The following is a 72,089-nucleotide window of genomic DNA, read 5'->3' as shown; positions in this document are numbered from 1 at the left end:
ATCGTTCTTACTAAAGAGTTCCATAGGAAACCAAAACTTCGTGCATGAATTAACTACTAAGGATCCAACATGAAACTCCCGAACTAAATCTGTTCATTGCTGTTTACTGGCAACAAAAGGGTTTAGAGCTGCATAGTAACAGGAAAGAAAAGGAACTGTACAGGCTGACTAAAAGTACTAAAACTATGAGCTAAATGAGAATTAACAATTCTGAAATTCCTCATTTGTAGTACATGCCTACTGCTACACAAAATTCTAAGAGCTAAATGAAAACTAAAATCTGCTCATGCTTCAATTAAAATAAAATCTGTACACTTGGATGAATGTAGCAAGGAAACATAACCCAAAGCTAACAATCCTGTTGAAGCTAAAAAGAAACCTAATTTAAACTTGTTCAAAACTCAACTTTTGCCAAGCAACAGAAAACACAACCGAAACTAACAGTAAGGTTGTCCGTGCCCACCTATGCAGGTCCAACAATAACTCAAGTAAATACGCTTCTGCACTAGTTCTCAAGTTTCCTCTATTTCCATTTATAATCCTTGTTCCTTGTACCTAGCAACTTGTCCAAGTGTCCTTGACGTACTAATACTCCAATCTGAGTCTTTCCAAGAATGCAATCATGTTTGAGATCCAGATGACATTGTCAATACTACTTCAAGCTATTTTCTTATGTAATACAGATCGAATAAGTTGAAGTTCCGACAACACAATCATGATCTTTGATTTCCTTGAATACTTATACAGTGGTGAATTTAAAGGTATCTCCTTGAGCATCATCACTGATTGAATTTGTTAAATTCTCTCAAAACTCACTTTCTACCATCAAAGACCGCTGAACCTTTCGATCGACAAAGTCGCATACTATGATATGACATATAAACTATAAGACATTAGGTATAAGATCCTTTACCACATGCCATGAAATCAAGAAGAAACTAAATCCGAAGTAAGCAACTCACGACAGCAATCAACACCAATCACAAACTAAGATTTGCAAGGCTACACAACCAAAACAGTAACAATGAAACTAACTATGGTCTAAAACTGATATAAACTTATGGGATGTTCTTGTTCATTGGATAGCACAACCGAAACTTACAGTAAGGCTGCTCGTGCCCCTATCATAGCACAGATCTAGACCTGCACAGCAAGGTCAATAAGGCTTGCTGGAAATTTAAAACAGAACCCATATAAAACTTGTTCACAGCTTAAACTTATATAGGGCAACCGAAATCACAACAATTCTCTCTGTTCCGTGCCACGACAAGGAAACTATAAGGAAACAAATTGCTCAACATACTTAACTCTTCCATATCATTTCTTTGAGTCTCACGGCAGCAAGCCCTATACCCAATCTTCACAGCAAAAATTCTAAAGCAAGAAGAAACTAAATCCCTAGAAATTCTGAAATTCTTTACAACAAAATCCGAAAGCCTAAAAGGGAAGAATAATCTTCTTTATAAAACTCACGGCATCAAGCTTCCTTGTCAACAAATCCTTACAACATATTCTAAAAACCCAAGAGAAACACCAAATCAAACTCGAAACTACTCTTACCACATGTGAGTAGCAACTTACCTTTGCTTTTGGGACTTACAACCGGAAGAGGAAGGCTCTAGGGTTCTGAGAAGGTTCAAATCTCGGCGGCTTCTTTGTGTTTCCGAGCTCCCCTCGTCGAGGTGGTCACGCACGAGTGAAGACCAGCCGGAAAAAGCCTTCGCCGGCTGCCGAAGGGAGGAAACCCTAGCCTGGCTTCGTCTTCGCCCGAGAGAGGGGAACGCCGACGCCGCGTGAGGGGAAGAAGAAAAGGATTTTCGGGTTCAGTAAAACGAAAACCTAAGTTCTCTTTTAAAACTAGGGTTTCATTATCAACTATAGCTTATATATATTTTGTTCCCTACTTGATTAACAAAACTCCCGTGGAACACTTGGTTAGTTGCGTTTCCGTCGAAACCCCTGTTGCGGGTTCGAATTCTCAGCCGAGCTGCTTAAATATATTTCGTTCCATATTCATTCACAAAACGTTTGCAGAACAGTTGACTAGCTGGATTCGATCATGGTTGGGTTCGGCCAGAGATCTCAGTTTGGACATTTTTTTGTCAAAACTTCTTTCGTTTAGTAAAAATACCAAACGACTTCCAAAAATTACATAAAAATACTCTAAAAATTTCTAAAAATCTCTAGAATATTTCTATATCATTTTTAAATATTTTTAAATTATTTTTGGGACTCAAAATGAGAAAATTTAGGTTGTTACATAAGCTAAGAGGAGCAGCAGAAAGGGCAAGAATGTGTATGGAAGTGGCATGATGGAATAGATCCCTTTGTGTTTCGGAACTTATATTTATGCCTTGACCTTTATTGTGAACCATGTTTAACTATATGCTTGATAACTACTTGAACTAGCATGGAAAGATTATGCTCTTATGTTTTATTGTTTCATGTGGTATGCTTATGACATCATGAATCATGTTTTAAGTAGTGATGATAAATCAAGTTACATGTTATGTTTGAAGGATTAGTATGTTAAGCATGTTTACTATGTTATATGATGATATGGTTCACATGTCATGTTTAGTCCATATGCATATGATTAAATAAAATTTTAGACAACCGACTTCCGCTGCCATTAGTTCATATGTATATACATGTATGTATGTTTATGTTACAAGTAACCCCGTCCCTTCTTTAGTAGCAGAGGAGCGGCGGGCGTTACAGACCTAGTGAGTAACGGCATGGCCGAGGGTCATCGGTCGACGACATAAGGGGTCGCCAGTTGGGTCGTCCAAGGGACCGCCTAATGGACCGTCAGTTGGGCCGCCCATGGGGTTGAGGGGCCGGGTCCTTACATTTTTTAAATAATTTTTAAAAGAATTTTTGAAAGAATTTTTAAAATGATTTTTAAAAGAGTTTTTAAATAATTTTTAAAATAATTTTTAAAATAATTTTTAAAAGAGTTTTTAAAATAATTTTTAAAATGATTTTTTTAGATAATTTTTAAAAGAGTTTTTTAAAATAATTTTTAAAATAATTTTTGAAAGAATTTTGAAAATGATTTTTAAAAGAATTTTTAAAAGAATTTTTAAAAGAATTTTTGAAAGAATTTTTAAAATGAAAAAGAGTTTTTAAATAATTTTTAAGAGAATTTTTAAAACAATTTTTAAAAGAGTTTTTAGAATAAATTTTTAAAAGAATTTTTAAAACAATTTTTAAAAGAGTTTTTAAATAATTTTTAAGAGAATTTTTAAAACAATTTTTTTGTTTAAAATAATTTAAGTTTAAAATAATTTTTTTTTCTTAAAATAATTTTTGAAATAATTTATTAAGTTAAAATAATTTTTAAAATAATTTATTAAGTTAAAATAATTTTTAAAATAATTTAAGTTTAAAATAAATTTTTTTGTTAAAATAATTTTTAAAATAATTTATTAAGTTAAAATAATTTTTGAAATAATTTATTAAGTTAAAATAATTATTAAAATAATTTATTAAGTTAAAATAATTATTAAAATAATTTTTAGGTTAAAATAATTTAAGTTTAAAATAATTTTTAAAATAATTTTTTAAAAATAATTTATTAAGTTATAATGATTTTTAAAATAATTTATTAAGTTAAAATAATTTTTTAGGTTAAAATAATTTAAGTTTAATTTTTAAAATAAATTTTTAAGTAAAAGAAAATTAAGTTTAATCTTTAAAATAAATTTTTAAATTAAAAAAAATAACATGTTATTTTAATTTAATTGATTTAATTTTAATTAATTTAATTTAATTTAATTTTAATTTATTTTATTTTATTTAATTTTAATTAATTTGTTTTAGGTCATTAGTCATCTCACCTGATCTATGTTTTCAATCAGGGAATCATATAATTTTGTGAGATGAATTAGGTTCAATTTTGGGATTTGTTTTAACTTTGTATTAGATTCAGGTTTAGCTTTGGGCTCAACAAATAGGCATTCTTTGGATAAACTTCTGGGCTATGGTGAGTCACCTGGACATCATTAGAGTAACCATGCCTTCGAGGTTTTCCAAATAGTCCTATCCACTGAACTTAATACAAAACCTTGGTCTAACTAGTTAGGATTTGTAAGGGGTAGCTTCGGCTAGTTCCACTTAGGCAAATGCACCAGGTTGAAGCCATATATTTCTAGACATGCATAGACTAAGCTTCCCTAATGTACTATCATCCAAAACTTCACCAGTACAGTAAGTCAAGTTAAACTTTTGTCCCTTTTTATTCTAGTCCTAATTAGCCTGCCGGGTAGGTTGGTTTTGGGTACCCTACCGGGTAAGTTGGTTTCACTTACCCTGTCGGGTAAATTATTTTTGGAGGTGCCAGCTATTCTGGAGCCTCCCCCTAAATTGTTGATTTTTCTTTTTAAGATTTCTTGTATAATTAGAGTTGGTTTTAGTTAAGTTTTAATGTTTAATTTGTAATTTCGATTTAAGTTTTTAATTTTGAATTAATTAAATTGGTCAAATTATCTTTCTTTAAAAGAGTATATTTAATATTTAAATTTTCTTTCAATTTCAATTTCAATTTTATTGGGTTAATTGAATTATCTTTCTTTAATAGCTTATTTTTAAAGTTTAAGTTTTTATTTATTTTTGAATTTGAGTTAATTAAATTGTTTGAATTATATTTCTTTAAAGGTTTATCTTTTAGCTTTTTATTAATTGTTAATTTTGAATTTTCTAGATTATTTTTGTTTAATATGTTATCTTTAACATTTAATTTTAAGTTTGTTAACTTCCATTTTGATTTTATCAAAGTGTTTGATTTTATCCTTATATTTTCTTTACCTTTTAAGTTGATATAATTAGTGGAATTTATTAAATAAGTCTTATCTTTAAAATTTAATTTTTTTTGTTAATTAAATTATCTTAGGTTTGGATAGGATTTTTTAGATTGATATTGTCTGGATTATTAAACAATTTATTAATTGTGTCTAGATTAATATTGACCTTATCATCATTATTATTTGAACTTTCGGATTTGTTTAGGTTTAAATTTGAATTTTTAGGGTTATTAATTATTTTCAGATTTTCTGAATTTTCTAAATTAATTAGATTTATTTTATCAGAAAATATCCTAGGGGTATTTTTGCAAGTATTGCCAGCTACACTATTTTCACATATATTTTCAGAAATATCCAAATTAACATGTATATTCTTTAAACTACTATTAACAGGGGTATTTTGGTAAATATTACTCACCTTAACCGCATCCCCTAATTCAGTAGGCTTTTCAATTGGATCTGACCTGAGTTCGGATTCGATTTTTACTTGATTCTCGAGCTCCATCGGCTCCTCGTGAAGTTTGATCAACTGGGTCCAAAGCTCATGTGCATCTTTGTACTTTTCTAGTCTGCATAAAACATTGTTAGGTAAAACATTACAAATAATTTTACTTACATTTGTGTTTAGTTCTGAGTTCTGAGAATGTTTTCTCAATATCAGCCAATAGTCAAAGTTTAGACTTCCTAAGAAACATTCCATTCTTCGCCTCCAGTAGTTGAAATCTTAATCGTATAGTGGTGGTTCGTTGGGGTTCCATCCTTCTTGAAGAGGCATTGGTCTTGCACACATGTAAACAGACAAAAAAATCCTAAGACTTGGTCTTGGATTAGCAGTGCTGGAAAAAATAATATTTCACTATTTTCAAAAATAATAATAAAATATTATTAAAATATTAATAAAATATTATTAAAATATTAATAAAATATTTGAAAAAATATTATTTCAACATTTTGAAAAGTAATATTTTGTCAATACTAAACAGTGGTGAAGAGATGGCGATGTATTTTTCAAAAACAGTTTTGGAGGGAAAAAACGAAAGGTGGTTGCACAAAATCAGAGCGGTACCTGCTCTGATACCACTTGTTGGATCGTGATGTTTTGATAGAGGAGGGGTGAATATTGATTACGAAAAAATTCTTTCGAAAAGAGTAAGCGCAACGGAAAAAGTAAGCAATGCTAACACAGACCAATTTTACTTGGTTCGGAGCCTGTGTCGACTCCTACTCCAAGGCCCGCACTCGTTGAGTGCTTTCGGTGGGCAATCACTAGCAGTTCAAAAATTATTACAAACTAAGTACAGAAAATGCTAATGAAAGTAAAAGCAATACCGACATAGGAATAAGTCGAAAAGGAAAAAGTGCGTTGTCGGAGCTTCGTTAGCGTCGCAGGAGCGCAGAGCAGTAGAGCAAGCAGTAGAAGATCTTCTTGTCAGTTGTTGTTCTTAAGCTCCACCTCTAATCCTCCTTTTATATGAGGCTCGAGGTGCTCCGGATCCCTTTCGGGCGCCCTAGTGAGACGTGGCAGGTCCAACTAGCGAGCTCCACGTGGCGACGACGCGATCAGGATAGAAATTGCCTCTCGGGAGCCCGGACCACCTTTCTCCAGAGATTCCTTCTCCTGCAAGACAAGATTAATCCAAGGCAAATATATAATATGTTTCCTGCAAAACAAAGTGTTAGCACAGTTTATAAATTCAATATCAAGAGTATGACTTAAATTCTGTCTTTCCGAGATCGGAATCTAGTCACGATCTCGACTTAGATATCCGAAATGGATCTAAGCCGGATCGACGCCTAATGTTCCCTTCCTGAGAATGCGTCCTCACAGTCACTCACTTCCAGTGACTTACCTTTACTCACCTGCCAGACGTCCGGTCAGCCCATCGACCCGTCTGGACTTCTCGCCAGCTATCCGATCAGCCCGTCGACCTAGCTGGACTTCGTGCTAAATGTCCGGTCAGCCCTTCAACCCATTTGGACTTCGTGTCAGACATCCGGTCAGCCCGTCGACCTGTCTGGACTTAGCCTGTACACTCGATCAGAGTGTTAGATAACGATAAACCTAACTTAACCTAATTTGTCATTCATCAAAACCTGAGTTAGATCGTTAGTGTTAACCGCACCAACAGAAGTAATATCCCTTCGTTTCCTTGGGATATCCAATGAAATAGCACTTATCATATTTGGGTCCTAGTTTGTCTGAGACTTGACGTTGAACGTAAGCCTCATAACCCCAAATCCTCATAAAAGACACCTGGGTATCTCTCCAGTCCATATCCTATATGGTGTCTTTATCACAGCCTTGGATGGAACACGGTTGAGTATGAAGGTTGTTGTGTCCAGAGCATAGCCCCAAAGTGAGATAGGAAGATCAGTATGACTCATCATAGACCGTACCATATATAATAGGATATGATTCCTCCTTTCGGATACACCATTCCACTGTGGTGTTCTAGGAGGAGTGAGTTGGGATAGAATCTCGCACTCATCTAGATGGTCACGAAACTCATGGCTAAGGTATTCACCACCTCGATCTAATCGAAGTATCTTAATACTCTTGCCAAGCTGGTTTTGTACTTCATTCTTGAATTCTTTGAACTTTTCAAAGGATTCTGACTTATGTGTCATCAAATATACATAACCATATATACTGAAGTTATCAGTAAATGTAATGAAGTACCTATAACCACCTCTGGCAGCGACATTGAAAGGGCCACATACATCACTATGTATAAGTCCTAACAAGTCAGTCGCTCTTTCGCTATGTCCACTAAAGGGAGTCTTGGTCATCTTGCCCAGTAGACATAACTCGCATATCTCATATGATTCGAAATCAAATGAGTCCAGCAAACCATCTTTATGGAGCTGGGATAAGCGTTTATCATTTATATGACCTAAGCGACAGTGCCAGAGATAGGTTTGGTTCATTTCATTTGATTTGAACCTTTTGGTATTTATGTTATAGATGGGGTTCTCTAAGTCTAGAATATAGAGTCTGTTAATCAGAGGTGCACTACAATAGAATATTTCATTTAAATAAATTGAACAACATTTGTTCTTTATTATAAACGAAAAACCTTTCTTGTCCAAACAAGAAACTGAAATTATATTCTTAGTAAGAGCAGGCACATAACAACATTCATCTAATTCTAGTACAAGCCCAGAGGGCAGAGATAGAAAGTAAGTTCCTACAGCAACAGCAGCAACCCGTGCTTCATTGCCTACTCATACGTCTATCTCGCCCTTCATCAATGCCCTGCTATTTCTCAGCGCCTATACATTGGTACAAATATGAGAAGCACATCCGGTATCTAATACCCACGATGAAGAAATAGAGAGATTAACTTCTATAACATGTATACCTGAAGTAGAAATCTTATTTCTCTTCTTCTTAAGATCTTCCAGGTATCCTTTGCAATTCCTCTTCCAGTGCCCTGCTTGTCCTTGATATAGTTGACAAAGATATTCAACCATATCATAAGCAGTTATCAACTCGTGTTGCTTCTGAAGCTCAGAGTTCATGGTTGCGAGCATGAGGCATGACACATCTAATGCGTCATCTTGATGCTTCTTGTAAGCATCTCGGTCAGCTCGCGTGGCAGTGGCAGGAGGTACCTCGGGAATGGGCTGCTCCAAGACGTACAGTTTTCATTCTTGTGTGAGAACTATTCTCATATTCCTGTACCAGTCCAGGAAGTTAACTCCATTGAGCTTGTCCTTATCAAGGACAGAACGCAGGGAGAAGGTGTTCGTGTTTGACGACATGGCAATCTACAACAAAAAATATAGAAAATAAATAATCATATTCCACTAATCATTTAATTAGGCCTTTAACTAAATGATGCTCCCACTGAATTATAGAACTTTTGTAGAATCAAGTCATGGATGTGGTCAAACCACACCTACTAGATTCTAACCAACTAGCTATAATTCTTGCGGGACAAGATCCACATCATACTACGCCTTGAGTTAACTTTGGCTAAATCGCCCAAGACTTAATATGATCGGTAGGTAACTAATTACCAATTACATCTATATGCAACTCTTGTTTATAGAATCAAGATCCGCATGTATATTAAAACTTAAGTTAGCTTTGGCTAAATCGCCTAAGAATTAATATAAATGTGATTTTGACCTATCTACCAACCATTGAAAAAATACCTATAGTTAAACCTGATCCAATTGAGTTTAACTAGTTTTACTCAATCTAATTGAGTTTGTACTCACCCATACGTTGATAGGCGGGACCAAGATTGTCCCTCCGCACCCTACCAAGATAATATGCGTTGCTCTGCTTTGGCAGATTCAACAACAACATGTGATCGAGGTAGTGATGGGTATCACGGCATGGTAGGCATTTCGAGTTGACGTGATTTAGATCTAATCTAATCGTTGATGTGTATCATATACTCGATTTAGATCTAATCTAATCGTGGTGCATCATATACTCGATTTAAATCTAATCTAATCGTTAAAGCACTAATTAATTACTCTACACTAGCATGCATCATATACACACACAAACAATTAATTAAATTTTGTTAGGTCATGGCCCTACAACGATCTTCTCAAGCCAATGAGAAGATTGGACGGTCAACCTAGGGTCAACAGCTTCTCCAAGCTCCTCCCTTTGACCGTCATGTGTTGCTCGCACCCTCCTCGTAACTCCTCCTCGAGTGGACCTTCCACCGCTTCAATTTTTATACATTCCAAATTTGAAACTCGAGTTACATTCGAGTCTAAACTATTTACAATAGGAATATAAAATAAAGGAAGGCACGACGCGCAGGTCGCGTATCAAATATACAACACGCACAATCACACAAAAATGGCACGCAGGCTATGAATTACAACACATGTATCCAATCCAATTGGGGTTTTTGGGCTATGACTATCACAAATACATACATAATTCTAAATTATGTATTTTATATAAATTTCTATGATTTTATTATTGTGTTTTACGATTTTATGAGTCGCAACTTCCCGACGGTCCCGTTTAGTGATTTTCGGGCGCGATCGCAGGACAATGCTCCTTGCGAGGTTAGGGGCAACACCCCTTCTCGCGAAATGAGTCTCACGAGTGTCCCACGATGATCTTACAGCGCCTTTAGCCGCTATCCCAAAATATTTTGGGCGAGACCTTACCGTTACGGAAAGTGTTTCTCAGTAGTCGAAGCCTACAAGTGTTCAAACACTTGTTGCGTCGCTTCTACGAGAAAAATACTCTTAAAAACCATAAAATTAACAAAATCACAGAAACTTACAGAACTTTAATTTTTCATAAAAATTAAAATAAAAACAAGTACATGTTCACACGTTGCTCTGATACCACTGTAGGGTCTTTCGGGCCGCAAAAACCGCTTTTTGCGTTGCGGAAACCCCGAAATCTCATGCCACCGGATCCGTGTGAATATTAAATTTTTCATGTACGTGTTTTCTAATCCTAGATCTACTTTAGATCTACATGTTTAGGAGTTTATACCTTTGATGCGAAGCCCTTCGCTTATCCCGCTCGTCCAAGAAGATGCCGGATCTCAAGGGTGTCAAGTGAACACCCCTCTATGTGTATCCACACGAACAATTAGGTGGAGAAGAAACCTTAGAGTGTGCTAGCACTCTTTGAGGGTTTCGGCCAAGGAGGAGGAGAGGGAGAGAAGAAGAAGCAAGGAGGAATAATAATGATCGATTATGAAAATAAGAGTAAAAAATGGCTTAAGTATTTTCATCTAATTAAAATACTTAATTCTCATTAACACTATTAATGAGCCTCATTAATGAGTCTTAATGAATATTCATTCTTCATTAAATGACCATTTTGAAACTCATTCGAAATTTGAATCTAGAATTCAAATTGAATTCCATTTATCATTGAATTCAAAATTCAATGAATATCATCATTAAGCCTCACTTGAGTCTAACTCAAGTCTAGCCTCAATCGAGTCTTACTCAATTAATCTAATTTGGATTACTCTTAATCCAATTTGGTTCATCACATGAATTTAATCCTCTTGGTTCATCATATGAACCGAATCTCCATCTAATTGCCCTTTGTGTGTGACCCTATAGGTTCTTGTAACGTTGGCAATTCTTCTAAACTTATTTAGAAGCATAAATAATGAGCGGTATCTAGAAACACATCATTACTACCCAAGTTACAAGAATGTTGAGATCCAACATCACCTTGTGACTACTAATTGTGACTCTTCACAATATATGATAATGTCCTTCTATCCTTGACATCTAGATTGATCAATGTGAGGCATAGACCGTGTCATCCTCTAATCAATCTAAATCTTGAACTCCAAGTAGACTCACTCTAATCAAATGAGCTCAATATCTCATATTGACTCATTTGGGCATGGTCATGCACTTAGTGGTCTCACTCTATCAAGAATAATGATGTCACTCCCGTCATATAAGAGGGATAGATCTCATCTACAGCTGAGTGTGGGATTCTATCCCAACTCACTCCTCCTGGAACACCACAGTGGAATGGTGTATCCGAAAGGAGGAATTGTACTCTATTAGATATGGTACGATCTATGATGAGTCACACAGATCTTCCTCTATCTTTTTGGGGATATGCTCTAGACACAGCAGCCTTCACACTTAACCGTGTTCCATCCAAAGCTATGATAAAGACACCATATAGGATATGGACTGGGAGAGATGCCCAGATATCTTTTATGAGGATTTGGGGTTGTGAGGCTTACGTTCGACGTCAAATCCCGGACAAACTGGGACCCAAATATGATAAGTGCTTTTTTATAGGATATCCCAAGGAAACGAAGAGATATTATTTCTACATTCCCAGTCACCACAAAGTGTTTATGGCTAAGACTGGGATATTTCTAGAAAAGAACTTTGTTTCTAAAAAAACTAGTGGGAGTACGTTTGATCTTGAAGAAGTTCAAGATATGGACCATAGCACTTAAGCCTTGATGGAAGTTGAATTGGAACCGTAAAGTGTTGTGGATGATGAGACTGTTGCACAAGGAGTTGAGGAACAACAACCAGTTCAAGTAGACCTACCTCTTCGCATGTCTAACAGGATACGTCGTCAACCTGAGAGATACTCATTTCTCTTGTATGACCATGACGACGTTATGCTCGTTGAGAATGAGCCTACCTCCTATCAGGAAGCTGTGATGAGACCAGATTCTGAGAAATGGCTAGAGGCCATGAGATCCGAGATGAAATCCATGTACACCAACCAAGTATGGACTTTGGTTTATCCACCTGAAGGCGTCAACCCCATTGGGTGTAAGTGGGTCTTTAAGAGAAAGACTGACATGGATGAACTTATTACCTATAAGGGTCGTTTGGTAGCTAAAGGTTTCAAGCAACTTTATGGTATTGACTATAATGAAACTTTTTCTCCAATAGTGATGTTTAAGTCCATTCGGATCATGCTTGCTATTGCAGCATACCACGATTATGAGATCTGGCAGATGGATGTCAAAACCGCGTTTCTGAATGGAAACTTGCTCGAGGATGTGTACATGACAAAACCTGAGGGTTTTGTAGATCCACTGCATACTGGCAGAGTATGCAAGCTGCATAAGTCCATTTATGGACTAAAGCAAGCTTCTCGGAGCTGGAATCTTTGATTCGATGATGCGATTAAAAAGTTTGGTTTCATCAAGAATGAAGATGAACCCTGTGTCTACAAGAAGGTTGTTGGAAACATAGTTGTCTTCCTTGTATTGTATGTGGATGACATACTACTCATTGGAAATGACATCCCTTCGCAGCAGTCTGTAAAGACTTGGCTAGGGAATTGTTTCTCAATAAAGAACTTAGGTGAAGTAGCCTGTATTCTAGGCATAAAGATCTATAGAGATAGATCTAAGAGATTGCTTGGCCTAAGTCAAAGTACATATATTGACACGGTATTACTACAGTTTGTCATGTAGAATTCCAAAAAAGGATTTTTGCCGATATCACATGGTGTGAGTCTTTCGAAGACTCAAAGTCCCTCTTCTAGAGAGGAGAGAGACCACATGGATAAGATCCCTTATGCTTCAGCCATAGGATCTATCATGTACGTCATGCTATGTACTCGTCCTGATGTTTCGTATGCTTTGAGCATGACGAGCAGATACCAGTCAGATTCAGGTGAGCGTCACTGGATAGCGGTCAAGAATATTCTTAAGTACTTGAGAAAGACTAAAGAATATTTCTTGATATTTGGAGGCGATGGCGAGCTAGCTGTAAAGGGTTACAGTGATGCCAGCTTCCAAACTGACCAGGATGATTATATATCGCAGTCTGGGTTCGTGTTTTGCTTGAATGGTGGTGCTGTAAGCTGGAAGAGTTCGAAGCAGGACACAGTTGCTGATTCTACAATAGAAGGCGAGTATATATTGCTGCATCAGAAGCAGCAAAGGAGGCAGTTTGGATCCGCAAGTTCATTATTGAGCTTGGGGTGGTTCCTAGCATAGCCGATCCTATAGAGCTCTATTGTGATAACAATGGAGCAATTGCGTAGGCTAAGGAACCTCGCTCACACCAGCCGACCAAACACATACTACGGCGCTTCCATCTCATTCGAGAGATCATCGATAAAGGAGATGTGAAAATTTGTAGAGTACCCACAGAAGCTAACATCGCTGATCCCTTGACCAAGGCTTTGGCACAGAGAAAGCATGATGGTCACACTAGGTCATTGGATGTTAGAGCCTACACTAATTGGCACAGATTGTTAGTGAGAGCCCTAGAGCCAATCATATGATGATTGTTGTATGGACTCGATGTATCATATTCCTATATATATATATATAAAGGCATTTCTTTATGGTTATTATACTTACTTGTATTGGTGCCAAATAACTGAGTATAATAGCGTCCTTGAGTAGAAGGTTCTTATCTATATCAATCGATTGGTTGAATTGATGATGAGATGATATAGAGAACACTACTCTTAATCATTCCTAGTCAAGTATTAACATTCAGGGACAATGTTAATGCGCTGAGACTAGCATGTAGGTCCTCGATGACTTGATCTCATAAGTCATGGATATTAGATATCAAGTTGGCACATGGGTATGCATTGGAGAATGTATACTGAATGACCCGCTATGAGAAAGTATCATGGATCGTTATATGAGTGTCATATACTTTCTCATGTGACTATTAGTATGACTATCAGTCCTTTGACCTGAAGTCACCATGGTTCCCTACATAAGGAGTTGCATACTTTGGCTTCGTCAAACGTCACCCGTAAATGGGTGGACTATAAAGGCGACTACTAGGTATGTAACAAATTATGCGGAGGGATGTGAGTGATGTAGATGGGATCTATCCCTCCTATATGACGGGAGTGACATCATGATTATTGATAGAGTAAGACCACTAAGTGCATGGTCATGCCCAAATAAGTCAGTATGAGATATTGAGCTTATTTGATTAGAGTGAGTCTACTTGGAGTTCAAGACATAAATTGATTAGAGGATAACACGGTCTATGCCTCAATTGATCAATTTAGATGTCAAGGATAGAAGGACATTGTCACATATTGTGAAAGTCACAATTAGTAGTCACAATGGTGATGTTGGATCTCAATATTCTTGTAACTTGGGTAGTAATGATGTGTTGCTAGATACCGCTCATTACTTATGTTTCTAAATGGGTTTAGGAGCATTGTCAACGTTACAAGAACCTATAGGGTCACACACAAAGGACAGTTAGATAGAGATTAGGTTCATATGATGGACCATGAGGATTAGGTTCATGTGATGATCCAAATTGGATTTAGAGTAATCCAAATTAGACTAATTGAGTTGGACTCAATTTGATTCATGTGTCGAATGAGTCTAATTTAGACTATGATTCATTAAATCAATTTAAACCAATGAATAGAGATTCATTAAATTAAATTGATTTGAATCAAAGGTTAGATTTGATCAACCATAAGAGATAAGAGGTCAAGTTTGACTTGACTTGAGAGGGAAGATGAAGGGTCAAGTTTGACTTGACCAAATGCCACCTCATTGTGACTTGGCATGGGCCCGCCAATGATGATGTTCCACATCATCAAGGCTACATCATTATGTGCCACCTCATGAGGAAGACCAAGAGCCATGACTCTTGGTATTACATGGAGGTATAAGATGCTCCATTAAGTGGCCGGCCACATTAGATGTGCATTCAAGACTTCTTCTTCTTCTTCCTCTCTTGATCTTTCTCTCCTTCTCCTCCATTGCCGAGACCTCTAAAGGGTGCTAGCACACTCTAAGTGGTTCTCTCCACCTTTTGTCCGTGTGGATACGTGTAGAGGAGTATACACTTGACACTCTACGAGATCCGGCAACCATTTGGACGAGCAGGATAAGCGAAGGGCATCGCTACAAGGGTAAAACTTTTTTCATGTAGATCTAAGGTAGATCTAGTGTAGACAAACATATACATGAATTTTATTTATTTATCTTCGCACGGATCCGTGGCTAGCTTCGAGGTTTCCGCAACGCAAAAAGCAATTTTTGCGGCTCGAAATTGCTAACATTGGCAGATTCGGAGATTGTTCCAATGTTGTTCTTGAGTCCTCAAGTTAGCTATGGTATTGCGGATAGATTTGGTAGGTTGTAATGAGATTTCAAGGTGGTTTTCTGTTTCATGTGATGCTTCAGACTTTCCGAACAGATTGTATGGTGGTGTTTTGGTTTGGTTGTGTTCTTGCTTCTTGTGATGGTTTCTAGTTTTGTTTCTGGATAGATTGGAAGGTGGTGATTTGTTTCCTTGTTGCGTTCTTACTTCTTGTGATGATGCCGGGTTCCTGGACAGAATTGGAGTTGGTGAATCGATTTTTGATGTCGTGTTTCCTTGTTTTCTCTTGCAGACAAACAAAAAATACTTAGAAATTGAATGATAAAGAATACCGAAATAACGACTATGTGTTCAAAGAAAAAAAATATGGTGTGTATATTTTTTTGAAAGCCCAAGTACTAGACGCTTACTTATTGGAGACGAGGAACGATCAAAGTAAGGCATGGGCTGAGCTTTTGGTACAAGTTTTTTTTTTTCGAAGATGTCTTATTTCTTCTTTTTCTTGAAGCTACATAGAATATGTTTATCAGCGAATAAATTTAATTGGTAAGAAATAATGTTAAAAAACTTGGTCAGCTTCAGGGCTGTGGAGGACAACATCAAGTGGCTCTGTTGGTTCCTTTGTAGGAGGCTTTGCTGGAATCTAACATACATGATAACTTGGTCAGCTTTAAATTTGACTGCATCAATCAAGGATTGAGAAGTAAGAAATTGAAGTTGATTTCAGAAACAAAAATGGGATGAAGCAGATTGATCAAAATGGCGAATAACAACTAAAATGGCACATTCCTTGGGTTGCCTAGTAAGTTCTGCCTCATATTGAAGTCAAAGATAATTTTGTTATTGGGGAAGGAAAAGAGAAGAATTATTTGTAAGCACACCTCAGGTTCTTCCTAGTCCAGGGGAGCCCTTGTGCAATAGGTATGCGTTGTTTCTCCACTTCCATAAGCATTTCCTTCACTTTCTTGATAAATTGTTCTTCCTTGTACCTTCCTCTTTGCTGCAAGGTCGAAAGGAACAAAAGCAAAACAAACTAACAAGTGAGGAAAAAATTGAGGAACTGCTTTTGCTAAGAATATAGAATTGGCGTGACCAATCATGGTTCAGAATTCAAAAACAAGAACCTCCAAATGGAAAATCAATTTCATCTTTCTCGGAAGAAGGAAAACCAGATCTCCATTATTTCATACAGAAAAATCAACAACAGGTCATGCATCATAACTATTGGTGTCAGCTAATTCAGAATTCCACAACATGTTAGTCAACTAAGATTATAGACAACACTGCACTTCAATGTTCCCTAATATGCAAGTCATCTAAAACAAGTCATATCGTGCTACCATGTCCATAATGTTTGTAACAAGGTATGCAGAATATCTATCCATTTGCCTAAATGATGTTGGATTTGTGCATTTCCAAAAGATTTATAGGAAAACCATCTCTAGACAATGTTATGCCATCTTTAACTACTGTAATGTCACACATGCAGAGTACTAATTATCAACTGTCTTGACATCATTCAGGCCATTTGATAATTTTACAAAAGATTTTTACTTGATCTGAATCGTGTGAAGTCTAAGACAAAAACACAGTACCAAATAAAGTATGATGCTTGAAGACATACATCGTGACAAAAATACAGATATTTAGTTATTGAAACGTGAAAACATAATGTCTTTAAAAGAGAGCTACTCAACATTTTATCTCCTCAACAAATAAAATGCTGGCCAAAATTGTATCATTTATTCTATCCTTTACTATAACTCGTACCTAATTGCCAATGAACTCAGTTATGCTTCATCCAGTTGGGAAGTCACAAAAGCATTTTTTTTTTTTAATGATGCCGAGCCTTATCAATGAAGGAAAAGAACCAAAGCATTAGTTTTATGATATCTCCGTCCTCAATTTGAACGGCAGCTGGCTTTTCACTTTTAGTCTTTTATTCCTGCTTCTTCTTGACGAACCATTGCTCTAGAATATAAAGATGGATATTAGGAGAAAATAATTTTTAGCTCATTGCAGCATTCATTGAGAAATTAAACAATTGCATGATGTGAATATTGATAATTCGGGAGAAATGTATTAAGATTCATATGGAAGAAAGCAAAGGAAAGAAACGGTGTAGAATTTGTAGAATAACTAGTGACTAGTCTTGTATGTATTTGTATTCTCATACATCTCGCACGTTCCTTTTCCCTTCGCCAGATTGATTGCTTCTACTGCTCAATCTAAAAGCACAAAATTGTTAGACAATATCCAAATACAACTTTTTGCTACTTCAGACACGTTTAAAGTTTCGGTGTCATTTGAAACCCATCAAATCTTTAATATACTTACAGTGAATTAACAAAGTCATGTTTGAGAAGTTCTTTTTCGCATCAGAAGTATAATTTTGCTCTTTTTTGAACATCATGAACAATCAAAGTTCGCACAACCCTAACAACTATAAACTGTTAGTATAACAACATTGTCCTCACTGACCTGCTATCCTCGTCAGAACCTCCTTCTGGGTAATCTCCAGTTAGGCATTCTTCCAAACACGGAACTGGCGAGAGGAAGAATCCACTGGCCTTGACCTTGGGGCGAAAATCCATGCCGGGTAATGCCCAATTCTTCACCTTTATCGTGTCTTCCCTTCCTCCTCTCCTCCCTTTGGCCTCCCTGTGAATCGACAGAAGCCTCTCAAAAGTCTTCACCAGGTACATAACCCGCCCTGCCCCGTGCGCCGGTAAACTGCTCATGGCCTCCTCCAGTATCAATCGCCTCATCGCGTTCACCTTCGAACTCCCTTCCGAACCCTTCTCCTCCACATCGCGATCGGTGCTCCTCTCCGCATTTCTTCTTCTTCCCCCTTCCTCGGGGCACTTCTTGGGCTCCAAAGGCTTGTGCGGAGTCAAAAAGCTCTTCTTTTTCGGAGTGACAAAGGCAGAACTTTTGGGACTCAACTCAATACGCTTATCCGGATTCGCTGCGGGAGGCTTAGACGGCGGCCTCCGCCGCGGAGTCGAGATAAGGAAATTGGGGTCTACGTTCTCCGAGAGCTTCCGTAACCCCGCGGCTTGGCATCTAGGGGCTGGGGATCTCCTTGCGGGAGTCGCCATGACTGTGATTTCGTAAGAACTCGATCGATCGCGCACAGATGAGGATCAAAAAGAGGGAGAAGGCGGAGGAACTATAAAGTGGGGATTTTGAACTCGAACGTTGAGGGATCAGGAAGAAAGGGGGAGGGGCAACGGCTAGCCTTTCCCAGAGCGGGCGTTGGCGCGGGTTGCCATAAGCAGCAAAGAATAATTAAAACCATAATGATTAGGATTAGCCGTTGAATTAATGAGTTCGTTAACCATTAAATGATAAAAGAATGGTTAATCACATTTTTGGTTTACTCTAATCAAAATTCTAGTGGGCGAAATGAGAAAATTCACAAACTTTTAAGAGGCAGAGCGAAACTTTCCTAATTTGCAATTCGATACGGTTTTAATCGTTGGCGAGCAACATCATCCCTCCGAAATGAGGAAAGAATGCTGATTGGTGTCTATGCAAAGTGCAGGATGATTGGTGATCCACACTTAGTTTTCGATGCAATGGCTGAAAAATCATCTGTCACATGGAGTTCTATGTGGTCAAAGGCTATGTGCAGAATAACCTCTACTCCAATCAAAGCCAGTTCTTGGAGAACTATTGGAAGAGAATGTTGAAAGGATTCAAATAAAAAAGAATGGTGCAAAGTAAGCATAGTCCATTAAAACAGATGGTGCCATTGATCGACACTGGCATTGTGGCATATCGGAGGCATATATATGACTTGTTGTGGAACTCTGTACCTCAATGTTCATACACCAAGAAGAAATTTAATCTTCAACTCAAAAAGGTGTTGCAACTTGGAGCCAATGCCGAAAAGATCACATTTCAATTCAGGAATGGATCAAATTGATTGATTCATAGCTTTTTCATCTATTTCAATTCAGAAGATCAGAGTACTGAATCAAAACAGAAGATCAGAGTACTAAATCAAAACCAGGATTCAATTCAGTAATAGATCAAATTGATTGATTCATAGCTTTTTCATTTATTTCAATTCAGAAGATCAGAGTACTGAATCAAAACCAGGATAGATTATGGTGTGAATCCTACTTAATCTCATGTGATACTCTTTGAAAGAGTTTATTAGATGCTGGTCAATGTATGAGGAATTCATTTCTCATCAATCTCTATTTTGTATCTTTTTTTATTCGACAATATGATACAGAGTTTTGAATCTTAAATTGGAGTAATAAAATCAGAATTTTTTCTCCTCTCTTCTTTTCCCATGAGAAGTTCTTTTGGAGCTCGTAGAAGTCTAGTCTTGTATGAAAATAGATTTAGACATTTAAAAAGGTAGATTTAGTAGAGGGCACTAGTGAAAGCAAATGAAGGTTTTAGGCGGCTTACGCCGTGTTATCAGCGGCTTCCACTCAGGGGCTTCCACGTTGTTTGCCACCGACGACTCAAAACCAATCACCAGCATCGTGGTATTGCCAGCCAATCCCTCTTCATTGCCACCTCCCCGGATCATCAGATACATGATTCGGCCAATTCATCAAATCACAATTTAAATTTCAAATTAAACCGATTAAGTATATATAGTCTAATAAAAATGATTGGTCATAAGACTAACACTAACAATATAAACCACAATTTAGTACTGTAATACAGTCTAATTTAACTGGAAGCCCAATTAGTAAAGACATGCTACAATACAATTTGAATAAGTAGATGAATGAAATGACTTTCTTTTATTAAGTTGAAGTGTTGAACTTAATTACTTTTATTACCCATAATTTGGCATTTACAAAATTTAATTAATCTATACAATATAAAATTATCACCCTTATAATGTGGTTCCACTTTTCTACACTGATGTAATTGGATGACAACACAAAGTGAGAAAAAAAGATAAATAGATGTGTTTACAGAGTAATATGTGCAACACAGACAGTACACAACAGAAGAATGGGAAACATACAATCTGAGACTGATTGATACACATTCACAGAACACTTCAAGCAAATCTTGCCACTGCAACTCAAATCCAACTTTATCAAGTTTTTCTCTTTCAATACACAATGGCCTTCCCCAAAACCCTCCAACAAAAGTCATTCAACTAATTCAAATGGAAATAAAAGGGTAGAAATTGACTCGTGAGTATCTACATAGCATCAGAAAGTAATCATGCTACTGGGGTTTCTCGAAGAGAAATGACAGTTTCAAAAGCGCCCACTAAAGCCTTAACCTTGCTCTTCCTAGATTCAACAAGCTTGCCTGCAGTTTCCTCAATCACATGGTTAATAGACTTTGAGGGAGGACTCGGCCCTCCAGCATTTGATTTCATCCTGTTTCTGAAGCTCTTTGCTATCGATACTTTGGCATTCTGGTTATCACCAACCATTTTAGCTTGCCGAAATCTGAGCCATGGCGGAGAGCTGCTGTTAGGCTGAAGGTTTGTAGTGTTACCTCTACTGAAATTTAACCTGAGAGATGGCCCAACTTTGTCTTCAGAGTCAAAACTAGTTCTTTGTGATCTACTCCTTTCAACTTTGGGAACATCTTTGTAGGTTCTCTGAGTCTGGGATACCACTTTAACCCAAAAAGGTTCATTGCCTCCACTTGTTAGAGATCCAGATGCCACGTGGTCTTCTTTCCTGTCTGGAAATGATTTGAGTTTCCTAAGCTTTTGCCTCAACGCATTAAGATCTATCTTCTCTGGATTAGGATCATTGGCACGGATGGTTTTCCCCTTGACAAAAGTTTTCCTAGCTTTTGCTTGATTGTTCATGATGAAAGAAGGTGCAACTGTCCTGTTCTTCCTCAGCTTAATGCTTGGTACCCTAGTAAACTGAGGTTTGGTAGATGAAGGGGTTGGCAATAGTTCAATCACTTCCTTTGCAACGCTGTCCAAATTATCAGCAACCTCGGTTGTCTTTTCCTTCTCTTGATTCCTTTCACCAGATAACCCTCTTGAATAAATGGATGGAGGTGAAGAAGATACAAGATCTTTCTTTTTCTTCATATGCGGAACAGCTGTAGCAACTTCTTTATTTGGCTCGGAAGGAGGTGAAATTGAATTATTGATCACTCTAGTTGCAATAAAGTCAATGACACTGCATGTAATTGATGGATGCCCATGGTCAGTTTCTGACTTAACTACATTGATTGCTTGCTTCAATGCAAAATTCTTCTTGACAAGATTTGGCCCATCAGATACATCCCTTACAACTTTATATCTTCCAGTACCTCCAATTTCCTTCAGTCGGTTCCTTGGCTTGTTCAACTCCTTGTTTGTCTTATCTTGTAATTTTGAACTCTTCAGCTGGGTATGGGTTGTGGCGAATGAAGCTTGATAAGGTGCACTGACATTAGATGGGCGTGTCTTTTGAATTCGTGGTGTCTTCAACTTCATGCCCAGAGCTTCTTTAGATGCTAATTCCTCAAGAGTTCTTTTCTTAGCAGATTCTTTGCTCTTATGGTTCTTCAATTTTGAACCTGATGATGACTCAGATGATCGATGAACAATTTGCATCTTGTTATCTATCGGTTTATTACCGGATTCCTCTTCTCTGTTTGATGTTTGACACTGACCAGGCTCAATGTCATCTGAAATTGGAATTGGTCCTATCAATTCCGTGCTTATATGCTCTGCTGAAAATACTTCTGATGGATTTGCTCTTTCATATTCAGGATCAGTTTTTCCCTTGGCAGTTGATGAAACCATAGACTTCAAGCTCATGAGTCTGTTAGGTGATTCGCCTACTCCAGTGATGAGTGCATCATTGTGAAAAGAAAATTCATTCTGTATGTCTGTTCTTTCAGGTTCCCTGGCTATAAGTTTATTTCTTGCTGTGTTAATTAACTCATGCTGACCAGTTCCATTTTCCATAGATTCCTCAACTTTCGCTGCAGCTGATTTATCAAAAGACACAATAATTTCGTGGTCATTAAGCTCCAAACTTGATGGTGCCTGAACTGATCCTTCTGTTAGATTGTAAGGTGAATTAGAGGCCAGGACGCTCTTCTCGGGTGAAAGATCCATCTCCTCGTAGAGTTGGAGCATATCAAAACTTTCTTCTTTTTTCGTAACTTTCTTCAGCTGAATATCTGGTTTCTGCCTTACACTCATGATGCCTGATTTGTGTCTTCTATGTTTTACAGTCATCAAATCTGACTTATTGTACTCATCGTTTAGAAGCTGATCATAGCTGTAAAACCTTGAAAAGAAGTGATGCCTTCTCTTAGCTTCCTCACGTTCATGCTTATGGCCATGTTTGCACAAATCATGACAAGAACCTTGAGAAGGTGTTAAATAACGAGAAAGAACATTCTCATTATTATTTGAAAAAGTCAGCCGGCAGATGGTATCTGCTTTTATATGTGCTTTACATAAATCATGACAGGTCCCTTGCGAAGGCATCAAATAACGGGGAAGACGCTTCCCATTGCAACTCGGAGTCAGTGTACTTATGCAGTTTGTTTTTGCTGTTGCGTTTGTCTTTCCTTCTTTTTGAGGATCTAGTAATTCAGGAGTTGCTGAAGTAATAGCATTACTTTCATCCATTTGACGAAGAAATACAATGTGATTTGTTTCTACTTCTACAAGAAAAAAAAACCCCGCAAAATATGGTTATAAGCAGAAGAACTATAGTGGCTAGATAAGTTGCAGCATAGATTTGCTTAGTAAGATTTATAGGTATTGAGTCCTTTGGAATCTTGACAAAAGCTTATGGTCGTTGGAACTAACAAAGGGAATAAGATGCATTTGCTAGATTTAGGACGTTAGCTAGCTTTTATGATAATACCTACTTGTCCCAAAAAATCATGCAAAGAATGAGGGAATAGATATAATCAAATAGAACAAAGTAACATTCCCTAAATGACAAGCCATTTGCTAAATAAAAGTATATATAAAACCATTTACACTGAACATCACATTTTGGAAGAGAGAACATCAACAAGTCACAAACAAGCATGAAGACAAAGGTTTCAAGAAACAATTATGGCATAATAGTTTCTGATTATAAATGAAGGATTTTTACTAGCATCATTATATCAAAAACATAAAAAGTTGAAACCAACTTTAGTTAGTTTCGAAATCAATAACCAATTTTAAATCTTATAAAACTCAAATAAAAAGTGAAATGAGACAAACTGGAAAGAAATTCGTCCAGAAGATATATTGCTGGAATCAGACACAAACTGTATAGCTTCTATTGAGCTCATCAATATAGGTAGCTAAATGGATATTTCAAAAAATCATGGGAAAAATTTTACAACATATTTCTCAGGATTCTTTCTAGGAAAATTACAGATCCATATGTTGGCATTGAAAACAAAGGAAAAAATGCAGGTCTTTCAGAATCTGCCTCAAGATCATAAATCATAGTGGAAAGTTATTCCATTCAAAAGCTGCTTAAGAGCAACAGAAAACAAGTAATCTACTCTTTTCAGATGGAAAATCTAAAGACAAACTATATCAAATCACTAAAAATTGCCTGAAGAAGTTTTGAATTAGAAGTCGCCACAATTTCCTTACTGAAATGCAGGCCCTTAACATCCTAAAGGATTATAATAAAACATCCAAAAACCAGAACTGTTAGATGAACATTTTTATTCATCAATGTCATCCTTTTCATCGCTTGGATGAATAGATTATCATGACCATAATCTGATACTTGGTGAAAAGCAAAAAAACACCTATACTCAAAGATCATATACCCTATTAACAATTTTTGACATGGTGCATAAGATAGAATTACATTAACAAATAAAACAATAATGCGTGTACATTGCTTTTCACAGAACCTCTTTTTTATGCGAAGATTATTTGATTCATTAGACCAAAAATAAAAGCGACTTAAAATTATATAAAACCTAAATGTGAAAGAACAAATAGGCCTTCGGTACAAAGAAGCACAAAGATCCAAAATTTTAACGAGCCCCTTCACCATAAAAAACAAGGGTAAAATGCAAGCTTACAGAGAAATCGAAGATCCAAAAATCAAAATCAACGCTCCTGCAACAACTACATTACCTACGGACATTTGCATTGATCAAACTCAAAATCTTTCGAGAAGCATTTGTTCGATCTCTCTAGTAAATCCAAAAGCCAATAACAAATCAAGCACAACACTGCGAGAAGAAAAACATCCGCTACGTGATTGATCGAACCATGAATACTACCAGTTATTACGTTAAGATCAACAGAAGAAGCGGAGAAATGCAGGGGATAGAACACACCTTATGGGAGATCCCCGTGCGCGAGAGGACACGGGGAGGAGGAGGAGGAAGAACACGAGGAAGCAGAAAGCGAGGGGCCAAGGCCAACCCCTCAGGTAGGGGGGGCATGTGGGTCCCAGTAGAAGAAAGCCTTGAAAAGGGCGTTCAACCTGTTCCTCGTACTAATTAAGGAAACCATAAGCCAGCCAAATAAAATGGTAATAGATTTTTTTTTTTAAGGAATAGAAATAAAACTTTTTTCTATTCTTTTATAAACATATTTCAACTAAGTATTAAGGGCTGGCTAATAAATCAAGACGATTAGGTATGAGAATTGATACTTAGGGATGTTTGGTTGATGGATTTGGGAATAAGGGAATGAAATGATAGTAAAAAATAATGTTTGAATTGTGATTTTAGAAATCACATTTTGAGAATGATTATCAGATTTATGGGAATCAACTAAACTCATATAACTTATGGGTTTCATTTCCATTCCTATTTCCATTCTACTCTACTATCAAATTCATACTCATAATCATTCCCATCATTTAATCAAGCACCCCCTTAGTAATCGAGTATTCATAGATACCTAATTATTTTTTAAGATGAGCTTGAGAATTCAATAATAATCAATTTCCTTACAATTATGGGCGCAAAGTATATTTAATTCAAAAAATTATACCATATATCTAATTCTTCAAATCAATTAATCTTAGAGCTCATGGAAATTTTTCATAGGTTAAAATATATCAGGAGGTACTCATGATAATCTATCTAAATAACTTATTTTTTTAAGCTCGTTATCCATTGAAGAGAAATCTCTTATGAGAACCAAATTATGTCACCAATTAAATGACTGAGCTTTTAGGTGAAGAAAAAAATATTTCTAAAGATTATAAAGTCATTTAAAAAAGATAATAACTACTTAATATAAGTAAATGGTGTTACATATGCACTTTAAATATGATATCAATAGTGGCTCTTAGAATTAAACAGTGAAAATGAAAAATAAGCATGATTCATTTCTTTATATATCATGCACATTAAATAACATCAAACTAATTTACATAAGCATAAACAAATCAACTCGCATAATAAAAAAAAAACGAGTCAATAAAATGAATAACATTTCCATTATTTTTTCCAACACTAAATATACTTTTAAATCATTCCTTATTCCTTAATCATAAGGGTCAAATCACATAATAATTTTATTACATGAAAAATAATAAAAATATATATATAATTTAGATGAATGAATTTATTTTATGGATCGGCATACTGCCATCCAAAATAATAAGCTTTTTAATTAATTAATTATATCTATCAGATTTGACACAACGTTAATGTGATATGTCAAGGCGTGAATGGACACAATCGGGTATACCTACTTGTATGTTGGCGGATCTGTCACATTTCTCTATTCTTTGTCTTGATACTAATAGCATACAAGGATTTCACCTAATGAGCTCAATTATATAGGCCAAATATATTTAATGAGATTTAATTAAGAATATAGATGTAAATTCTATTATAGATATATTTTATATTTCAAAATCTAGTAGGCACAATTTCATTGATCAAATAATGACTCTTATATAATTTATTATATTAAATTTAAACCTTCTCAAGTTTAAGCCCAGTCCACTTTTAATTTTTGGATCCGTCCCTAGTGATTCAACCTAATATTAAAAATAAAAAAATGTCTAATTATTAAAGGATAAATACTCTAGTCCCTCTATATAAAAATGAAGACATACAAAATTATTCGAATTTGATATAAAAAAAAAACCTAAGAAAACTACGATAATATAAAATTACTTTGGATTCATGCATGGAATGTCTACGATAAAAGCTTTATATATTCTCAGATAATAATTAAAAAGTATCAAGAAAAGGAGCTAAAATTACATATGGTTTTCATCGATCTAAAAAAATGTACAATATAGTATAGGAAAATTATTTGAAGAATTCTAAAAAAAACATTATTAGCATAACATATATTAAAATAATTAAGGATACAATAACAAGAATGAAGACTCGAATTATCGATCTAAAAAAATGTACAATATAGTATAGGAAAATTATTTGAAGAATTCTAAAAAAAATATTATTAGCATAACATATATTAAAATAATTAAGGATACAATAACAAGAATGAAGACTCGAATTAACTGAATCATTTTCTACAAAGATAAGGTTACATAAAAAATAAGCTCTAATTTCCTATTTCTTTACACTCACTAGACTCATCCAAAATGCGTTATCATGATATATGTTATTTATATATAATATTATTTGGGTAGATGAACCACATAAAGGAGTAAATGTTAAATTCGAATCTTTACAAGGAAATGTAGAATTGAGAAAACAGCGCTAGAGGAGGGGTGAATAATGTTCGTGGCTTTCTCACTTTTTTGTAAAAAAACAGAGTAAATGCAATAGAAATTAAAGATAAAAAAGAAAACAATGCTAACAGTTTTTTCTTTTTACTTGGTTCAGAGCTTGTAACGACTCCTACTCTAAAGTCTACGATCGTCGATCACTTTCGTTGGGCAATTCACTATCAGTTTAAATATTACAAAATATAAAGATACAAATTGCATGCGTAAAATAAAGTATACCGACAATTACAATTTTTGGTGTAGAGCATAGTTGTCGGAGAGCATAGCAGCGTCGTAGTCGGAAGTCGAAGTAGCGTGACAATTGTTTGAACTTTTGAACTAGATTAGAATTGTTTTGAACGGTTGTAGTGAAGCACTGATCGACCCTCCTTATAAAGGAGAATCCAATCACCTCTATAGTATTGAGGTGCTTCAATTGGATCTAAAATGATCTTAAGTTGTCACAACTTATCCATGTCCAGGCACATCAATTTCTTTAAGGTGCCTCAATCTCTGACATAGTGAGCAATGAGTGGAGCTCCCCTCGGTCTCCTGTATCCCGTCCCAAGTGTCTCAATCCCTTTGAGGCGTCTAGATCTGACCTGGGACGATCAACAAGAAACCACCACCTCACCCTGCTCCATGCATCGAGGTGATAGAGGCACTTGAATCCCTTTCAGGTACCTGTATCGGCTTGAGGCACCTGGATATGTCCAGGCGCATGGATCACCTTTGCCAGGCTTAGTTAATTCTACAACACGGAGTTAACACAAACATATATATATATATATATATATATATAGCATAAATTGATAGTCTTGGACTGTCTGATCTTGATTTTCAAATTTCACTGAAACTTTAGGTCGGACCGACGTCTACTGTTCCCTTAACGGGGAAAGAGTCCTCTCCTCTCAAGAGAATTTACCTTTGCCAAACACCTGCTTAGACTTTTGCTCAGCCTCTAATCTTAACCTTCAGGACTTCCGTTAGACGTCCGATCCTCGACCCACCAAGACTTTCGTCTAGTGTATGTCCTTGATCAGCCAAGTCTTCTACCCAATCCACTCAACCAGGACTTTGTGCTCAATCCTTTGATTAGGACTTTATGCTTAATCCCTTGACCAGGACTTCGTGCTCAATTCCTTGACTAGGATTTCTTTGCATAGCCTCAACTAGGACTTGCCTGCACACTCAGATAAGCTTGTTAGATTACAATAACCATTAACTTTGAACCTTTGTCAATATCAAAATACAGGTTTGATTAGTTGGTACTTTCAGCACCAACAACTTTCCATTTTTGATTTATAGCAACCTAGTTCAAAGTTAAGTAAAATATTGCATTTGAACATAAGTACAGAAAAAAATTTAAAGTACAATGTAAGGAATTTTTTGAAAGAAAATTTAAAAAAAAATGCTCCCCCTTAATAATAACTCTCCCCCTAAAATTAAGGTCTTTTAAAAACTTAACTTTTAACTCATCTCTCCTCCTTTGACATATATTAAAAAAACATAATGGGTTAAAAAAAATTACAACAAAGTTGGATTTGAACATACTTAAGGGTTTGAAGAACTATTTCAAGTTCTTGAAAAAAAAACACTTAAAATTTTATTTTAAAACATATATATATAGTGGTTTTCAAGTAATATTGTTCAAATACTCAAACAATGAGTTCCAACAATATTTTGAATTTGACCATTAGGTTTTCAAGAAATTTTTTAAACATATTTTGAAATTTGAGTAATAATTTTTTAAATAAATTTTCAAAAATATTTTGAAATTAAAAAAAATGTTTTGACAATATTGTTAAACTGACATTTTTAAAATCTAAGTAAGAAGACTGTCTTAAAATTCAAATAAGAATTTAAAATAATTTTGTATGTAAGACTAGTTTTTCAAAAAGATATTTCAATTTAGAAGCAAGCTTCTTTAAAAAAAATATCTATTTTAATAGATTTGTCAACATATGTATAAGCATGATTAAATTTTTATTAAGAAAAAATTAACATAATTAAGGATATGAAATAACTAAGCAAGTTTAATTTGGCCCTTAGAGCCCAAGCATGCATATCATTTTTGTTTTATAAGCACATTTACACTATACCTTCTTTTCATAATTTGTTCAAGTCTAAATTAGTCATTTTCTCTTTTTCCTTAATTTTCACAACTTACTAGATTATTCAAATATTTTATAAAAAACTTGACAAATCATTAATTATAATTGAGCATTATTAGATCTGCTTAGTTTTAATTCAGTCTCCTAAGTGTAATGTTAAGTATAGAGTTGGCTTGATTATTAATTAATTTTAAATTAATTGAGTCAATTAAAATTAGAGTTATTCAATTTTAGTTTATCTTGATTAACTAATTTTCAAATTAACTAAATGAATTGAGTTAGTTAATTAGGTTGAATTAATTAAATTTTGGATTAATTAAATTTTGGATTAATTAAATGAGTTTGAAAAATTAAATGAAGTTGATTAATTAAGTTTTAATTGAGTTATGTATGATTAATTGGATTAATTAGGTCTAGTTTAATTGAGTTAGTGATTTAGATTAATTTAAATTGATTAAAATATAATTCAATTTCTGGTTTAATCTCAGTTCATAATTAATTATTTAGTTTAGTATTAATTATTAAATTTGATTGATTAAAAGAATTTCTGATTAATTAATTAAGCAGAATCATTAAGTTTAGTTTAACTGATTAAGTTTAAGTTTTAATTAATTAATTAGATTTTAGATTAATTTAATTAAATTAATTAGTTAGGTTGAATTAAATTGATTAAGTAGATTAAGTAATTGTTTAAAAAATAATTAAGTTAAAGTTTGTTAAATTAATTTAGTTTGATTAAAGGTTTTAATTAGATTAATTATTTTGTTAAGAATTAAAAGTTTCAATTAAGTCTGATTAATTAAGCATATAAAATAAATAGTTTAGATTAATTAAATGAATTTGGTTAATTAAGTTTAATTGAATTAATTAATTAAGTTAGATTAATTAATTGTGTTTGAATTAATTAAGTATTAATTAAGTGAATTAATTAATTAGGTTGAGTTTAATTAAGTTTGATTAATAGTTTTAATTAAATTAATTAAGTTTGATTAATAGTTTTAATTAAATTAATTTAGTTTGATTAATAATTTTAATTAAATTAATTTAGTTTGATAACAAGTTGGGTTTGATTAATTAAAGTTTGAATTTGATCTAAATTTATCTTAGTCTTTTCTAGATTTTCAAATAAGGAACATAATAGGTTTTATGAGATGATTATTATTTTTATCTTTCTTGATTTAATTTGACATCTAAGAATTGATTTATATTTGAGATAGATTCAGGTTTAACCGTCAGTCAGTTAAATATACATTTCAAAAATTATCTTCGAGGTTGTAGCAAGGGATAGAGGTCTTCTTGGGTATCGGAACAATGACCATTTCTAGACAAAGTATTTTTAAAAAATTATATATTTAACTTTTCTATTAAAAAAAACCTTAATCTAACTAGTCTAAGATGTGGCGAGGTAGCTTCGGTTAGTTCCACTTAGTTAAGCATATCAAATAGGGTACACTTTACCCTACTTGACTCCTAGACCAAACTTTCCTAACATACTATCATCTCGTTCCACCCTAGTGCTAGGTTGGGCAAGACTCAATCAAGTCTAAGTTCTTATCTAATCATTATAAGTTGAGCAGAAAATAAACTAAGCATGCATAAATAAAATAGTAAAACAATCAAACATGCATATCAAGAAAAGATAGTTTTTATATTGACTCTCCCTGGGTCATAACTGTTGGTTGCTATGCGGAATATCATATCGGTTCCCCTGTATAAAAATTTTGTACAAGTCCTGAATCTTTACTAATAACCTATTGTATTCTTTAAAAATTAAATTATGAATCGCAAATGGAACTTAACATTATTGATTCTAAATTTAACTTATCTGTTCTTAGTGGTTTAAACTTAGATCGCAAACGATGTTTGACATTATTGATCCAAATCCACCCATGTTATAAATTCAATTAAATATTAATTTCTAAAATTGACTTCCAGGACTATATGAGATCATCTACCATCGCCTAGACAAAGCCTTTTAAAGAAAATTTAATATTTAATTTCCTTATATAACCATAGGTTTAACCAAAAGGAATAATCGAATCACAAATTCGAAAAAAAAAACACAAACTCGAATCACAAATTTGAAACCTAGAATCATATGCCTCTTGTGTTTGGTATTTCAAAAACTATACAAAGAAAACTAGTATGATGCGGAATAAAATTACTAGTTATATCTTTCTTTGTAAACAATAACCTCTTGATCTTCTACCGTATTGCTCTTCTTATCTCGAAGGTTGTGTGGGCAACGATCTACCGAGATGAGAACCACCAAGACAACTTCCTTCTTGCAAGTTTCGGCCACCAACCTTTAAGCTCCAAGGGATGCAAGAGCAAAGCCTCCTTTCTCTCCTTCTTCTCCTAGTAAGAACCGACCACCAACAAGAGCTCCAAGAGAGGGATGAACCGGCCACTAAAGAAGAAGAAAAAGAGAAGAGAATAGGGACGACCACACACCAAGGAAGAGAGGAGAAATAATAGAAGATATGTTGTATGGTGAGGCACCTCTACCCTCTCTTTTATATTCCTTGGTCTTGGCAAATAAGGAAATTTAATTATAATTAAAATTCCCTTATTTTCTTTGCCATTGGTTAATAAGGAAAATTTAATTAAAAATTCCTTTTAACCCTTTACATGGTCGGCCCCTTCACATGCTCCAAATAAGGCAAGTTTTAAACACAAAATTAAAACTTCCTTATTTGTTTCCAAAAATTTTAAAAATAAAATTTCTCTATTAATTTGTCCCTTTATGGTTGGTTATAAAAGGAAATTTTATAAATTAAAATCTCTCTATTAAAACATATGGATAATTTCCAAAAAGGAAAGTTATCTTTAAAATTAAAATCTTCCTCTCAATCTACAAATAAGGAAAGATATCAAATCTTTTCTTAATCTTTTGTAGAAACTATAATAGGAAGGATTTAATTTTAAAACTCTCTTTTAAATCATTAAGATGGCTATAAAAAAGGAAAGTTTTATCAAAAATTAAAATCTTCCTTTTAACTACAAATAAGGAAAGATATCAAACCTTTCACTTAATCTTTTGTAGAAAGTTATAAAAGGAAAGATTTAAATTTTTAACTCTATTTTAAAACCATGGTATCCACATAAGAAAAATTTTAAATAAAATCCTTTTATTTTATATGGCCGGCCACACCAAGCTTGGGCTCCAAGCTAGGGTCGGCCACCTTTACTTGGCTCAACCTATGGCTTGGCCGGCCCAAGCTTGGGTTCCAAGCTTGCTTGGTCGGCCACCTAAAGGTGGGTATGAAGTGGGTATTTGGTGGATATAATTCTTTATATATAAGAGGCTACGATATGGACCGAGAGGAGGAATTGATTTTGGTCTCCCGATGAAATTAAGCTTCCCGTGTTCGCCCCGAACACCCAACTTAATTTCAGCAATAATAATTCATATCACTAAAGAATTATTATTGAACTACCGCACCAATCCCAAATTACATTTTGGGCTCCTTCTTATCATGAGTGTGTTAGTCTCCCTGTGTTTAAGATATCGAATGTCCACTAATTAAATGAGTTACTGATAACTCACTTAATTAATATCAAGGTCCAAGAGTAGTACCACTCAACCTTATCGTCACGTCGAACTAAGTCCACCTGCAGGATTTACATGACAATCCTTATGAGCTCCTCTTGGGAACATCATCAACCTAAATTACTAGGACACAGTTTCCTTCTATAATTAACAACACACACTATAAATAATATTATTTCTCAACTTATCGGACCTATTGATTTATCGAACTAAATCACACCCTTTGATAAGCCAAAGAAATAAATACTAGATATATGTGCTTGTTATTATATCAGGATTAAGAGCACACACTTCCATAATAACAAATGTCTTATTCTTTTATGCAGTCAGTATAAAAAGAACTTACCTTAAATGGTCTTGCTGAATACACTTTGAGTGTACTAGTGTAATTTTATAGTTAAGATAAACTAATACCAAATTACACTATGACTATTCCAATGGTTTGCTCCTTTCCATCTTAGTCATGAGCAACTATTTATAATTTATAAGAAATCGATAACATGATCTTCTGTGTATGACACCACACACCATGTTATCTACAATATAAATTAATTGAACAACTACACTTAACATATAAATGTAGACATTTGACCAATGTGATTCTTTATTTTAAAAACAATTGTTTACAAAAAGCTAGGCTTTTAGTATACACTCTAATAATAACCTCATAAGGTCTATCTAGGTAATAGATTTGACCCTTGGATATCCAATACTAGGTTGGTCCAACTTGATTAATCAGGCTTATTTTAGAAACCCATGTTTGGACTTGATTTTTATTTCTATTTATGATTGAAAAGTAAGATTTGAACCTGGTGCTAGCCTTATATTATAGTCCAGATCGATTGTATACCGCTCTTTATTTTCCAAGAATCATATTAACATTTTTAGAAATCAAAGTGAACTGTTCTAGTGAATAGTTAAGTTCTTTGGCCTGAATTTTCAAGATAGAATTTTCTTCCTTAAGTTGGTGGAGTTATTTGAAGTTCCACTTTGAACATGTTCAATCAAAGGATTTGGGTTAGTCTCCTCCATAAAGGATGTTACCTCCTTTTGGAGTGACTTGACTCAAATGTTGGACTTGGCTAATTTACAAGTTAAGTATGATATCATGTTTTATAATTTTTCAACTAATGCAGGACTTACATTGGTGTTTGTCCCCTCAGAAGCGGATATGGATCGCGGCTTCTCTCGGACTCAGCCTCCAATTTGGTCTCAAACTCGACTTCAAATTTGATCTCGGACTCGACTTCAAATTTGGTCTCAGCAATGTGAGCTTGTACCAATAGTGCCAATAAGCTCGGTTGAGTTTGTTCTTCTTCGTCCAACTCTTCCAATGACTCAGACCACTTTGCTTATAGGACCTTTAATTGGATCATCCTCTTTTTTTTTAGCATTTTATAAACTAGGTTGACTAGTCTGAAGGTGATATCTTTGTCATCGTCTGAATCTGATTCATCTTCGGATTCAGATTCGATTCTATGCTTGGGCTTTGACTCCTTATTCTTGAATTTTCCTCTAAGCAAGGCAATATCTTTCTTGCCCGAGCATGCATTAGTTTATTCGTGTAACTCAAATTTGAAAAATAATTCATCTAATCTAATAATTGAAAGATCCTTTGAAACTTTATAGGCATCTATCATAGATTCGTATAAGGTATTCTTAGGAAAGGCCTATAGTGTATACCTTATAATATTGTAGTTCTCCACTTTCTATCCAATCAAGTGGAGTTCATTAAGCAGATCTTGAATTTGATCGTGTAGTTGACTTACTGATTCTCTATTCTATATTTTGATGTTAGGTCAAATTTATGTTAAAAAATCATCATACTCAATTTATTTGGTCAAAATTATGGATAAGGATACTATAATGATCAATAGAATAATACGAACATATAGAAACTTATTTCATGAAATTCTGACATCTTTAGGTCCATATTTAAGGCTTCTTATTTTTTTTTTTTAATCTTCAATTCTAGGATGACCCCTGGATTTGTTCAAATTTTGGAATAAATTAGTGACGAAAATGATTTGTAGCCAAAAACCCTAAAATCTAGATCTAAAATCTAGATCTCGTTCCCTTTGCAAAATTTAGATCTCGTTCCCTTTGCCATTGCCACTTGTGTCTTCTGCTGTCGGTGGAGATAGCTATCTCTAGCGGCGACCATAGTGATCACCACCAGTGGCGGCAGCAGTGTGTCTTGGTAAGCCCCTCTCTTCTCTCCCCTCTCCCTGGTTGCCAGTCGTGGTCGCGGCTGGCCGCACCTGTCCATGCCTGCCCGTGGCTAGCCCCGGTCGAGTGGTCTGGCGTGGCTGAGGCTAGCCCCAGTGGTCGTGGCTACCCATGATGTCCACGGCTACTTGCCCCCGGTTGCTGCGGCAACCCCAGGTGGCCACGACTAGCCCCGATAATTAACTAGATGTCTTATTTGATTCTTATATTAAGTAATTTCATATTTTATTTATTATGGTAAGGTACTATCTGAATTTGTAATCTTGTTTGTGCATGTCTCAATTTGCTGTGAGCTCAATGTAGTTAGAGACACTCATATTTTTTATTTATTATTGTAAGGTATTGTCTGATTAATTATAATAGATCTAATGTTTACATAAGAGTTCTTGTAGATTTTCCCTATAGCATTCTAATACTACTAGCATTTACAAGCACGTTTACCTTTAATATGCAAATTTATCAAACTCATAGCCCAATGAGTTTTTTATATACTGTCTCATTTTTTATTTTATATATTTTATCTGTTAATACACTATATTTTTTCCTGCAGGTCATTAGAGGTGATATCTCAGATTTTTTCCCCCTTATTTTATGTGCTTTTAGTAAATATAGTAAGTTTTTAATGTTCCTTTTTATGCATCAAATTTGTAATTTACTTAATCATATATTAGAATTTTCAGCATATGTTTCGACAGGGTGGACGTAGACAGAGATCACTGTTGGTTGCTACTCGGAAAACCTAGAGGTTCCACTGTACAAAAATTTTGTACAAAGATCTGAACCTTTTCCTAGCTACCATATGTTCTTTTAAATTAAATTTTGGATCGCCTGCGGAACTTAACACGTTTGATCCAAAACTTAATCTATTTGTTCTTTTAGATTTTGACTTGGATCTCCTGCAGAACTTAACACGTTCGACCCAAATCACCTTAAGTTATTAATTCCATTAAATATTAATTTCCATAATTGGTTCCCAGTACTGACGTGGCGAGGCACACGGCCTTCTTGGATATGGGAGCAACCACCACCGACTAGACAAAACCTTTTATAGAAATCTAATATTTAATTTCCTAAAATAACTTTAGGTTAACCAAAAAGAACAATTAAATCACAAGGAAAAGAAAAAAAAAACAAAAGAACACAACATCGAAAAACATATTCGAAATTCTAGAACGTAAGCCTCTTGTATTTGGTATTATTTCCATAAATAACTAGCATGATGCGGAAAGAAAAATTACTAGTTATACCTTGTAGAAAAACCTCTTGATCTTCTATCGTATTCCTCTTCTAACCTCGGACGTTGTGTGGGCAACGATCTTCCGAGATGAGAAATCACCAACCACCTTCTTCTCCTCCTAGCTAGGTTCGGCCACAAAGAAAGAAACTTCACCAAGGAAGAAAATCAAAACACTAACCAAGCTCCAAGAGATGCTAGCTTCCTCTCCTTCTTCTTCTTCTTCTCCAAGTAGTATCCGGCCACCACAAGAGCTCCAAGCCTTTGAGAGGGGTTCGGCCACCACAAGAGGAAGAGAGGGAGATGATGATGATGGTCGGCCACATAAAGGAACGAAAGAGGGAGAGAAAATAATAGAGGTTGTATCTCATGAAGGCACCCCTACCCCTTCTTTTATATTCCTTGGCCTAGGCAAATTAGGAAATTTAATTACAATAAAATTTCCTTAATTTCCTTGACATGATTTAATTGAGAAAAATAAAATAAAATTTCCCAAATCAAACTCCAATGGCCGGCCACATCAATGAAGGAAAAAATTAGACAAGTTTTAATCAACAATTAAAACTTCCTAATTTGTTTCCGGAAATTTTAAAAATAAAATTTCTCTTTAAAAATCTCTTCATGGTTGATAAAAGGAAATTTCTATAATTTTAATTTTATCAACATGTGGATAATTTTAAAGAGAAAATAAAATATCTCACCAATCTACAAATAAGGAAAGAGATCTAATCTCTTTCTTTAATCTTTTGTAGATCTTTTACAAGAGAGATATTTTAATTTTAATTCTCCTTAATAAATTATTTCTTCCACATAATAAAAATTAAAATTAAAATCCCTTTTTAATTTAATTTGGCCGGCCCCCACTAGCTTGGGTTCAAGCTAGGGCCGGCCACCCAATTTTATACCTAGGCCGGCCCTAGCTTGGTTCCCAAGCTAGCTTGGTCGGCCCCCAATTGGTGGGTATAGGTGGGTATAGAACTCTATAAATAAGAGGCTACGATATGGACCGAGAGGAGGAATTGGTTTTGGTCTCCCGATAAAATTAAGCATCCCGTGTTCGCCCCGAACACACAACTTAATTTTATCAATAATAATTCATTTCACTAGAGAACTATTATTGAACTACCGCACCAATCCCAAATTACATTTTTGGGCTCCTTCTTGTTATGAGCGTGTTAGTCTCCCTGTGTTTAAGATATCGAATGTCCACTAATTAAGTGAGTTACTGACAACTCATTTAATTAATATCTAAGTCCAAGAGTAGTACCACTCAACCTTATCGTCATGTCGGACTAAGTCCACCTGCAGGGTTTAACATGACAATCCTTATGAGCTCCTCTTGGGGACATTATCAACCTAGTATCTCTAGGACACAGTTTCCTTCTATAATCAACAACACACACTATAAGTGATATCATTTCCCAACTTATCGGGCTTATTGATTCATCGAACTAAATCTCACCCATTGATAAATTAAAGAAATAAATATCAAATATATATGCTTGTTATTATATTAGGATTAAGAGCACACACTTCCATAATAACTGAGGTTTTTGTTCCTTTATAAAGTCAGTATAAAAGAAACGACCTCAAATGGTCCTACTCAATACACTCTAAGTGTACTAGTGTAATTATATAGTCAAGATAAAGTGATACCTAATTACACTACGACATTCTAATGATTTGTTCCTTTCCATTTTGGTCGTGAGCTACTGTTTATAATTTATAAGGTACTGATAACATTATCTTCTGCATGTGACACCACATGCTATGTTATCTACAATATAAATTAATTGAACAAATGTAGATAATTTGACCAAATGTGATTCTTTATTCAAAACAAATGTTTACAAAAGCTTAGGCTTTCAGTACACACTCCAACAATCTCCCACTTATACTAATGACTAAGTTGCCATATCTTCTACCATACATCTGATTCTCATTCCCTCCACATGCCGATCAAAAGCTTTTGCCGGAAGGGCCTTAGTGAAAGGATCTGCCAGGTTATCTGCTGATGCAATCTTGGCGATGACAACTTCTCCTCGCTTCACGATATCTCGTATCAGGTGGTACTTGCGCTCTATATGTTTACTTGCCTTATGAGCTCGTGGTTCCTTCGAGTTTGCAACTGCACCGCTATTATCACAATAAATTGTGATGATTTTGGGCAAACCAGGAATCACATCTAAGTCCATTAGAAAGTTCCTGAGCCATACTACTTCTTTAGCTGCCTCAGAGGCTGCTACATACTCAGCTTCCATGGTTGAGTCTGAAACGCATTTCTGCTTAACACTCCTCCATGAAATTGCTCCACCTCCTAAAGTAAACACATAGCCTAATGTAGACTTACTGTTATCGGAAATCTGAATCCGTGTAACCCACAGGGAGCAGATCGTCTGCTTGGTAAACTAGCATATAATCTCTAGTCCTTCTCAGGTACTTTAATATATGCTTTACCGCAGTCCAATATCCTTGTCCAGGGTTACTCTGATATCTGCTGACCATGCCCACGGCAAAACAGATATCAGGTCTCGTACATAGCATTGCATACATTAGGCTTCCTACAGCCGAAGCATAAGGAACTTCTTTCATGTCCTCTATCTCTTTCGATGTCTTTGGAGACATCTCTTTAGATAGAGCTACTCCATGTCTAAAAGGTAAGAAACCTTTATTGGAATCCTGCATGCTAAAACGAGCAAGGATTGTATCTATATATGAAGCATGGGACAGACACAACATTCTTTTCTTACGATCCCTTATAACTTTGATCCCAAGAATGTGTGCACAATATCCTAAGTCCTTCATATCAAATTGTTTGGACAACCATACCCTTACGTCTGATAATACCTTGACATTGTTGCCAATTAACAAAATATCATCTACGTATAGTACAAGAAATACCACCACGTTTCCGTTACACTTCTTATATACACAAGACTCATCCGGACTTTGAATAAATCCATATGACTGGATTACTTCATTAAACCGGATGTTCCAAGATCTTGAAGCTTGCTTTAGTCCATAAATGGACCGATTGAGCTTGCACACTAGATGCTCTTTGCTTTTTTCAATGAACCCTTCTGGTTGCTTCATATGGATGTTCTCTTCAAGACTTCCATTAAGGAAAGCTGTCTTGACATCCATTTGCCAAATCTCATAATCCATATGAGCAAAGAATGGATAAGAGTATCCGGATAGACTTAAGCATGGCCACCGTGAAAAGGTCTCCTTATAATTGATTCCCTCTTTCGAGTGTACCTTTCGCAACAAGCCTAGCTTTGAAGGTTTCTACCTTCCGTCATCCCTCTTTTCCTTTTGTAGATCCACTTGCATCCAACGGCTTTTACACCATCGGTGGTTCTACAAGCTCCGGACCTTATTAGAGTACATAGACTCTATTTAATTCATTGCCTTTTGCCAAGATCGTATCTATATCTTGGAGTGCTTCATCATGTTCGAGGATCAGGTTCATGTTTACCCGGATCAAGTCCAAGACTCTCCCAAAACATGAATCTTTCAGTGCCTTACAACCCTCCCACTACGACGAGGCAGTGGTTGTGTATCATGTGCGACACGTGTTGCGGTCTCTTGTGGTACTTCATCTTGTGAAGTAGACGTGTCCTCTCTAAGTTCTTCTAAAACAACTTTCTCGGGCTTGTGATCCATTATATAGTCTTCTAAAAGCGGGCATTGGTGCTAACAATGACCTTCTGGTCTTTAGGACTATAAAATAAACCACCTTTCGTTCCTTTGGGATATCCTACAAACACGCGAACTTCTGTACGAGATTCTAACTTATCAGCATCTGGTTTCAGCACATGTGCTGGACTACCCCAAATCCGAATATGTCTTAGACTGGGTTTTCGCCCATTCCACAATTCTATGGGAGTAGAAGAAACTGATTTAGAAGGTACTAAGTTCGGAACGATATATTGCTTTTCCAGAGCATATCCCCAAAATTTACGTAATCAATAACTCATCATCGATCTAACCATCTCCATAAGAGTCCTGTTCCTTCGTTCTGCTACACCATTCTGTTGGGGTGTTCCAGGTGCAGACAATTGGGATTGAATCCCGGCCTCTGATAAGTAATTCCTAAACTCTCCTAAGAGGTATTCGCCACCACGATCAGACCGTAGTATCTTGATACTTTTACCTAGTCGTTTCTCCACATCAGCCTTGTATTCTTTGAACTTATCAAAGCACTCGGACTTGCGGCGCATTAGGTAAATGTATCCGTATCTTGAATAATCGTCTATAAAAGAGACAAAATATTCAAAATCACCTCTTGCTTGGACAGACATAGGACCATATAAATCAGAATGAACCAATTCTAACACTTCTTTGGCTCTATACCCCTTTGCCTTGAACGGCCTCTTGGTCATTTTACCTTCTAAGCAAGATTCACAAGTTGGAAAATTTTCCAACTCTAATGAACTCAAAAGTCCATCGGCTATAAGCCTCTGAATCCTACTTAAGTTAATATGACCAAGCCTTAGATGCCAAAGATATGCTTGGTTCATTTCCGAAGGTTCTTTTCTCTTATTAGAATTAGAAGATGAGTTATAAATTTTCATGTTTTGCTTTGTGGAAGAAATTGGATTTAAAGTATACAAATTGCCAACTAATGCACCAGAACAGATAATCACTTTATTTCTTTTAATAACTACATCGTTACCAAAGGAAACTGAATATCCATCTAAAAACAGTTTAGAAACTGAAATTAAATTCTTTCTAAAACTAGGTACATAAAGACAATTTCTTAAAATCAAATTTCTATTTCTACTAAAAGATAAGTAGACGTCTCCCACTGCAACAGCTGCCACCTTAGTAGCATTGCCCATGTAGACGGTAATCTCTCCTTCAGATAATCGTCGGGTTTCCTGGAACCCCTGCAGAGAATTGCAGACATGATCAGTGGCTCCCGTATCTACACACCAGGTGCTGGTAGATAACACCACTAAACATGTTTCAATAACTAGAGCATGAGATATACCTTTGTTTTGGTTCTTACGAGGACAGTCCGCCTTCCAATGTCCTGAAGCATTTGCCCTTTGGCTTCTTCACTTCGGCTTTAAATCCCGTACTCTGAGATTTATTCACTTTCTTTGCTGAACCATCTTGTTTCTTCTTCTTCTTTCCTCTCGGTTTAGAAGTAGAACCATTTTCAGCATAGTGAATTTGAGCATTGTGACGAAATAATCCTTCGTTATGTCAGTAGTTCCGCTAATGAATAAATCCTCTTATTCATATTATAGTTCGGGCGGACAAAACTTAGGTAGCATTTGGAGGATCATATCGATCTGGGTTTCCCATCAATTTCTCCTCCAAGGATCAGTATCTCGTTCGGATAAGCCATCATCTTTAGGATATGATCCCTCACAGGAGTACCCTCTTGCATGGTGACTGTCATTATCTTTCTCATGGCTTCTTGCCTAGAAGCCCTATCCCGATGACCAAAGAGTTCCTTGAGATTGTTCATAATATCATAGGCTGTTGGTAAATCTTGATGCTGATGTTGCAATACATTTGACATTGAAGTCAAAATATAACACCGCGCCATCTCATCTGCTTTTACCCATTTCCTATGATATTCAATCTCCTCTTGGGTAGATTCACCAAAGGGTGCTTGAGGACAAGCTCAGTCAGTACAAATTTATAACTTTCAGCAGTAAGAACAATGTCTAGGTTTCTTTTCTAATCTATGTAATTGAAGTATGATGGACAGTGGGTTGAAAGTCATCCTAAGAATCACAAATAACTTTTGGTCAGAACTCTAAATTTAGAATAATATTGATTCCTCAAACAATACTATTTTAAATTAACCAACACCTCATAACACCGTGAATTTTGTATGCCACGTTAGTGTGGACGTATACAAATTCAACATTTGTAAAAGGAGGGTTTTTAACCCATTAATTTTATTATCTTGTCAACCTAACTTTTTGATAAATAAAATTAATAGTTGGTATCATTTGGTCACACAAATAATAGCAGCGACTCCGATGGGGAGGATACTATTAGATGTGTCTAAGTGTATACCATTACTTGACACTAAGTCCATTAATAAGATTATGCCCCTTCCGTTGGGGAAGATCACACGCTCTTAATTAACTTCCTATAGTCATCCAAAAATGGAAGTCTGTTCTAGTGATCCGCAAACAAGCTCATCCGTTATGGAGGAAGACACTCAGAGCCAACGCGCAAGCTTGTTTGCATCACTTACAAACTAGTAATGGAGACCATGGGATTTATTTAAAAATCCCTCTCCCACTTAGTTATTTATAAATGAGGAATTTTAACTATGCTAGCCTACTAAACTTGTAAACTAACATGCACACACAGCACAATATAAAAGCAATAAATAGAAAATCTAATTTCAACTATTATAGCTTTTATCTCTGGTTGTCCTCCGTGTGTTGTCATCCCAAGCTGCTGCCATATTTGGCTACCGCCACCGGATCTAGCTGTCGCATCCATCTTGCTCCTAGTTTCGCTGTGCCTCTGGTCCTTAGAAGGTTCCACGCTTTGCAAGATTCGATCTGCGACATAAATAGAATTTTACATTTTTGATCCTATATTCCATAAAAGGAATGTACATGTATCTAGATCAAAAATAAAATCCTAATAAAACTAAATACAGCTCCTGCTGTATTTTAATACAATCATGCACACACATATAAATGCCCTTGACATGTCCAAGGGTCCAATCACACACATAATAACTAAAAGCGATAATAGTTGGATCTTGCATCCACAAAGTTAGCACATCCTACTATTAACCTGCCTAAATTATGTATGACATGTGCATAATTAACCTAATACCAAATACACAAAGGCAAAACCCTAGCTCTGATACCAATTGTTGGTTGCTACTCGGAAAACCTAGAGGTTCCACTGTACAAAAATTTTGTACAAAGATCTGAACCTTTTCCTAGCTACCATATGTTCTTTTAAATTAAATTTTGGATCGCCTGCGGAACTTAACATGTTTGATCCAAAACTTAATCTATTTGTTCTTTTAGGTTTTGACTTGGATCTCCTGCGGAACTTAACACGTTCGACCCAAATCACCTTAAGTTATTAATTCCATTAAATATTAATTTCCATAATTGGTTCCTAGTACTGACGTGGCGAGGCACACGGCCTTCTTGGATATGGGAGCAACCACCACCGACTAGACAAAACCTTTTATAGAAATCTAATATTTAATTTCCTAAAATAACTTTAGGTTAACCAAAAAGAACAATCAAATCACAAGGAAAAGAAAAAAAAACAAAAGAACACAACATCGAAAAACATATTCGAAATTCTAGAACGTAAGCCTCTTGTATTTGGTATTATTTCCATAAATAACTAGCATGATGCGGAAAGAAAAATTACTAGTTATACCTTGTAGAAAAACCTCTTAATCTTCTATCGTATTCCTCTTCTAACCTCGGACGTTGTGTGGGCAACGATCTTCCGAGATGAGAAATCACCAACCACCTTCTTCTCCTCCTAGCTAGGTTCAGCCACAAAGAAAGAAGCTTCACCAAGGAAGAAAATCAAAAAACTAACCAAGCTCCAAGAGATGCTAGCTTCCTCTCCTTCTTCTTCTTCTTCTCCAAGTAGTATCCGGCCACCACAAGAGCTCCAAGCCTTTGAGAGAGGTTCGGCCACCACAAGAGGAAGAGAGGGAGATGATGGCCGGCCACACCAAGGAACAAAAGAGGGAGAGAAAATAATAGAGGTTGTATCTCATGAAGGCACCCCTACCACTTCTTTTATATTCCTTGGCCTAGGCAAATTAGGAAATTTAATTATAATAAAATTCCTTAATTTCCTTGACATGATTTAATTGAGAAAAATAAAATAAAATTTCCCAAATCAAACTCCAATGGCCGGCCACATCAATGAAGGAAAAAATTAGACAAGTTTTAATCAACAATTAAAACTTCCTAATTTGTTTCCGGAAATTTTAAAAATAAAATTTATCTTTAAAAATCTCTTCATGGTTGATAAAAGGAAATTTCTATAATTTTAATTTTATCAACATGTGGATAATTTTAAAGAGAAAATAAAATATCTCACCAATCTACAAATAAGGAAAGAGATCTAATCTCTTTCTTTAATCTTTTGTAGATCTTTTACAAGAGAGATATTTTAATTTTAATTCTCCTTAATAAATTATTTCTTCCATATAATAAAAATTAAAATTAAAATCCCTTTTTAATTTAATTTGGCCGGCCCCCACTAGCTTGGGTTCAAGCTAGGGCCGGCCACCCAATTTTATACCTAGGCCGGCCCTAGCTTGGTTCCCAAGCTAGCTTGGCCGGCCCCTTATTGGTGGGTATAGAAGGTGGGTATAGGTGGGTATAGAACTCTATAAATAAGAGGCTACGATAGGGACCGAGAGGAGGAATTGGTTTTGGTCTCCCGATAAAATTAAGCATCCCGTGTTCGCCCCGAACACACAACTTAATTTTATCAATAATAATTCATTCCACTAGAGAACTATTATTGAACTACCGCACCAGTCCCAAATTACATTTTTGGGCTCCTTCTTGTTATGAGCGTGTTAGTCTCCCTGTGTTTAAGATATCAAATGTCCACTAATTAAGTGAGTTACTGACAACTCATTTAATTAATATCTAAGTCCAAGAGTAGTACCACTCAACCTTATCGTCATATCGGACTAAGTCCACCTGCAGGGTTTAACATGACAATCCTTATGAGCTCCTATTGGGGACATTATCAACCTAGTATCTCTAGGACACAGTTTCCTTCTATAATCAACAACACACACTATAAGTGATATCATTTCCCAACTTATCGGGCTTATTGATTCATCGAACTAAATCTCACCCATTGATAAATTAAAGAAATAAATATCAAATATATATGCTTGTTATTATATTAGGATTAAGAGCACACACTTCCATAATAACTGAGGTTTTTGTTCCTTTATAAAGTCAGTATAAAAGAAACGACCTCAAATGGTCCTACTCAATACACTCTAAGTGTACTAGTGTAATTATACAGTCAAGATAAAGTGATACCTAATTACACTACGACCTTCTAATGATTTGTTCCTTTCCATTTTGGTCGTGAGCTACTGTTTATAATTTATAAGGTACTGATAACATTATCTTCTGCATGTGACACCACATGCTATGTTATCTACAATATAAATTAATTGAACAAATATAGATAATTTGACCAAATGTGATTCTTTATTCAAAACAAATGTTTACAAAAGCTTAGGCTTTCAGTATACACTCCAACAATCATAGGATCAGACATATTCATCATCTGCCAGTGTACCTATGCCACCCCTATCAAGCTAGACTATCTCATACACCTTCTCTAGCACCTTTGCATTCGCCGCCACCAGTACCATCGCCAGTGCAGTTACTAGTCCCCACAGATCTTATTGACTCGGCCAAAAACTCATTTGCTGAGTTTAGAAATGATAGAGATTTTATAGTCCCCATCAGAGATTCATAAGTACTATAAAATATTTTATTTTTTGATCTATCTTAATTATTTAATATTGTTTGTTTGTAATTTAATGAAAATTTGGAAATCATGTACGGGTTATTCACGAAATTAATAGATTTGTGAATAACCATTAGGGAGGTGAATCAATGACATATATATTCAAGCACTCCAACCGCCGCAAAAGAACTATGGTAGAGCGAGTTCAAGATATATTTTCTTGAGTTTGTATTCAAATTTAAAGTGAATATATAATCAATTATTTTTTTCATTTTAGTGGTTAAATAATTGGGACCCGATTAATGAAATGGAGATCAAAAAATATTTTTAAAAAATATGGTGATCACATCAAAGCATGTACTGAATCATGCCAAGAGTCGGGGGAACAAAGCCAAACTTCATCACTGATGAAAATTGGGAGAGGATTACCAACTTTTGGGCAATGGAGAAGAGTAAGCAAAGGAGTAACCTAAATAGAATGAATCAATCTTACAATTCTAGTGACTCATCTGCGATATATGTGGGAAGCTCCATTAACATAGATGAGCATAGATGGAGATTGGTAATTTTTTAACTCTCTTAATAGTTTTTTATCTATATCAAAGTATTTCATTATTTATAATTAATCATGTTTTTTTAGACTAGAGAGATGGCGAAGGAGCATGCTTTCATAGATACTTTCACTCGCACTTTTACAAAAAAAGATAAGACTTGGAGTGGAGCTAGAGCAAAAGTAGTAAAGGTTGGGATTATTATTTATTAAATCTTAATTTATAATTCAGATTTTATTAGTTAAGTACCTTCTGTTGGGACCGATTATGTAGCTAGAGGAGGGGGGGTGAATAGCTCGGCGCGTGCCTCTTGTGCTTCGTTGCTTGTTTCTTCAAAGATGTGCAGCGGAAAATACAAAGAAACAAAATACAACGCTAACAAATGGATTTTACTTGGTATCCACCTCACAAAAGGTGACTAATCCAAGGATCCACACACTCACGCACCCTCTACTATGAAATACACTCCTCTACGGTAACTACCGAAGGCGGAGAAGCCTTTACAAACTCTCAATACAAGAAGAAAAGGAAAGGATATGAAATACAAGCAAAAGCTTACAATAAACCCTAACCCTAACTTCTCTTCTTGCTTTTGATCCACCTCTTGACATGGAAGAACTGAAAAGAATCTTCAAGAACTGGCGATCTGAACTTGAGAGAGAGCTGTGGAGTTTGCTGTGAAGATCTTAGATGAAGTTGTGGAAGCTATCGCCGAAGGAATCGAACGCCTGCAGCTAAATACGATGCTAACGATCGGATCTCGATCGATTGGATTACTCCCAATTGATCGGGGAGGCTTTGGATCGATCCACTGATCAATCCAGAGCGCCTCTGTGCTCTCGGGAATTGCCTGGATCGATCGGCTGATCGATCCAGGGCTTATCGCGCGAAATCGAACCTCCCAATCGATCCACTGATCGATTGGGGGCTCTGGATCGATCGACCGATCTATCCAAAGACGTTCTGTTCGCGCGATCCTTCTCCCCAATCGATCCACTGATCGATTGGGAGAAGCTTGTCGCGGAGACTCACCCAATCGATCGGCCGATCGATTGGGCATGTGCCAATCGATCGGCCGATCGATTGGGCATGTGCTAATCGATCGGCTGATCGATCCAGCTTCTTGTTGTTTTTCCAAAAACAAGTTCAAAGTCCCCTAAACCAACATCTGGTCAACCATGACCTGTTGGTATATCATACCTAGCATCCGGTCACCCTTGATCTGCTAGAACTCGCTCACCAAGTGTCCGGTCAATCCCTTTGACCCACTTGGACTTTCCTCCTCGTGCCAAGTATCCTGTCAATTCCTTTGACCTACTTGGACTTTCCTCCTCGTGCCAAGTATCCGGTCAATCCCTTTGACCTACTTGGATTTTTCAACACCAGATGTCCGATCAGCCTTGATCCATCTGGATTTCCTTATGCCTGGCTTCACTCACCAGGACTTCCCATACTGCCTAACTTCGCTCACTAGGTCTTTCACCTGACTTCACTCACCAGGACTTTCACCTAACTTCACTCACTAGGATTTTCTTCTGCCTGGCTTCACTCACCAGGACTTTCAATCTGCCTGGCTTCACTCACCAGGACTTTCACCTAGCTTCACTCACTAGGATTTCCAGTCAAGTATCCAGTCAACCTTGACCTACTTGACTCTTCTTCACAATCTCACCACATAAACAATTGTACCTGCAATCTCCATGTCTTGTCTCCATGTATTGTCAAACATTGAAACCCAAACATTAAAACTCGAGCTTGAACTAATTCAAGCTCAGTCAACTAGGTCAACCTTGACATAGGGAATATTGCACCAACAATCTCCCCCTTTTTATGTTTGACAATACCACTTAATAATACCACTTGTAAGTTAGGCTAATCCCATAACCTGAACTTACTTCATGCCACTAGGTAATGAAGATGTAAGTTAAACCCTACATTCTCCCCCTAAGAGGGCAAACTCCCTCTTAGATAATGAAGGCCTAACTTAAACCCTACATTCTCCCCCTATTGGCACACATCAAAAAAACATTCCCCAGCGGAGTAGCCAAACTCTCCACCTGAAGAGTTACTCATCGTTGTTCACAATTCCACTTGTTGTGATCAACACGATTATGAAGGTCTCATACCCTTTATAATCAACAATGCTCACCCTTGAGCATTAGCACCCACACAATGAGGATATCCACTCCCCTTTATGTTAAAAATGGTCAACCTTGAGCATACACCACTTGAACAATGAAGATATCCACTCTCCATTGTAATCAAATGCTCAACCTTGAGCATTTTCCACTAAAGAAGGTTAACCACCTTCCAAGGTGTATGAAAATTAAAATTTTCATGTCCTTAAAGAGTAACTCCCCCTAAAGACATGCACGAAACTTCTGTCATTGTACCAACAATGACTTGGAATCCCTAAACCTTTAGGAAACCCAAAATTAGAAGTTTTGAGGTTCATAAATTCAATAAAGAAACCAAACCTCAACCTAAACTTCTACTTAGCCTTCCTTAACCAATCCATCCTTGTTTTCATCATGAAAACTCCCCCTAAATGTATACAAATATGTGTTGAGGGGTTAGGAATGGTTACCTAAACTAACGATGGTTCAAAATGCTGAAATCAGGCTTTCCCAGCCAAAATCAGCATCTCCAATTGATTGGAGTTGGGTCACAATCGATTGAACCTTGCTGAATCGATCCACTGATTGATTCAAACTGCGTGGATCGATCCGCTGATCGATCCAGCAAGCTTCTGCTCGTGAGAAATGCCTTCTCAATCGATCGCCCGATCGATTGAGGCACTCCAATCGATCGGTTGATCGATTGAAGCTCTGAAAAGGCTGAAATTCAATTTCAATCAATTTCAGAAACTCCCCAAAAATTCTACAAAATTTCAAAAATTATAAAATTCGTTGTAGACATTATTTAGGGCATATAGTATCATGGAAAAATAGTTTTCTAAGAAAATACATCATATTTTCAAAGATTGACACAAAATAGAAAACTTGTAAAAACTTTAGTGTTTTCTTCTAGTTTATGCTCAACTATTCAATGATGATTACTATCAAAAGATAGCCTTCACCAAGGTTTTCCAAAAGTATTTTAAAATGTTTTTCAAAACCAATATCCAACCATGTTCCTTGGGCTCAATGCACATGACTTGTACAATAGCTTTCCCAATGATTGGAAATCACATAACTATGTGTTTTGATGAACTTAAAACTCAAAAGAATGCACTAAATCAACATCTTGAGTTTTGTTCATCATCCTAACATCTCATTTGTATTAACGTGTACTAAACCACATACAAGTCTGTTGGGACCGAAAAGTAGCTAGAGGGGGGGGGGGGGGGTGAATAGCTCGTCGCGTTTGCTCGGTGCTTGGCGTTGCTTGTTTCTTCAAAGATGTGCAGCGGAAATACAAAGAAACAATCACACAACGCTAACACGGCTGGTTTACTTGGTATCCACCTCACAAGAGGTGACTAATCCAAGGATCCACACCAACACACACACACTCCACTAATAAAACTCTCCTTTATGGTAACTACCAAGGGCGGAGAAGCCCTACAAGACTCAATACAAGAAGAGAGGGAAAGGATACAAGAAATATAAGCTTACAAGCTTACAATGAGTATAAACCCTAACCCTAGCTTCTCTTCTTGGCTTTGATCCGCCTCTTGACTTGGAGAACTTCCAAGATCCTTCAAGAACTGGCGATCTGAACTTTGTGAGTGCTGTGGAGGAGCTGGCGAGAGATCTGGAGTGAATCTGCGAAGAGATACCGAAGGAATCGTGCGCCTGCGGCCTTTATCGACGCCAACGGTCGGATCCCGATCGATTCGAATGTTCCCAATCGATCGGGGAGACTTTGGATCGATCCACGGATCGATCCAGAGCGCCTATGTGCTCTGGGAAAAATGCCTGGATCGATCCATGGATCGATCCAGCGCTTATCGCGCGAAGCAGCCGCGTCCCAATCGATTCACTGATCGATTGGGACATCTGGATCGATCCACTGATCGATCCAGCTCCTGGATCGATCCACTGATCGATCCAACACTCGGTTTTTGCCCAAAACCAAGTTCCAAGCCTACCAAACCAACATCCGGTCAACCTTGACTTGTTGGTACATCATGCCTAGCATCTGGTCACTCCTTTGACCTGCTAGGACTTCCCACCAAGTGTCTGGTCAATCCCTTTGACCTACTTGGACTTTTCTATTCATGCCAAGTGTCTGGTCACTCCTTTGACCTACTTGGACTTCCCAACACCAGATGTCCGATTATCCTTGATCTATCTGGATTTTCCCTTGCCTGGCTTCACTCACCAGGACTTTCACCTAGCTTCACTCACTAGGGTTTTCCATCTGCCTAGCTTCACTCACTAGGGCTTTCACCTGGCTTCACTCACCAGGACTTTCACCTAGCTTCACTCACTAGGGTTTTCAATCTGCCTAGCTTCACTCACTAGGACTTTCCTTTCTACCTAGCATCCCAGTTAAGACTTCCCAGTCAAGTATCCGGTCAACCTTGACCTACTTGACTCTTCTTCAATCAAATTCTTATTGTCAAACATCTAAACTCAAACCAAGACTCAGCTTGGTCAACCAGGTCAACCTTGACCTGAGGGATGTTGCACCAACAATCTCCCCCTTTTTGATGTTTGACAATACCACAATAACACTTACAATACCACATGTAAGTTAGGCTAATCCTATAGCCTCAATCTTCATGCCACTAGGTAATGAACACATAAATTAAACTCTTCATTCTCCCCCTAAGAGGGCACACTCCCTCTAGGTGATGAAAGCCTAACTTACACCCTTTCACAGGTCCTTTCATTCTCCCCCTATTGGCACACATCAACCCATCTTTGGGCACACATCAACCCATGCCCCAATTTTGGGTACACATCAACAAATCCATTTGTTGACGACTCTCCCCCTGAAGAGTTGCTCATCGTTGTTCACAACATCACTCGTTGTGATCAACACGATAATGAAGATCTCATACCCTTCATTTATCCTTAACTTCTCCCTCAATGTAGACAAATACCCAACCTTGAGCATTTTCTAACCACTTGAGTTCCCACTTGAAATAATGAGGATATTCACTCCCCATTTCAGGTTCAAAAGCTCATACATGAGCATTTTCTTTAAAGAAGGTTAACCACCTTCCAAGGTTCATGAAAAATAATTTTTCATGTCTTTAAAGAGTCTCTCCCCCTAAAGACATGGTGGTAACTTCTGTCATTGCACCAACAATGACTTGGAATCCCTAAACCTTTAGGGAACCCAAATTTAGAAGTATTGAGGTTCAAATACTCAAAATTTGAAACAAACCTCAACCTAAACTTCAACTTAGCCTTCCTTAACCAATCCATCCTTGTTTTCAACACGAAAACACCCTTTTTATGTACACAAATGTGTATTGAGGGGTTTGGAATGGTTACGTAGACTAAAACAGGTTCAAAATGCTGAAATCAGGCCTTCCTAGCTAAAATCAGCACCTTGGATCGATTGGAGTTAGGTTCCAATCGATTGAACCTTTCTGAATCGATCCACTGATCGATTCAGGCTACTTGGATCGATCGGATGATCGATCCAGTGAGCTTCTGCTCGCGGGAGAATTGCCTTCTGAATCGATCCACGGATCGATTCAGGAACTCCAATCGATCCATGGATCGATCGGAGCTCTGATAGTTGCTGAAATTCCATTTCAGTCAACTTCAGAAACCCCTAGAAAATTCTACAAAAATCCAAAAATCTTGAAATTTCGTGTAGACATTATTTAGGGCATACTTAATCATGGAAAAATAGCTTTCTATGAAAATACATCATATTTTCAAAGATTGACACAAACTTGAAAACTTGCAAAAACTTTAGTGTTTTCTTCAAGTTTGTGTCTAACTATTCAATGGTGATTACTATCAAAAGATAGCCTTCACCAAGGTTTTCCAAAAACATTTTAAAAACATTTTCAAAACCAATATCCCATCATGTTCCTTGGGCATAATGCACATGACTTGTACATTAGCTTTCCCAATGATGGAAAAACACATAACTATGTGTTTTGATGAACCTAAAACTCAAAAGAATGCACTAAATCAACATCTTGAGTTTTGTTCATCTTCCTAACATCTCACTTGTATCTAATGTGCACTAAAGCACATACAAGTCATCTTATAGTCTTTGTGAGATGTAGATTTTGGTTTTTGCCCTAATCTAGGGATCATGCATATCTATCTAGGCATTTTAAAGATATTAGACATCCACCTAGGATGTCACTTGTTAATAAGTGTTGTTAAATGTCATTTGTCCTTAATTACAAGGAATTAAACTAATGCATGATAATGTTATGGCATACATCAAAATAAAATAACTTTCAAAAGAAAGATTCCTATAACTACATGATGTATGACTGTCATGACATGGTATTTTTGGATTTTGCATAATAAAACATGAATGCAAAAATAGACATGATGTCATGGCGTATGATGGGCAAACAATCATGGCAAGATTTAGCATAAATAACGTATACCTAGATTAACTATCTAAGTATCCTTAAAATCTTAACTAAACTTACAACTTAAACCTAGATTGCCCTAAAGTGCTTCAAGAAAATGCCAAAGCCTAAATTGGCATTTCTAATTCCCTTGATTAATGTATGCCAATTGAAAGTAAGCATATCCTCAAATGTTGGCATATTTCATTTTTCCACAAGAGTAGCACTTTTAAATTAAGGCCCGGATTGCCTTAAATTTCCTAAGAACATACCAAAATCCCAACTTGGTAGTTCTTATGAATTTCTCAATATGTGTCATTTAAGATTAAAATCAATTCTTCCACCATTAGGCACATTTTACTCTTTCAAGGAGTAAATAATAATTCCATTTCATTTTCAAAGGTTAACAAAACCTTGAAAATGCTCCTTGAGTGTCAATTTCCTCAAAGTTGGGTTAACTACCCTTCTAATCGGAGTTGACACTCTCTAACCCATTTATGGGGTAGAGAAAATGCTCCTAGGAACCCAACACCTATTGGTGCTCCTTGGATGCTCTAGGTACTCACTAGGGATAACTTCCCTAGATACCTTCCTAGTGACCTTGTTGGGCTTCTTAGAAGCCTTGGTCACATTTTCTAGGTCAACTCTAGGGATAGCCTCCCTTGTGACCTTGTTTGTGACTTTCTTAGACTTCTTAGAAGCCTTAGTCACATCTATTGCAAAAACACTCTTAGGGATGACCTCCTTAGTATTTTTGACTTGCCCACTAGACCTAGGGTTTGTTCCATAACTATATGGAACCCTATGATAACTAGACACATCCTTCTTAGCCTTTGGTTTGTATCCCAAACCTCTATTGCTATTGGATGGCTTTGATTTTCCTAACCCTAAGTTATGCTCATTTTGCCCTAATAGGATATTTTTCATCCTTTTTAGGGTCTTTTCCATTTTATCAAGTCTTGACCTCAAGACTTGATTTTCTATCATTAAGTCCTTAGGTCTTGATCCATGAGCATTTTTGTTTCTAGGCTTGTATCTAAAATCCTTAGAATTATTGCCTAGATTTTTACCTACATTCCTAACCTTAGGTGTAGTAGTCTTGGCATGTAGGGCCACATGCTTTTCCTTAAAGCCCTCATGCTTCCTATTCTTATGGTAAATTGCATTAAAATGATAAAACTTAGAACTATCATGCTTTTTACCATAATGTAAAGGAGTAGGCTCAATAAAAGATACCTTCTTCTTTACCTTGGAGGCTCCCCCTTGACTAGTGCCTCCTTGAGCCTTGACCACCTTCTTCCCCTTGGGGCATTGACTTCGGTAATGCCCCTTTTGATTGCAAGAGAAGCATATAATATGCTCCTTGCTCTTCTTTGTGTTGGGGGTGATCTCCTTGGGCTTCACCTTGCCTTTTTGTGCCACTTGGCCCTTCTTCTTGGCCAATTTAGGGCACTTGCTCTTGTAGTGCCCATGTTCCGTACACTCAAAGCATATAATATGATTTTTATTATTAATTGAAATATTTATACCTTTGCTTGTAGGGGTGGCATCTTTTCCTTTGGATCCGGAGGTAGAAGCTTCCTCTTGATCGGACCTTGATTCTCCTCCATTTGATTTTTCTTGACTTGTGGAGGTAGAATCTTCTTCCTCCTCTTCGTCTCTTGACCCGGATGTAGAAGCTTCTCCTTCTTCTTGATCCGGCATCACCAAGGATTGCTCCCCCTCAATCCTAGAGGTGGAGGCTTCATCATCTTGAATATGAAACAAGGAGTATGCTCCCTCCTTGTTCCCTTCGTTGCATTTCCTTGAGGATGAAGCTTCTAGGATTTCCTCTTCTTCGAAGGTTGAGCATCTCTCAACCTCGGAGTCCTCCTCTTGGTCTTGCTCCAAAGAGTCACCCTCTCTGGATTCTTCATGATCTTGTACAGTGGAGGGGATCTCTTTATGAAGCTTGGCCAATTTGCTCCATAATTCCTTTGCATCTTCAAATTCTCCAATTTTGCAAAGGATGGTGCTTGGCAATAAATTGACCAAAAGCTTGGTCACTTTGTCATTGGCCTCGCACCTTTGGACTTGCTCTTGGCTCCACTTGCTCCTCTTGAGAACTTTGCCCTTTGAATTTCTTGGAGCCTTGAAGCCTTCCATTAGAGCAAACCATTGCTCTATCTCCATCATAATAAAATTTTCGATTCTTGATTTCCAAGAATCCAAGCTTGTGGATGTGTACAATGGAGCCACCTTGTGTCAAATCCAAGTCCATCTTGGAATTGCATCTTGAAGTTGAGCTTGATAAAGTCTTGAACTTGAAGAATTTGCTCCAACTTCTTCACCCTCTAGCTTTTCTTGTTATGCTTGACCCTTCCGGCGATGATTCCGGTGAAGAGCAGCCTCGCTCTGATACCACTTGTTGGGACCGAAAAGTAGCTAGAGGGGGGGGTGAATAGCTCGTCGCGTTTGCTCGGTGCTCGGCGTTGCTTGGCGTTGCTTGTTTCTTCAAAGATGTGCAGCGGAAATACAAAGAAACAATCACACAACGCTAACACGGTTGGTTTACTTGGTATCCACCTCACAAGAGGTGACTAATCCAAGGATCCACACCAACACACACACACTCCACTAATAAAACTCTCCTTTATGGTAACTACCAAGGGCGGAGAAGCCCTACAAGACTCAATACAAGAAGAAAGGGAAAGGATACAAGAAATACAAGCTTACAAGCTTACAATGAGTATAAACCCTAACCCTAGCTTCTCTTCTGTGGTTGCTACTTGGAGAACTTCCAAGATCCACTGTACAAAAACTTTGTGAGTGCTGTGGAGGAGCTGGCGAGAGATCTGGAGTGAATCTGCGAAGAGATACCGAAGGAATCGTGCGCCTGCGGCCTTTATCGATGCCAACGGTCGGATCCCGATCGATTCGAATGTTCCCAATCGATCGGGGAGACTTTGGATCGATCCACGGATCGATCCAGAGCGCCTCTGTGCTCTGGGAAAAATGCCTGGATCGATCCATGGATCGATCCAGCGCTTATCGCGCGAAGCAGCCGCGTCCCAATCGATTCACTGATCGATTGGGACATCTGGATCGATCCACTAATCGATCCGGAGGCTTTCTGTTCGCTGGGAAAGGCCTGGATCGATCCACTGATCGATCCAACACTCGGTTTTTGCCCAAAACCAAGTTCCAAGCCTACCAAACCAACATCCGGTCAACCTTGACCTGTTGGTACATCATGCCTAGCATCTGGTCACTCCTTTGACCTGCTAGGACTTCCCACCAAGTGTCTGGTCAATCCCTTTGACCTACTTGGACTTTTCTATTCATGCCAAGTGTCTGGTCACTCCTTTGACCTACTTGGACTTCCCAACACCAGATGTCCGATCATCCTTGATCCATCTGGATTTTCCCTTGCCTGGCTTCACTCACCAGGACTTTCACCTAGCTTCACTCACCAGGACTTTCACCTAGCTTCACTCACTAGGGTTTTCAATCTGCCTAGCTTCACTCACTAGGACTTTCCTTTCTACCTAACATCCCAGTTAAGACTTCCCAGTCAAGTATCCGGTCAACCTTGACCTACTTGACTCTTCTTCAATCAAATTCTTATTGTCAAACATCTAAACTCAAACCAAGACTCAGCTTGGTCAACCAGGTCAACCTTGACCTGAGGGATGTTGCACCAACAAAGTCTCCTTATAGTTCTTCGTGAGATGTAAAATTTTGATTTTGCCCTAATCTAGGGATCATGCATATATATCTAGGCATTTTGAGGTTATGAACATCCACCAAGGATGTTACTTGTTAATAAATGTCATTTGTCCTTAATTGCAAGGAATTAAGATTAATGCATGATATGTTATGGCATACATCAAAATGAAATAATTTTCAAAAGAAAATATTCCTATAACTACATGATGTATGTATGTCATGACATGGTATTTTTATATTTTTCATAATAAAGTATGAATACAAAATACAGAATTAAATATGATGTCATGACATATAATGAGCAAGAAAGGCATGGAAAATTAGAATAAATAAAATATATACCTAGATTACCTATCTAAGTATCATTAACCTTAGCTAACTTAAATTCTAACCTAGGTTACCCCTTATGCTTCAAGAAAATGTCAAAACCTAAATTGGCATTTCTAATTTTCTTGTTTAATTTATGCCACTTAAAATTTAGCTTATACCTCAAATGTTGGCATATTTCATTCTTCCACAAGAGTAACCCTAAGAAAATACCAAAATCCCAACTTGGTATTTCTTATGTTTTCCCAATATGTGTCATTTTAAAATAAAATCAATACTTCTCAAGTTTTGGCACATTTTACTCTTTCAAAGAGTAAATCATAAATCCATCTCATTTTCAAAGGTTAATAATAACCTTGAAAATGCTCCTTGAGTGTCAACTTCATCATGATTGGGTTAACTACCCTTCCACTTAGAGTTGACACTCTCTAACCCATCTATGGGGTAGAGAAGATGCTCCTAGGAACCCAAAACCTATTGGTGCTCCTTGGATGCTCTAGGTACTCACTAGGGATAACTTCCCTAGATACCTTCCTAGTGACCTTGTTTGGCTTCTTAGAAGCCTTGGTCACCTTTTCTGGGTCAACTCTAAGGATTTCTTCCCTTGTGACCTTTTTGGTGACTTTCTAGACTTCTTAGAAGTCTTCATCACATTTGTTGCAAAAATACTCTTAGGGATGACTTCCCTAGTATTTTTGGCTTGACCACTAGACTTAGGGTTTGTTCCATAACTATATGGAACCCTATGGTAAGAAGGCACATCCCTTTTTATTTTAGGTTTGTATCTCAAACCCCTATGACCCTTAAATGACCTTTGTTGTCCTAAACCTAGATTTTGCTCATTTTACCCTTTTAGGATATTTTCCATCCTTTTTAGGGTCTTTTCTAATTTATCAAGTCTTGACCTCAAGACTTGATTTTCCATCACCATGTCCTTAGTTTTTGGTTTTTCATTAAATCCATGAGCATTTTTATTCTTGGGCTTGTATCTATTATCCTTAGTGTTCTTGCCCAATTGATTGTCTACCTTCCTAACCTTAGGTTGGGAGGTTTTAGCATGATAAGCTGCATGTTTTTCCTTAACTTTATCATGCCTCCTATTTTCATGGTAAATAGCATTGAAATGATATAAATTTGATCTAGCATGCTTTTTACCATAATGTAGAGGGTAGGCTCAATAAATGATACCTTTCTTTTTACCTTGGAGACTCCCCCTTGAGTTGTGCTTCCTCCTTGAGCCTTGACCGTCTTCTTCCCCTTAGGGCATTGACTTCGGTAATGCCCCTTTTGATTGTACAAGAAGCACACAATGTGCTCCTTGCTCTTCTTTGTTGTGGGGATGGTCTCCTTGGGCTTTTCCTTGCCCTTTAGTGCCACTTGGCCCTTCTTCTTGGCCAATTGAGGGCATTTACTTTTGTAGTTCCCTTTTTGCCTACACTCAAAATATATTATATGATTTTTATTTTTAATTGAAACATTTTTACCTTCATGTATAAGGATGACACTTGATCCTCCATTTGATTTTGCTTGACTTGTGGAGGTGGAGGCTTCTTCATCCTCTTCTTCTCTTGACCCGGATGTGGAGGCTTCTTCTTGCTCCGGTGTCAATGATCTACACTCCCCCTCAATCCTAAAGGTGGAGGCTTCTTCATCTTCATCTTGTATGTGAAACAAAAAGTATGCACCCTCTTTGTCTTTTTCATTTAATTCCTTTGAAGATGAAGCTTGTTGGACTTCTTCTTCGGAAGTTGAGCATCTCTCAACTTCGTAGTCCTCTTCCTCTTGGTCTTGATCCAATGAGTCACCCTCTTTGGATTCTTCTTGGTTTGGTGTAGTGGAGGGGATCTCATGAATCTTTGCTAATTTGCTCCAAAGCTCCTTGGCATCCTTGAATTCTCCAACTTGAGCCAAAATATTGCTTGGAAATAAATTGACCAAAAGCTTGGTCACTTTATCATTTGCCTTGCTCCTTTGAACTTGCTCTTGACTCCATTTGTTGGACCCCGTGATAGTTTTGATGTGATCAACCAAGTTAGTTAGGTCCTGCGTTTTGTCTGAACCCTGTGTCTGAGTGTGAAGGAACTTAGGAGTGCAGGAAGTCGAGCAGAAGACGCAGCTAGCGAGAAGGACGGAACGGGAAGGGAGCCGACGGGCTCGGTGCGTCCGAATGACGAGAGAGCAGCGGAAGAGTACTCCGGTGGAGCGAGAAGAACGTGCGCGACGTTCAAGGGACGAGAAGCCGGACGGAAGTCTGCTCGAGGAGAAGGCCGGGAACTGGGTTCGGGTGAGCCCTATTCCGGATGTCCGCAATCACCCAAGGAGCCGAACCAGAGCAAGTCAACTGGAGTTGACTTGTCAACAGTTTGGTCGACCAAACCTATTGATCGGTCAACCGAACCCTTTATAAACCGAAGCCAACCGCAGTAGACACGTCAAATGCCACGTCAGAAGCCGACCATTGGTGAAGTTGATCGGTCGACCGAACCTCCTGATCGGTCAACCGAACCGAAGTTAATCCAGAGACTTAGTCGAGCAAGATGATCGAGCCAACTTAGCTGGAAGACCATTGGCCGACCGGTCGACCGAACATAAGGATCGGTCGACCGAACAAAAGCTCATCCTCAGAGACTGCACCTGGAGGGAAGACTGGGCAGGTACAGTAGGTTCGGTCGACCGAACCTGGGGATCGGCCGACCGATCCCTCTTGAGTCAAACCTTATCTCGAAGGTTCAGGTTAACTGATAAGCTCTAGAACCCCTATATAAAGGGGGTCTCGGGTAGCTATTTACAACAACGATTGGATACGAAATTCAACACTGTAATTACTGTTTAAGCAACTTCTGTGCTCTCAAAGTTTACAAGGCTTCTCCGCCTTCAAAGAAGGAGTTTCTTACTGCGCTTTCCATCACCCTGTATTAACAACCCTCTTGGTTGTAACCAGGTTAAAAATTCTGTCTTCACTTCTCTTTCTTTTATTAAGTGTTGCTTTATTTTAGAGTTGAAAAGCTTTGAGGAGGGTAACTTTTATTTGAAGGCAATTCACCCCCCCTCTTGCCGGCCTCCGCTGCACCAACAAGTGGTATTAGAGCCCAACAGCCTCAAAAGGACTAACCGTCATCTAAAGCACTAAGATCAGGACAATGGCCGGAACAAGCATTGATCCCCCGAAGCTCGATGGAGACTTCGCGACATGGAAACACCGAATGGAGGTATATCTTAACACAAATTTCAATATTTTTTTCAATAATAAAATTTGGATATGAAGCTCCAAAGACAACGAGTGGAGAAGAACTCGAGATACATCTCTGGAACAATAAGCAACGTGACGAGTCTATGGCAAACGCTCGAGCTGAATTTCACCTTCTGAGCGTACTACCAGTTGAAGATCTCGATAGAATTGACGACTACCGAAGTGCAAAAGAACTTTGGGAAAAGTTCTTAAAACTTCACGAAGAACCAATTGAAGTTGAATCCGACTCCTCGATGGACACTGATCTGACGTCAGAAGAGTCCGAAACCAAGGTAAGTGTCGACACAGAACAAGAAATCGAAATCCAACTTAATGACCTAGAATGCTCATCACAAATGAGCATCGATGAAGGGGCAGAATTTTCAGAAGAAAACAACTCAACAGGGGGAGAATCAACCATAAACAAGGTAAGTCAGGTATGGTCTCCACCTCTTGGCAAATTAATTGATTCAATTGAAATATTGCCGAAAGATTTTCGTGAATTATGAATTATTTTGTCGAAAGAATATTTTGAAGTAAAAACTAAAAAACTATTAAAGAATATTGAGTTAAAAGACACATTTTGTCAATTAAGAGATTTCGACAAACTAACAATAGAAAATATACAATTTTATGCATGCTCAATATTTTCGCTACAATTATAAAAAACTGTGATTTGAGAAATTATGAGAAGCTAAAATAGAAATTTAAAAATCAAAGAGAATTTTGATTTAAATGTTAGTTAGACTTAGTGCATTTCAGAGAAGAAAACTAAACAGAAAATTTCCTTATGCGGCTTTGACTAGAAAGTGGTTGTTGCTCCAATAACCAAGAAGGCCTAGTGCTTCGCCACTAACTGGAAGTCAATTAAAGAAATGAAAGGTTTAATTAACTTTCTGGTAAAAGCATTAAAGTTAGAATAGAATAATGCTTTGAAAGTTGGCTTTAAACATTTTCTTGAAAAATTCCAAAAAAAAATATATCATTTACCTTATAATTTTTTTTGGAAAATTCATGAAATTCATTTTAGAAATTATTTGGAAAATTCATTTTACTTAGAAATTTTTTTTCTATCTTAAGAACTTGCTTCCCCGTTTTTGTTGTGATCAAAAGGGGAGAGAAAAGTACAAGTTTAGGGGGAGTTAGGAAAATTAAAAGTTTAAATTTTTATTATTTTTCTAAATAGTGTTGTAATTTTATTTATTGCAAAATTTATGCTTAATATGCTAGTTTAGTAATTTTTATTTAAAATTACTTTTTGTGTCTGTTTTACCCTAACCTGAACTTGGGTTGATACACATCAAAAAGGGGGAGATTGTTGGACCCCGTGGTAGTTTTGATGTGATCAACCAAGTTAGTTAAGTCATGCGTTTTGTCTGAACCCTGTGTATGAGTGTGCAGGAACTTAGGAGCTTAGGAAGTCGAGCGGAAGACGCAGCTAGCAAGAAGGACGGCACGGGAAGGGAGCCGACGGGCACGGTGCGTCCGAAGGACGAGAGAGCTGCCGAAGAGTACTCCGGTAGAGTGAGAAGAACGTGCGTGGCGTTCGAGGGACGAGAAGCCGGACGGAAGTCTGCTCGAGGAGAAGGCCGGGAACTAGGTTCGGGTGAGCCCTATTCCGGATGGCCGCAATCACCCAAGGAGCCGAACCGAAGCAAGTCAACTGGAGTTGACTTGTCAACGATTCGGTCGACCGAACCTATTGATCGGTCGACCGAACCCTTCATAAACCGAAGCCAACCGCAACAGATACGTCGAATGCCACGTCAGAAGCTGACCGTTGGTGAAGCTGATCGGTCGACCGAACCTCCTGATCGGTTGACTGAACCCAAGTTAATCTAGAGACTTAGTCGAGCAAGATGATCGGGCCAACTCAGCTGGAAGACCATTGGCCGATCGGTCGACCGAACATAAGGATTGGTCGATCGGTCGACCGGACATAAGGATCGGTCGACCGAACAAAAGCTCATCCTCAGAGACTGCACTTGGACGGAAGACTGGGCAGGTACAGCAGGTTCGGTCGACCGAACCTGGGGATCGGTCGACCGATCCCTCTCGAGTCAAACATGATCCCGAAGGTTCAGGTTAACTGATAAGCTCTAGAACCCCTATATAAAGGGGGTCTCGGGTAGCTATTTACAACAACGATTGGATACGAAATTCAACTCTGTAATTACTGTTTAAGCAACTTCTGTGCTCTCAAAGTGTACAAGGCTTCTCCGCCTTTAAAGAAGGAGTTTCTTACTTCGCTTTCCATCGCCCTGGATTAACAACCCTCTTGGTTGTAATCAGGTTAAAAATTCTGTCTTCACTTCTCTTTCTTTTATTAAGTGTTGCTTTATTTTAGAGTTGAAAATCTTTGAGGAAGGTAACTTTTATTTGCAGGCAATTCACCCCCCTCTTGCCGGCTTCTGCTGCACCAACACCATTTACTTTTCTTAAGAGGCTTGCCCTTGGAGTTTGTTGGAGCTTCGAAGCCTTCCATTAGAGCAAACCATTGCTCTATCTCCACCATCAAGAAATTCTCGATCCTTGATCTCCAAAGATCGAAGCTCATCATTGTGAATGGTGGAGGCACCCTTGTGTCGAATCTAAGACCATCTTGGAATTCCATTTGAAGTTGAGCTTCTTGAATTCTTTGACTTTGATGAATTTGTTTCAACTTTTTCACCCTCTAGCTTTTTGTCCCTTCCGGCGATGATTCTAGTGAAGAGCGACCTCGCTTTGATACCACTTGTTGGGACCGATTATGTAGCTAGAGGGGGGTGAATAGCTCGGTGCGTGCTTCTTGTGCTTCGTTGCTTGTTTCTTCAAAGATGTGCAGCGAAAAATACAAAGAAACAAAATACAACGCTAACAAATGGATTTTACTTGGTATCCACCTCACAAGAGGTGACTAATCCAAGGATCCACACACTCACGCACCCTCCACTATGAAACACACTCCTCTATGGTAACTACCGAAGGCGGAGAAGCCTTTACAAACTCTCAATACAAGAAGAAAAATAAAGGATATGAAATTCAAGCAAAAGCTTACAATAAACCCTAACCCTAACTTCTCTTCTTGCTTATGATCCGCCTCTTGACTTGGAAGAACCTTCAAGAATCTTCAAGAACTGGCGATCTGAACTTGAGAGAGAGCTGTGAAGTTTGCTGTGAAGATCTGAGATGAAGTCGTGGAAGCTATCGCTGAAGGAATCGAACGCCTGCAGCTAAATACGATGCTAACGGTCGGATCCCGATCGATTGGATTACTCCCAATTGATCGGGGAGGCTTTGGATCGATCCACTGATCGATCCAGAGTGTCTCTGTGCTCTCGGGAATTGCCTGGATCGATCGGCTGATCGATCCAGGACTTATCGCGCGAAATCGAACCTCCCAATCGATCCACTGATCGATTGGGGGCTCTGGATCGATCGACCGATCGATCCAGAGACTTTCTGTTCGCGCGATCCTTCTCCCCAATCGATCCACTGATCGATTGGGAGAAGCTTGTCGTGGAGACTCACCCAATCGATCGGTCGATCGATTGGGCATGTGCCAATCGATTGGGCATGTGCCAATCGATCGGCTGATCGATCCAGCTTCTTGTTTTTGCCCAAAAACAAGTCCAAAGTCCCCTAAACCAACATCTGGTCAACCATGACCTGTTGGTACATCATACCTAGCATCTGGTCACCCTTGACCTGCTAGAACTCTCTCACCAAGTGTCCGGTCAATCCCTTTGACCCACTTGGACTTTCCTCCTCATGCCAAGTATCCGGTCAATTCCTTTGACCTACTTGGACTTTCCTCCTCGTGCCAAGTATCCGGTCAATCCCTTTGACCTACTTGGATTTTTCATCACCAGATGTCCGATCAGCCTTGATCCATCTGGATTTCCTTATGTCTGGCTTCACTCACCAGGACTTCCCATACTGCCTAGCTTCACTCACTAGGTCTTTCACCTGGCTTCACTCACCAGGATTTCCTTCTGCCTGGCTTCACTCACCAGGACTTTCACCTAGCTTCACTCACTAGGATTTCCTTCTGCCTGGCTTCACTCACTAGGACTTTCAATCTGCCTGGCTTCACTCACCAGGACTTTCACCTAGCTTCATTCACTAGGATTTCCAGTCAAGTATCCAGTCAACCTTGACCTACTTAACTATTCTTCACAATATCACATGAACAATTGCACCTGCAATTTCCATGTCTTGTCTCCATGTATTGTCAAACATTGAAACCCAAACATCAAGACTCGAGCTTGAACCAATTCAAGCTCAGTCAACTAGGTCAACCTTGACCTAGGGAATATTGCACCAACACCTTCTCTCTTAATATTATATGTGTTTCTATTATATCTAATCAATATCATATGCGTTTTAAAAAATAGAAAAAATATGATGAGCTCGAGCTAGCCCAGATATACTCACAAGCTAAAGTTGATATCGAGGAGGCTGAGTCCTCTATTGGCAATAATTTGAGTTTATGGCTGGAAGCCAATGGAGGACCAAAAGGGAGAAGGATATTGGGGATGGGTTCCTTGAGCAAAATCCAAAAAATAGCTCATACATCTCCTTCCACCTCACTAGTAGTAAAGGCCCAAATAAAATATCTTGACTGAAGAGGTTAGCAATCTGAAGGGAATCTTATTGTAAAGAGATGAAGAAAGGGCGCAAAGAGATCAAGAAATGAGAGAGTTGCACCGACAACAAAACTTGACCATGCGACATCTTCCGTTGAGCTCCGCACCAAGTCAGACTCTTTCTCATAATGGTGATGATGGTGACGATGACAACGATGATTGTGGTGATGGTTCTTCATGGTTGTAATTATGTATGAATGTTATTTGTCTTATAATTAGTGTTTTAAAACATTAATCCATGGATTGTGAACTTTTCAATTTTTTATTTCAATTAATATTGTTAATTTATGTTTAAAAGAGTTGGTGAGGCGAAATATATGTCGGAGAACAAAGTAAGTATTAAGTAACACACCCTTAGTTAAACATGTTGTAGTTGTAATTTTTTTTATCATTTGCATTTGAAGAGTTAATGGAAGAGTTAAATAAGGATATCATTCTTTTTACAAACTTGTTGAAATTTTCAATTACTGCATTATTAGCTAGAATTCCGAATTATGATTAGAGTTTGACTAGCAGCAAAGTAACCATGAGCACTAAAAGACTAGTATCAACTAATTGATCTTGACTATTTCGTGCTTTCATCATTTGAGACATTTTCATATGATAAGAATTTTAAGAAGGCACCCCATGCTCTCCATGTCAGATTGAAACCTAACAAAATATTTGTAGTTATTGTTTAATGTGGTGAAATAGGTTGTATCATATTTAGGATACTTGTAGTTACAATTTGATGTGGTGAAATAGGTTGTATTATATTTAGGATACTTATAGTTAAAATTTGATGTGGTGAAATAGGTTGTATCATATTTATGATATTTGTAGCTAGTGGAGAGGAAGTTATTGAAATGCAGGACTTGCAAGCAAAGTGGTGCTTGGCAAGGATGGTTTGAAAATACTCCTGAGTTCAAAGTCTGTTAAAGGCATTACTTGAGAACAAAAAAATGATTCCTTCAATTCTTAATGCAATAGTTATCAATTAAAACAATTGACATTTCATGTTTGCATATGAAACATAAAGGCAGAAGAAATAACAGATTTGTAAGAAATGCATTCCAATTCATCGTGATACATTATTTGTTAGTAGCAAAACATACATATTGACATTTAAGCCTATCGACAATCTCTAATATCATTCTAAATTTATAATTTAAGTAATTATCTTTCTTCTTAGAAATGATCTAGTTTGTTTGTTTGTTTATTTTTATGCAAGAAAAGAAGATTTGATGGGGAAGAAAGTTTTTGTTGAAAAAGAAGATGAGTTAATGTATGTATAGTTTATTTTGAAAAAACTTGTTTAACTTCTAGGAGTGTTGGACTTGTATCTTCTTGGAGTCTTGAAGAAACTTCTTATATAACTTTTTGAGAACTTTGGATTTGTATTATTGTAGAATTGTTTTCAAATATTAATAGATGTTTATATATGTTAAATAGGTTATGATAATGTTAATTAGGATGTGTTAAATGTTTATGATGTGTTATTTAATTTTGTTGTACACCACAGGTTTATATATGTATTGGATTGGATTAAATTGTATAAATAAATTAGTTCTGGCCAATTTTTTGGGATTTAGGGACGAATTTGACAACGAAAATAATTTATCGTCAAATTATCATAAATTACTGTGTATCGATAATTTTGCTACAAATTAGTTTTCGTCCCAAAATTCGTCCCAGTTCTAGGATGAATCTGTGGATTCGTCCCAAAATTTGGGACGAATCTATGGATTTGTCCCAGAATCTAGGAAGAATATGTTGATTCGTCCCAAAATATGCATCATAAATTTTTTAAAATTATTATTTTTGTCATCAAATTCGTTGCTAATTCTGCAATAAAAATAATATTTGTCGCAAAAGTTATTTTTGTCACAAAGTTAGCTATGATAATTTTGTGACAAATATTATTTTTTTTACAGAATTGGAAACAAATTTCTAATTCGTTGCCAATTCCATCACTGATTTCGTCCCTAATTTTACGATGAATATTATTTTTGTTGCAAAATTGACAACGAATTTAGCCATAAAATTATTATTCATCACCAATTTCGTCCCTAAATTCATCATCAAGTTGACAACAAGAATTTTGGGACAAATTTTTTCATCGCATAATTCGTTCCAAAATTTTTTACGACAAAAACTTTTATAAATTCATCCGAGGACACTGTATTTTTTGTAGTGTGGAATTTGAGAGAAATATTTTACATAGTATATAAGCAAGATAGTTCAAATGAAAGAGAGCATCAGATGTTTTTTGTGATCGTAAAATACCGCTAAAACTTAAAGAAAAGTTTTACAAAATAATAGTTGGATTACGATTCGAGTGCATGAGAAGAAGATGAGAGTTGCAGGGATGATGATGTTAAGGTGAATGTGCACACATACGAGGATAAATAAAATAAGAAATGAAAACATTAGAGTGAAAGTCAGAGTTGGACCAATTGAAGGAAAACTTTTAGAGACGCATTTAAGATGATACAATATGTACTTAGACAACTAATAAATACTTCAATTAGACGATGTGAAATTATGACAAAAAAATACACATTAAACTAGAAAGAGAAGACAAAAGAAACTTAATTAGTAATAATAAAATAAAATAAAAGTTATTTAGATATAGATGATAATATAATATGAGATAAAATCCAATGGCGTAAGAGGATTCATATGACTGACCTTATCTAGTGGGATAAGACTTAATTATTGCAGTTATTATAGAATGGTCAAGCTAAAAATTATTATATTGTAAATAATTTTAATTTGAATATATTCAAATTAAAGTTCGAATAATTTAAACCAGACTTAAATTTGAGCTATAGTTGGATTTTGTAAGAAATAAGATTCAAATCAGTCGTATCGAACTTGAGCTCGGAATTTATTTTGAATAAGCTCGAACTAAAATTATTTGTATTTTAAAACTTTGAATCAAATTCAAATATCACACGCATTTTTTTAACTCAAATTTGAAAATTAGTATTTTGATACTATTAGACTTCATTCAGTTCTTTTGCACCTCTGAGAGGGGGCAGCATGCATGTTCTAAGATGGTGCAGCAGCTCAAAAGGAATGGGTGTTGGTGTGATTTCGAGCCTTAGTTCTTCACCAGGATAAGAGAATAACATGTTTTGAAATATTAGCATGCCTTTATATTTTAATATAATTAATTTTTTAACCATTAAAACTAATAGATATATACTTGTTATATAAATTTTCCAAGATGTCATGGAGATACAATATATTTTGGGGCAACACAATTAATTTATGATGTTTTGATGCGTGTAGAGAGTCAATAATGAATATATTATATTGGCATTTAAAAAAGAAAACCCTATAATAAGAGATTTGAATTAACTTAACATTATGATATAACACAGATATTGTCGACTTTGCTAGCTACTTAGTGATTGATAGCATCATGGCAAAACCCCAAAAGAGAATCCTGGTTTGGAGAAAACATTTATTTTTCAGGTTTGGCATACAAATACATGTTAAGGTTTCCTCATAAACACTACTGATGAAAACATCCTTTTGGAATTTTCCTCTATTACAGCAACAAGAACATGATGTGCTTGTCATCACTTCAGGGACAACAGTATCTAGAGGCCATTTCACCATTTCTCATCATCATCATCATCCAAGTAACTAAGCTAATTGAATGCTAAATGAACAGCGTGCAGATGCAAGTTCCTGTGTCTTGTGAATTTTATTGGCTAGCCAAGAATTTGGTTTCCAAGCTTAGCTCCCTATTTTGAGTCCAGCTACATGTCTTGGTCAAGCATCATGAGTGTTGGTATTTGCCCATGGTTAACAAAGTCCACTTTGTTCATCCTCACACAGCAAAGGACATGCTCTGGTAGTTCCTCCTGCTTCTGTGCCTGCATCAGTTTTTTTATCCATGAAACAGCTTTAAGTTGTTCCTCATGTTTATAATGAAACGGAGCACATTGTGCACTATATATAATGTGATGTATGCAGTCTTGGCAACACATTAGAATTTTGCTATTTTGCCAAGTGATCAAAGCTCAGGACAAAGTCCACCAGGATGGAAAAGATTTATGACTCAACAGGCTTTATTAAAATTTGTCTAGACCTATCCATATGAATCTTAACCCTCTTTTCCAAAGTCTAGAACGCTAATGATAGCCCAAGGGAGAGATAAAAGTCATTACATTGACTCTATATAGTTCAGACAAATGCGACTTCGTGATGACACCAAAGTTCAGGTACAAAAACTGCCATTATTGCATATTTCCATCAACACCTGTAATGATCCACACCAGACTTGACAAAAGTCTCATTGTAGAGTTCATAGTGAATCCGTATCGCATCATAAACTCATACTACTACATGTATTGGAATGATACAAGACCTAAGAACTTAGCACTTTCTCATTTGGTTTCTTGGTAGAGCTTTAACAGCATGCCAAATCTTGCCAAGCTAGTGAGCTAAATCCAATTTAACACATACAAAAACTAATTGTTTGCTTTCTTTACCTGGATGGTTAAACCCAGCTCAAGTATTCCATACTTCAACCTTTCTTTGAATGCTTCAAGACCCTTTCTCGAAATATAGCTAAACCAATGAACATCCAGGTCAATTTCAAAGTAATTTGAACCCTGCATATTGAAGGAAAAAAAAATAGTTTGTTGTTCATGAATACCAAACAAAAATACAGTCGATAAAAAAAAAAATCATGCTACTCTATAGAAAATGAACTTGTAGAACTTTTAGATAGATATGGAAGCATGGTTAACTAATTCCATTTATATTTGAATAAGATATACACTTGGAATAATGATTCTTTCACCACCATGTAACATGTTAAATAGCCTATTTTTTAGGTGTTTACCTGGTAAAAGTTGTGCTGAGGCCTTGACAGCACTGGTTTTTCATTGTAAGCCTGTACAAGCTTCTTTTCTGCAGTATTCAAGTGGAGATCCTCAGGATTGGCTAACCCAGCCAAAATTTTCAACCTTTCTCTATAAGGAACAACCAAGTCTATCGGAAATCCTTTAACTTTTTCTACTTCATCATCTATGAATCGCTGACGAAAATTGTGCAGTATCAATAAAATTGTATTTAACACACCAAGCAATTAGTACAAACTTATGGAGCAACTTACCCTAATGCTGTCCTGAAATTGTTGAGAAATATCTTTGTCAAAATTGTCAGATACCTTGAAGTAAAGCACAAGGCTGACTCCTTCTCCATCGCTATCACCAAGAAACATAGCAGCAGGATAAGTTGGAAGCTGTCAATTTTGGAGGAATTTTCATGAGTCAAAAAAGAAAGTATATCTGTACAGAAACAAATTCATTAACTTAAATTATACTTGGATGTTAACAATAAGCAGAGAGGGAACTTTCTCATGTGGCTTCACTAGTGGAAGCTCAATGTGCTGAGCAATGTGGTTTACTTTGCATGGACAGAAGAACAAATCTATTCCAATTGGAGTGTATGGACTACAACTGGGAGCAGGCACTTTTCTTCTATCTCTGGATAAGAACATTGTAAGTTATCAATTAAATGCATATTGATATGCAATTTGACATGACCACAAGTGCATAACATATTCATGCCTGAAATAGCTCTCCCCTCTAAGTTTGAAGGAAGAAGGTTCGAGGATAGAGCAGCATCCCTGCATGAGTTTTTCACTGGTTGAGAATGGAACCAATAGTCCTGCTTTAGGATGATAGAGGTATTTCTTTGAAGAACCTGTGTCAAAATCCAAAATCATGGATGAAATATGTAGATATTTTTATATAGGCTATCACACAACAACAATAACCAAATAAAAGCAACCATAAGACAGTTTCATGCTGACCTTGCATATACATGAATGGTAAATAACATTGCTGCATATGCACCTATTAAACTAGATTTTGAAGGAGACTTGATAGGGGCCGTATATAACATAGGTTCATTTAAATCAATTTAGATTGAAATCTTATACTCCGTGTGACAGTTTTTACTTAAACACTTGTTTGCAAATAATAGATATTTCAGATATTGATTATATACATAATATTTATTTCTATAATGTATTTTACATTGTTGACTAATTTTTAATTATTCCATTTCATGTGTTTTGCATTGTATAATTGGCATTGATTTTATTCTATGAGGAAGTAAGAATTGATATGTACATATACATTATTGCATATATAAATATGTTTTAATATTTTAACACAAATCACATATGCCATTGCATATCGCCTATGTGCTACATAGTGAGTCAAGTGTACACTGCCTACATATGCTCTTTGAAAGCTTGGTATATAGAATATCAATGCAAAAAGAGATTTAGAGTAAATTCAGGCAAGAGAAATGAATGGGTAATATTTGTGATTATAAATGATGATGTTAGAAGGACAAGCAAACTCAGTGATGTTTGTGCCAACATTCTGCTGACTCCATAATTGACTGGATTCAACACATCTTCTAATATTCAGGACTCCTTACCTATCCCGCTCTAACCTGTGCGGGACACTACATCATGGAACCTTGTTGGACATGTGTAAAGACATAGAAAATGAGGTGCGGTTAGACTCATGTACTCAAGTCTAAGTAACATAGAATACAAATGAAACAATGGAAGAGAAAACAAGTTTACTTACAAAATTCAGAGACATCTTCTCCATCTTTAGATTTTCTCCCGAATGATAGTCTGATCACTGCGGATCTCCGTTTCTGACATTGTGGGCTAGCGCTAGGAAACTGTTGGACCTTATCATTAAAGCTGATGAACGAAACTGAATGAGGTGGACAAGATGAAGTCAACTTCTTCGACGTGCTTTCACAATTGTTTTCATCTGTGTTTTCTCTATTTTCTTTTAATTCTTTAAAACTACCACAAATATCCTCTAAGACCCTTTTCATCTTGTTACAGCTCTCAATCTGATTCCTAAGCTTTGCTTCACCAACCTTTTCCAATGTCACTCCATCTGCATTTGCTAATTCTTTTTTGCTGAAAAGCACTTCGGTTTTGCCCACGTCTGTTTCTATGAATTGCTCAACTGCCACACTAATTGGAGTGGCTTCATAAAGTTCCTCAAGCTTACACACAGCATCTACTAACATGGATGCATTTTCATGGGGAACAAATTGCGTACCAACTGAACCATTTACAGAGGGAAGAACATCTACATAATATTGAATGATTAAGAAACATTGCTCATTTAGCATTACCATAGTAAGATCACAATCACTATACTCGAATAATACCTCCACAAACACTACTGAAGTCATCATCAGACTCAGAGTCTAAAATACTGACGGAATCAAACCATACTTCTTCTTGGCATATCACTGCAAAATTTCAAGACCCTGTCATTTTGTTTCTTCCTATAAATCTAAAATCAAGGGATGCAAACTAAGAAATAAATTCACAGAAGGACTGGGCTGGAAGTTTTGAGAATAAATTTCATACCATTCGCCTCCATCTGCCTGTGATTCCACTGCATTTGTGTAAGATGAAATGCATGATTGGAAACTTTAGATTTCCGGCAAGATGCTGAAGTCTTAACACAAACAAACTGGCTGCAAGCAAATTGA

The 72,089-nt window shown here is 36.7% G+C and overlaps 3 protein-coding genes across 5 annotated transcripts in view; all 3 read right to left on the bottom strand.

Annotated features, from left to right (window-relative positions):
* Positions 1-15,748: 15,748 nt before the first annotated feature.
* On the bottom strand, positions 15,749-18,642 carry LOC121969884. Of its 3 annotated transcripts, none has more exons than XM_042520191.1 (4): positions 17,835-18,642; positions 17,124-17,581; positions 16,235-16,353; positions 15,749-16,033 (listed from the first exon to the last, which is right to left on the bottom strand). In XM_042520191.1, exons 1-2 carry the CDS (start codon positions 18,452-18,454, stop codon positions 17,524-17,526), a joined length of 678 nt encoding a protein of 225 aa, XP_042376125.1. In that variant the 5' UTR covers positions 18,455-18,642; the 3' UTR covers positions 15,749-16,033; positions 16,235-16,353; positions 17,124-17,523. The 3 variants fall into 3 exon arrangements, with proteins under 3 accessions (XP_042376125.1, XP_042376117.1, XP_042376129.1); XM_042520183.1 differs by having other exon boundaries at positions 15,749-15,996; XM_042520195.1 differs by having other exon boundaries at positions 15,749-15,996; positions 17,124-17,324.
* Positions 18,643-20,378: 1,736 nt separating this feature from the next.
* On the bottom strand, positions 20,379-24,734 carry LOC121969876. Its single transcript, XM_042520172.1, has 2 exons — positions 24,621-24,734; positions 20,379-22,976 (listed from the first exon to the last, which is right to left on the bottom strand). The coding sequence occupies exon 2, from the start codon at positions 22,939-22,941 to the stop codon at positions 20,560-20,562; it is 2,382 nt and encodes a 793-aa protein (XP_042376106.1). The 5' UTR covers positions 22,942-22,976; positions 24,621-24,734; the 3' UTR covers positions 20,379-20,559.
* A 43,241-nt stretch (positions 24,735-67,975) lies between these two features.
* Positions 67,976-72,089, bottom strand: part of LOC121969869 — a 6,744-nt gene continuing 2,630 nt past the window's right edge. Inside the window, exons 2-10 of the mRNA XM_042520159.1 lie at positions 71,965-72,089; positions 71,760-71,843; positions 71,153-71,677; positions 70,115-70,250; positions 69,868-70,030; positions 69,658-69,786; positions 69,385-69,579; positions 69,029-69,151; positions 67,976-68,410 (exon numbers count right to left, since the gene is read on the bottom strand). The exon at positions 71,965-72,089 is cut by the window's right edge and continues 288 nt beyond it. Coding sequence (XP_042376093.1) covers positions 68,294-68,410; positions 69,029-69,151; positions 69,385-69,579; positions 69,658-69,786; positions 69,868-70,030; positions 70,115-70,250; positions 71,153-71,677; positions 71,760-71,843; positions 71,965-72,089 — 1,597 coding nt within the window. The 3' untranslated portion in view covers positions 67,976-68,293. The remainder of the gene's footprint in view (positions 68,411-69,028; positions 69,152-69,384; positions 69,580-69,657; positions 69,787-69,867; positions 70,031-70,114; positions 70,251-71,152; positions 71,678-71,759; positions 71,844-71,964) is intronic.

The sequence above is a fragment of the Zingiber officinale genome, chromosome 1B (assembly GCF_018446385.1).
Source record: "Zingiber officinale cultivar Zhangliang chromosome 1B, Zo_v1.1, whole genome shotgun sequence".
In the NCBI taxonomy this organism is placed as follows: Eukaryota; Viridiplantae; Streptophyta; class Magnoliopsida; order Zingiberales; family Zingiberaceae; genus Zingiber; species Zingiber officinale.
Note: the sequence above shows the minus strand (reverse complement) of the source record. Positions and strands in the feature narration are given on the sequence as shown.

Excerpts from the sequence above, each read along its gene's own strand:
- LOC121969884 (XM_042520191.1), bottom strand. The coding sequence starts at position 18,454 with ATGGCGACTCCCGCAAGGAGATCCCCAGCCCCTAGATGCCAAGCCGCG. Across the intron at positions 17,582-17,834 it reads GGTTCTGACGAGGATAGCAG|ATTGAGCAGTAGAAGCAATC; the intron begins GTCAGTGAGGAC and ends TTGTGCTTTTAG.
- LOC121969876 (XM_042520172.1), bottom strand. The coding sequence starts at position 22,941 with ATGGATGAAAGTAATGCTATTACTTCAGCAACTCCTGAATTACTAGAT.